The sequence below is a fragment of the Oncorhynchus mykiss genome, chromosome 3, assembly GCF_057628025.1.
Source record: "Oncorhynchus mykiss isolate SJ-2025 chromosome 3, ASM5762802v1, whole genome shotgun sequence".
NCBI lineage: Eukaryota > Metazoa > Chordata > Actinopteri > Salmoniformes > Salmonidae > Oncorhynchus > Oncorhynchus mykiss.
In genome coordinates, this window is record NC_143024.1 from 22,388,251 (window position 1) to 22,458,420 (window position 70,170).

At 46.4% G+C, this 70,170-nt stretch overlaps 4 protein-coding genes, 1 long non-coding RNA gene and 2 pseudogenes across 7 annotated transcripts; 2 read left to right on the forward strand and 5 right to left on the reverse strand.

The window, feature by feature from the left end:
- The first annotated feature begins 1,830 nt into the window (after positions 1-1,830).
- Positions 1,831-6,023, forward strand: LOC149984456 (uncharacterized). The gene is made up of 2 exons (XR_016494952.1): positions 1,831-4,050; positions 5,672-6,023. It is a non-coding gene; the product is annotated as an uncharacterized LOC149984456 (long non-coding RNA).
- A 356-nt stretch (positions 6,024-6,379) lies between these two features.
- On the forward strand, positions 6,380-11,799 carry mfap5 (microfibril associated protein 5). Of its 2 annotated transcripts, XM_036968731.2 has the most exons (7): positions 6,380-6,876; positions 7,827-7,895; positions 8,009-8,041; positions 8,175-8,243; positions 10,615-10,702; positions 10,882-10,955; positions 11,105-11,799. In XM_036968731.2, the coding sequence occupies exons 1-7, from the start codon at positions 6,756-6,758 to the stop codon at positions 11,218-11,220; spliced, it is 570 nt and encodes a 189-aa protein (XP_036824626.2). In that variant the 5' UTR covers positions 6,380-6,755; the 3' UTR covers positions 11,221-11,799. The 2 variants fall into 2 exon arrangements, with proteins under 2 accessions (XP_036824626.2, XP_090086807.1); XM_090230681.1 differs by lacking the exons at positions 7,827-7,895; positions 8,009-8,041; positions 8,175-8,243 and having other exon boundaries at positions 6,741-6,876.
- Positions 11,800-13,830: 2,031 nt separating this feature from the next.
- LOC110509040 (adaptin ear-binding coat-associated protein 1) lies at positions 13,831-22,258 on the reverse strand. Its single transcript, XM_021589987.3, has 8 exons — positions 22,113-22,258; positions 21,055-21,155; positions 20,459-20,563; positions 19,241-19,322; positions 17,401-17,509; positions 16,943-17,201; positions 14,315-14,420; positions 13,831-14,219 (listed from the first exon to the last, which is right to left on the reverse strand). The coding sequence occupies exons 1-8, from the start codon at positions 22,205-22,207 to the stop codon at positions 14,165-14,167; spliced, it is 912 nt and encodes a 303-aa protein (XP_021445662.2). The 5' UTR covers positions 22,208-22,258; the 3' UTR covers positions 13,831-14,164.
- Positions 22,259-22,388: 130 nt separating this feature from the next.
- Positions 22,389-24,692, reverse strand: LOC110520834 (single-stranded DNA cytosine deaminase-like; annotated as a pseudogene).
- Positions 24,693-35,060: 10,368 nt separating this feature from the next.
- On the reverse strand, positions 35,061-37,891 carry LOC110520907 (putative N-acetyltransferase 14; annotated as a pseudogene). The gene is made up of 3 exons (XR_016492750.1): positions 37,250-37,891; positions 36,734-36,981; positions 35,061-36,582 (listed from the first exon to the last, which is right to left on the reverse strand). The product of XR_016492750.1 is annotated as a putative N-acetyltransferase 14 (transcript).
- Positions 37,892-38,091: 200 nt separating this feature from the next.
- Positions 38,092-50,090, reverse strand: znf628 (zinc finger protein 628). Its single transcript, XM_021590011.3, has 9 exons — positions 49,932-50,090; positions 48,863-49,473; positions 48,468-48,540; positions 47,434-48,306; positions 47,053-47,232; positions 44,088-44,442; positions 43,746-43,900; positions 43,140-43,382; positions 38,092-41,534 (listed from the first exon to the last, which is right to left on the reverse strand). Exons 2-9 carry the CDS (start codon positions 49,366-49,368, stop codon positions 39,447-39,449), a joined length of 4,473 nt encoding a protein of 1,490 aa, XP_021445686.2. The 5' UTR covers positions 49,369-49,473; positions 49,932-50,090; the 3' UTR covers positions 38,092-39,446.
- Positions 50,091-50,486: 396 nt separating this feature from the next.
- Positions 50,487-57,327, reverse strand: LOC110509048 (interleukin-11). The gene is made up of 5 exons (XM_021589998.3): positions 56,780-57,327; positions 55,672-55,838; positions 52,761-52,853; positions 52,478-52,639; positions 50,487-52,193 (listed from the first exon to the last, which is right to left on the reverse strand). The coding sequence occupies exons 1-5, from the start codon at positions 56,784-56,786 to the stop codon at positions 52,008-52,010; spliced, it is 615 nt and encodes a 204-aa protein (XP_021445673.1). The 5' UTR covers positions 56,787-57,327; the 3' UTR covers positions 50,487-52,007.
- Positions 57,328-70,170: the final 12,843 nt, after the last annotated feature.

Genomic DNA, 70,170 nt, shown 5'->3' on the forward strand with positions numbered 1-70,170 from the left:
CAGCGACAGAGTGGCAAGTGAAGTCTCCAGCGACAGAGTGGCAAGTGGAGTCTCCAGCGACACAGAGTGGCAAGTGAAGTCTCCAGCGACACAGAGTGGCAAGTGAAGTCTTCAGCGACAGAGTGGCAAGTGAAGTCTCCAGCGACACAGAGTGGCATGTGAAGTCTCCAGCGACACAGAGTGGCAAGTGAAGTCTTCAGCGACAGAGTGGCAAGTGAAGTCTCCAGCGACACAGAGTGGCAAGTGAAGTCTCCAGCGACACAGAGTGGCAAGTGAAGTCTTCAGCGACAGAGTGGCAAGTGAAGTCTCCAGCGACACAGAGTGGCAAGTGAAGTCTCCAGCGACACAGAGTGGCATGTGAAGTCTCCAGCGACACAGAGTGGCAAGTGAAGTCTTCAGCGATACTAGACTGCAATCCTCTAATGCAAAAGTTCAAACAATTCAGCAAGGACTGGGACTTCGTCCACGCTACGTCAAGTCCACACTTCCCACAATCGAACGGACTCGTGGAGAAATCTGTTCAGACAGTGGAGAAACTGATGTACAACGCAAAAGACAGTGGAGAGACTGATGTACAACGCAAAAGACAGCGGAGAGACTGATGTACAAAGCAAAAGACAGTGGAGAGACTGATGTACAATGCAAAAGACAGCGGAGAGACTGATGTACAAAGCAAAAGACAGTGGAGAGACTGATGTACAATGCAAAAGACAGTGGAGAGACTGATGTACAAAGCAAAAGACAGTGGAGAGACTGATGTACAAAGCAAAAGACAGTGGAGAGACTGATGTACAAAGCAAAAGACAGTGGAGAGACTGATGTACAAAGCAAAAGACAGCGGAGAGACTGATGTACAATGCAAAAGACAGTGGAGAGACTGATGTACAAAGCAAAAGACAGCGGAGAGACTGATGTACAAAGCAAAAGACAGTGGAGAGACTGATGTACAAAGCAAAAGACAGTGGAGAGACTGATGTACAATGCAAAAGACAGTGGAGAGACTGATGTACAAAGCAAAAGACAGCGGAGAGACTGATGTACAAAGCAAAAGACAGTGGAGAGACTGATGTACAAAGCAAAAGACAGTGGAGAGACTGATGTACAATGCAAAAGACAGTGGAGAGACTGATGTACAATGCAAAAGACAGTGGAGAGACTGATGTACAAAGCAAAAGACAGCGGAGAGACTGATGTACAAAGCAAAAGACAGCGGAGAGACTGATGTACAAAGCAAAAGACAGCGGAGAGACTGATGTACAAAGCAAAAGACAGCGGAGAGACTGATGTACAAAGCAAAAGACAGTGGAGAGACTGATGTACAAAGCAAAAGACAGCGGAGAGACTGATGTACAAAGCAAAAGACAGCGGAGAGACTGATGTACAAAGCAAAAGACAGTGGAGAGACTGATGTACAAAGCAAAAGACAGCGGAGAGACTGATGTACAAAGCAAAAGACAGTGGAGAGACTGATGTACAAAGCAAAAGACAGCGGAGAGACTGATGTACAAAGCAAAAGACAGCGGAGAGACTGATGTACAAAGCAAAAGACAGTGGAGAGACTGATGTACAAAGCAAAAGACAGCGGAGAGACTGATGTACAAAGCAAAAGACAGTGGAGAGACTGATGTACAAAGCAAAAGACAGCGGAGAGACTGATGTACAAAGCAAAAGACAGTGGAGAGACTGATGTACAAAGCAAAAGACAGTGGAGAGACTGATGTACAAAGCAAAAGACAGCGGAGAGACTGATGTACAAAGCAAAAGACAGCAGAGAGACTGATGTACAAAGCAAAAGACAGCGGAGAGACTGATGTACAAAGCAAAAGACAGCGGAGAGACTGATGTACAAAGCAAAAGACAGTGGAGAGACTGATGTACAAAGCAAAAGACAGTGGAGAGACTGATGTACAAAGCAAAAGACAGTGGAACTGACTTCTACAGGAGCCTGCTTGTTTACCGCACGTTGCCACTTGACTGGGAGTTTTCTCCAGCACACCTCCTCATGGGATGCAGACTGAGGACCAACTGACCCATCACGGAGGACCTCCTAAAAAGGAAAGACAGAGAGAAAGTGAGGAAGTTCAAAGAACAACCAAAAACAAATCAAAAGTTCTACTATGACAGAGGGACAAGAAACCTATCTGAACTCCAACCTGGTGACAACATGAGGTACAAAGACGAAACAAACGCATGGACACAAAAAGGAACAGGTACTGAAGTACAGCCAAGGTCATACAACATACGAACAGAAGATGGCGCTGTTCTATGGAGAAATCGCTGTGATCTTCTAATCTAAGGGGACCAGCAACAGACAGTCATGACACTGTTGAAGAGGCCGAAAGCACAGCTCTGGCAGTAGCCCAGCGTGATGAACAAATCATCAAAAGATCGACAATGCAAGTGTGTCCTCGTGTAGTTAAGGCCATGTTTGTGTTGTTGCAAATAGATACGGAACACTTGTGTGGACCTGTGGGGCTAAGAACAACTAAAGGAGAAAAAAGATAGAGGGAGAGAAAGGTGCTGCAGGGTTAAAGATGCACTCTCAAACTTTTGTATCATTTCAGCCACTAGTTTTGAAAGTGGTGCTCACAAGCCAAAACTGGTCCCTGTTTTTTGTGTACAATGTCATCCAGTTTGTGTGATATGTTATGATTTTTTTTTTGTTTGTTGACCAGTTAAGAACAAATTCTTATTTTCAAAGACAGCCTAGGAACAGTGGGTTAACTGCCTTGTTCAGGGGCAGAACAACAGATTTTTACCTTGTCAGCTCGGGGATTCAATCTGGCAACCTTTCAGTTACTAGTCCAATGCTCTGACCACTAGGTTACCTGCCACCCTACACATTTGTGTGATATCATCCCATTTTATGCAATTTGTGTGATATGTTAAGAATCCAATTTTTGCAAATGATACAAATTTGTTGTGCTTAAGATTCCAGAGTGCATCTTTAACAAGGGGTTGTGTGGAGAAAAGATGCACCAGACAAGAATGGGCAGTCTTGTGGAGGGGCGGGGAGAAAGGCCTTCAACCAATAAACAAGTCTGGAGGTTGTTTATTGGTACAAATTGGGTCAGTCCCCCCCATTCCTTGATTTTAACGTCTACAGATGTTGATTTTTGAGCCAATCTGGCCTGGAAAATTGTTTTTTTCTTCAACATCCATAAAAGAGGTTGTTTAAACTTTCACTCTGTACCTTCACTGTGGACATCAGGCAGTCATATTTTCTATGTCTTGCTGACTGGGTCTTGCTCACTATGCCCTCCCTCCCTATTTCTCAGGGTGAAAGCAGAGTGTTCAGAATGGCGGGTCAGTGTGTTCCCTGGCCTGATCTCTCCATCACTCAACCTGTCATCAGCCATGCCTGCCTGACCTTGTTAGGCCAGCGCTTCTCTCCCCCGCACCCCTCCCCACCTCTCCTCACCCCCAGCCTCATCCCAGAGACTATGTAGCCCCGATATGTCAGGGGGATGATGAGTGTGTGTCCCTCTTGAAGTGACTTTGGGAGAGAGCGCGCCAGCGGAGTTTTGTTGTCTGTGACTCTGGTAGTATGTGTGACAATATTTATATTGGTCAAGTTCATGGAAGCCTACTGCGCTCAGGTTTCCCCCATACAAGCTATTAATGGTCCCCATGGGAACCCTCTTTTCAACACAAGTAGGGGATCAAACAAAGGGTCAGGTGTTTCGGTCGTGATATTCACTCATCTTTGTTGCAATGCCTTTTGATGTAGCAATATAATTGTCTACTCTAGTTTCTTAATCCTGCACGGTCCTTCGGGTCCCACAGCACATTTCTGCTTCAGCCCATCACCTAATTCAACTACCCAACCTAACGTTAAAGCCCTTGATTAGCATGATAATCAAGGGTTAGTGCTGGGCACGATCAAAATATGCACCCCTGTGGGTTCAGAGGACCAGGATTAAGAACTCCATGAATACAGAAATATGTGTGACCTTTAGCTACAAGCAACTCTGGACAGTGATACAGGCCGTGCAAGCTTTTACTCCAGCCCCACACTAGCATGCCTCATTCAATCTAGACCATGATACAGTGCCTTGCGAAAGTATTCGGCCCCCTTGAACTTTGCGACCTTTTGCCACATTGCAGGCTTCAAACATAAAGATATAAAACTGTATTTTTTTGTGAAGAATCAACAACAAGTGGGACACAATCATGAAGTGGAACGACATTTATTGGATATTTCAAACTTTTTTAACAAATCAAAAACTGAAAAATTGGGCGTGCAAAATTATTCAGCCCCTTTACTTTCAGTGCAGCAAACTCTCTCCAGAAGTTCAGTGAGGATCTCTGAATGATCCAATGTTGACCTAAATGACTAATGATGATAAATACAATCCACCTGTGTGTAATCAAGTCTCCGTATAAATGCACCTGCACTGTGATAGTCTCAGAGGTCCGTTAAAAGCGCAGAGAGCATCATGAAGAACAAGGAACAGACCAGGCAGGTCCGAGATACTGTTGTGAAGAAGTTTAAAGCCGGATTTGGATACAAAAAGATTTCCCAAGCTTTAAACATCCCACGGAACACTGTGCAAGCGATAATATTGAAATGGAAGGAGTATCCGACCACTGCAAATCTACCAAGACCTGGCCGTCCCTCTAAACTTTCAGCTCATACAAGGAGAAGACTGATCAGAGATGCAGCCAAGAGGCCCATGATCACTCTGGATGAACTGCAGAGATCTACAGCTGAGGTGGGAGACTCTGTCCATAGGACAACAATCAGTCGTATATTGCACAAATCTGGCCTTTATGGAAGAGTGGCAAGAAGAAAGCCATTTCTTAAAGATATCCATAAAAAGTGTTGTTTAAAGTTTGCCACAAGCCACCTGGGAGACACACCAAACATGTGGAAGAAGGTGCTCTGGTCAGATGAAACCAAAATTGAACTTTTGGCAACAATGCAAAATGTTATGTTTGGCGTAAAAGCAACACAGCTGAACACACCATCCCCACTGTCAAACATGGTGGTGGCAGCATCATGGTTTGGGCCTGCTTTTCTTCAGCAGGGACAGGGAAGATGGTTAAAATTGATGGGAACATGGATGGAGCCAAATACAGGACCATTCTGGAAGAAAACCTGATGGAGTCTGCAAAAGACCTGAGACTGGGACGGAGATTTGTCTTCCAACAAGACAATGATCCAAAACATAAAGCAAAATCTACAATGGAATGGTTCAAAAATAAACATATCCAGGTGTTAGAATGGCCAAGTAAAAGTCCAGACCTGAATCCAATCGAGAATCTGTGGAAAGAACTGAAAACTGCTGTTCACAAATGCTCTCCATCCAACCTCACTGAGCTCGAGCTTTTTTGCAAGGAGGAATGGGAAAAAATGTCAGTCTCTCGATGTGCAAAACTGATAGAGACATACCCCAAGCGACTTACAGCTGTAATCGCAGCAAAAGGTGGCGCTACAAAGTATTAACTTAAGGGGGCTGAATAATTTTGCATGTCCAATTTTTCAGTTTTTGATTTGTTAAAAAGTTTGAAATATCCAATAAATGTCGTTCCACTTCATGATTGTGTCCCACTTGTTGTTGATTATTCACAAAAAAATACAGTTTTATATCTTTATGTTTGAAGCCTGAAATGTGGCAAAAGGTCGCAAAGTTCAAGGGGGCCGAATACTTTCGCAAGGCACTGTAAGTTGGTGTACAGTTAGAGCTGGGCTGAAACAAAAGCCTGCACACACTGCTGCTCTTTCAAAACCAAAATTGGCCACTTCTGAGCTGAGACCACACTCACCAACTACACTGTTGTCTGGTGAATATAGCATATCTAATAAGTTGAAGTATCATACACACTCATTCATAGAATCTACCCTGTAAAGAACTTTATTATACACAGATTTAAAATAGATATTGATAACAAATGTGTACTTTGTGGTTGTGACCCAGTGACTCTTGACCATTTATTTTAGAACTGTTCTTATGTCAGAAGTTTTTTGAGTGAGTTAGAAAATGTTATTTGAAAATAAACAACTATTAATGTTAATCTGAGAGACTCTGATGTTATGTTTTATTTTGATCCAAATGATATGGACCCTGATTTAACTTTCATTGTTCATGTGTTTATTTTTCATGCAAGACTCTTCATCCATAAAATGAAGTGAGCAGAGAACAAACTCTTCTTCACATTATTGAAGATAGAATGTAAATATTATTTTGAAATGATCCGTAAATGTAAAAACAAAAAAGCAAAACACACCATCAAAAATTGGACAAATTGAAAATGTATTTGATATGTAATACCCCTGTTAGGTTTATGTACTCTTGTTTGTATATTTCTGTTTTTGTATTTGTTGTGTTCATAATTAAAAAAAAAATTAAACTCACTAAGTTTACTGCCCCGCCTAGTGGAGAAAGGGGATCCCTGCAAGCGCAAGGTCTGCCAGACCTGTATCAGTCATTCCAACATATTCCTTCAGCTGTTCTAAAGCATACTGGGCTAATTGTTAATGTTCATATTTATTATACAATATTCTACCTATCATCGTCTGTTGATCATTATTCTTTCAGTTGTTTGTATTTGTAAAGAGTAAGTTCCTAGTTCAATGCGCTGATAGATGTGTTTACTATTAGGGATGGTTATTGTGAAATCAACAGATATATATTTTTGATAATGAGTTTGTGTTGTTTGGGTGTATACGAAACCAACTCTGGACTAGAACAATTGTCCCTGAATCTCTGCCAGATTGGAGGAGAGGAAAGTCTGAGAGAAAGAGAATTCTAATGAGAGGGGAGGACAAGGGGTGGAGGAGAAGAAGGAGGAGGGGATGGAGAGAGGAGGAGGGGAAAGGAGAGAGGACAAAATATTCAAAACAAAGGACGCTTTTGGACGACAGGAAAAGTTGTGAGTATGAAAACATTGTGTTATTTTCTTAATTTTGAAGACTATAAAGACATTAGTAGCACTGCAGTACTGTATATAGAATGCTTAAAATAAATAACATGAAGTACATATATAAAAGATGCATAGAGAAACCAAACTATTTTACTGCAAAAAACGAACTTTACATGAAGTCATCCTAATAGAATACTGTTTGTGAACTTCGGTCATGGATGACAATATGTCATTCAGACCTAAAGTATTTTAGAAAGCTATGTGCCCTGGCATACAAGAGTGTATAAATGAGTCGAAGCAAGTTAAATCAATTTAACGTATTCAGGGCCTGGGTAAGATGCTGGTAAAGGAGGAACAGGGTGTTAAACATATTGAGTGACAAAACTGTTCGGACACTTTAGAACATTCTTAATAAGGTTTGCGAAAAGAGAAGTGTATGAAAAGAGTGTGTATGAGAAAGGAGGAGTAGAGGGGTGCTCAAATAGGGCACAAAAAACACATTCTTTTGTGAGAACTCATGTCTTGGACTCCAAACTCACACTGACACATCACAAGAGGAATGATGCAGGGAGAGAGCTGAGGGTGTGTGTGTGTGTGTGTGTGTGTGTGTGTGTGTGTGTGTGTGTGTGTGTGTGTGTGTGTGTATGTGTGAGAGAGAGAGAGACAGAGAGAGAGTGAGGTGTTTGTCTCTATATACTGATACTACCAACAGCACATATACTGATAATATCAACAGCACATATACTGTATCTAGCTAATTTACCTGGATTTCATCAGGTACACATTTCCTACAACTGCCTTAGAGAAGAGTATACATTGCATTAGAAACAGCAGAGGTAGGGCCAGGGGGAGAGCAGAAGGAGGAAATGTAAAGACGAGATATTGAAGAGTTCCTCTGTGTGAATTGAAACATATAAACTATTTTCCTCTTGGGCTTTTGTGGGTCCTGTTTCCTTCAGCTCGTAAACATCCAGCTCTTACAAGGATGGGCAGTCTTCCAATCGCCCTGCTCCTCTGCGGTTTCCACGGTAACCTCTGACAAACACAACACACAAATCATCACCTTCAATTAGGTTTGAGTCCATCACTGTTTGTTTTAACTCCATAAAACATTCCCCTCATATGGTTTTCTGTTCCACAGTCCTCACAGCTGTGGCCCAAGCCCCGCAGGCTGGTAATAATGCCCTCTATTCAATGGTCACACATTATTTCAACAGACATTAAGTTACATGATATGTCTCTGTCTGTGAGTCATGCCGTGGGTAGAGGTTGTTCCCATGCTGATTGTGTTGTTTCCCTGCTGGTAGAGGTGGAACTCCACAGAGGTGACTGGAATGAAGAGGAGGCTTTGGTGTCTGTCTCTACCCTACCACCTGGTGAGTGAGGTGTCTGTCTCTACCCTATCACCTGGTGAGTGAGGTGTCTGTCTCTACCCTACCGCCTGGTGAGTGAGGTGTCTGTCTCTACCCTATCACCTAGTGAGTGAGGTGTCTGTCTCTACCCTACCGCCTGGTGAGTGAGGTGTCTGTCTCTACCCTATCACCTGGTGAGTGAGGTGTCTGTCTCTACCCTACCACCAGGTGAGTGAGGTGTCTGTCTCTATCCTACCACCTGGTGAGTGAGGTGTCTGTCTCTACCCTATCACCTGGTGAGTGAGGTGTCTGTCTCTACCCTACCACCTGGTGAGTGAGGTGTCTGTCTCTACCCTACCGCCTGGTGAGTGAGGTGTCTGTCTCTACCCTACCGCCTGTGAGTGAAGTGTCTGTCTCTACCCTACCGCCTGGTGAGTGAGGTGTCTGTCTCTATCCTACCGCCTGGTGAGTGAGGTGTCTGTCTCTACCCTACCGCCTGGTGAGTGAGGTGTCTGTCTCTACCCTACCGCCTGTGAGTGAAGTGTCTGTCTCTACCCTACCGCCTGGTGAGTGAGGTGTCTGTCTCTATCCTACTGCCTGGTGAGTGAGGTGTCTGTCTCTACCCTATCACCTGGGGAGTGAGGTGTCTGTCTCTACCCTACCGCCTGTGAGTGAGGTGTCTGTCTCTACCCTACCGCCTGTGAGTGAGGTGTCTGTCTCTATCCTACCGCCTGGTGAGTGAGGGGTCTGTCTCTACCTTACCACCTGGTGAGTGAGGTGTCTGTCTCTATCCTACCATCTGGTGAGTGAGGTGTCTGTCTCTACCCTACCGCCTGGTGAGTGAGGTGTCTGTCTCTACCCTACTGCCTGGTGAGTGAGGTGTCTGTCTCTACCCTACCACTTGGTGAGTGAGGTGTCTGTATCTATCCTACCGCATGGTGAGTGAGGTGTCTGTCTCTATCCTACCGCCTGGTGAGTGAGGTGTCTGTCTCTATCCTACCGCCTGGTGAGTGAGGTGTCTGTCTCTACCCTATCACCTGGGGAGTAAGGTGTCTGTCTCTACCCTACCACCTGGTGAGTGAGGTGTCTGTCTCTACCCTACTGCCTGGTGAGTGAGTGGTCTGTCTCTGCCCTACCACCTGGTGAGTGAGGTGTCTGTCTCTATCCTACCGCCTGGTGAGTGAGATGTCTGTCTCTACCCTATCACCTGGGGAGTAAGGTGTCTGTCTCTACCCTACCGCCTGTGAGTGAGGTGTCTGTCTCTATCCTACCACCTGGTGAGTGAGGTGTCTGTCTCTACCCTACCGCCTGTGAGTGAGGTGTCTGTCTCTACCCTACCGCCTGTGAGTGAGGTGTCTGTCTCTACCTTACCACCTGGTGAGTGAGGTGTCTGTCTCTATCCTACCATCTGGTGAGTGAGGTGTCTGTCTCTACCCTACCGCCTGGTGAGTGAGGTGTCTGTCTCTACCCTACCGCCTGGTGAGTGAGGTATCTGTCTCTACCCTACTGCCTGGTGAGTGAGGTGTCTCTACCCTACCGCCTGGTGAGTGAGGTGTCTGTCTCTACCCTATCACCTGGGGAGTGAGGTGTCTGTCTCTACCCTACCGCCTGTGAGTGAGGTGTCTGTCTCTATCCTACCGCCTGGTGAGTGAGGTGTCTGTCTCTACCCTACCATCTGGTGAGTGAGGTGTCTGTCTCTATCCTACCATCTGGTGAGTGAGGTGTCTGTCTCTACCCTACCGCCTGGTGAGTGAGGTGTCTGTCTCTACCCTACCATCTGGTGAGTGAGGTGTCTGTCTCTACCCTACCGCCTGGTGAGTGAGGTGTCTGTCTCTATTCTACCGCCTGGTGAGTGAGGTGTCTGTCTCTACCCTATCACCTGGGGAGTAAGGTGTCTGTCTCTACCCTACCACCTGGTGAGTGAGGTGTCTGTCTCTACCCTACTGCCTGGTGAGTGAGGTGTCTGTCTCTACCCTACCACCTGGTGAGTGAGGTGTCTGTCTCTACCCTACCGCATGGTGAGTGAGGTGTCTGTCTCTACCCTGTCGCCTGGTGAGCGAGGTGTCTGTCTCTACCCTACTGCCTGGTGAGTGAGGTGTCTGTCTCTACCCTACCGCCTGGTGAGTGAGGTATCTGTCTCTACCCTACTGCCTGGTGAGTGAGGTGTCTCTACCCTACCGCCTGGTGAGTGAGGTGTCTGTCTCTACCCTACCGCCTGGTGAGTGAGGTGTCTGTCTCTACCCTACCGCCTGGTGAGTGAGGTGTCTGTCTCTACCCTACCACCTGGTGACTAAGGTCTTCAATGTGGAACAGAAACATCACTAAACAATGTTAGGCCAGGGATGACCAGGGGTGTCCAGGGTTATCTTGATGTTGTGTGTATCCTCTGTGCTAGACTGTAGGGAAGAGACGTACCCCTGTACCAGGATGTACTCTGTCCACCGGCCCATCAAGAGATGCATCCACTCCCTCTGCCTTTACAGGTAAACTGCAACTACAGGTTCTCTCTCACAGGAAAACATAGACACACTCAGTGCCTCCTGGTCATGCGGTCAAAGTTCATTGGTTTCAACCTGAGAGCCTGTACAGAGAGGCATGTTTTAGAGACAGCAGCTGGGCTCTGATTATAGTGTAATGATGTCTGTCTCCTGGTTTATCTCAGCCTCCCTCGTGTCTATGTGATCAACAAGGAGATATGTGTTCGAACTGTCTGCCAACAGGATGAGTACCTGAAGGGTAAGACAGTCCACCTGATAGCACTTCATTAGACCTGTCGTTAGGATTACAACAACATAACAATCTTAGAGTGCATGAAACACTTACTGGCTTTAGGACAGCATGTACATCTGAGCCCACACATCCTCTCTCTCTTCTCGCCATCCCAGCTGAGCTCTGCAGGGAGCGGTCCGGCTGGCCCAAACGCTTCCAGAGGTCAACCACCAATAAGAAACGCTGTCGCAATCGCCATGGCAACCCCAAAACCTGGGAAAACAAGGCCTGATGGGCCCAAGATGGCGGAGATGGAAGGAGGGGCGGAGGAAGAAGGGAGGAAGGAGAGAAGGAGTAGGAGGGAGGAAGGAGAGACAGAGTAGGAGGGAGGACACCCTTGGAGACAGAACACTGGGTTGTCTCCATAAAAACACCCCAAAACATCATAAATCCACCGCTCAACACCTGGTGCTAGCCAGCCAGACACACACACACAACCAGACACACACAAACAAACAACATATATAACACAGTCCATGTAACTCCAGTTAAGAACAGTCTGAGTCATATTTCTCAGTCTGTGTTTTATTAGAACTGTCTGTGAATATCAGGGGAGAAATCACTCCCCACAGATTGGACCTGTGTTTTAATTGACACGGATCATGTTCTGTGCCGTTGCGGGCTGTATCATACTGTTCAGATGGAACGCTGTTGAGTTCCTGTAGTTGTGTACTGAAGAGACAGTCTGAGAACAAAGTATCCACTCTGTCATTGCTGACACCTTATTGTAAAGCACTCTATCACAATCCAATACCAAAGCAGTGCAATACTACAATACAGTGCAATACTACCCAATAAAATGTCATTCATTGGTTTGTGTGGATCACTTTATTGATGTAGTCCAGTTTTTTTCCTCACGTAGATAAAAAGAAAACAAGTCAACCTTGACTCAACATTAGTTGATATCTTTATGCTTTGATTTTCAATACATCAGCATTTACATACACATATACTGTATTTGTAATGTCAAGAATAAACACATAAACCAACATGAGTAGAGTCTACACAGACTCTCACCAGTTCATACCAATTCTCCCACTAGCTGTGTTCTCACACAGGAAATCAATCAATTATCACCTCATTAATAAACATCATGTCATCAGTCAATGCAAATCTTTGAGTCCATGTGTGTCCATGAGAGAAAGACACACACAATGATAAGTACAAAAGCCACATAACTGGCTTACTGTAATATTATGATGTCCTGTACAGCATTATAACCCTTCCCTCCCTCCCTCCCTCTATCCATCCATCCATCATCCATCCCTCCATCCATCCCTATATCCCTCCATCCATCCCTTTATCCCTCCCTCCCTCCATCCATCCATCATCCCTCCCTCCATCCCTCTATCCCTCCCTTCCTCCATCCATCCATCCATCCCTCTATCCATCCATCCCTCCCTCCCTCCCTCCCTCCCTCCCTCCCTCCCTCCCTCCCTCCCTCCCTCTATCCATCCATCCCTCCCTCTATCCATCCATCCCTCTATCCATCCCTCCATCCATCCATCCCTCTATCCATCCATCCCTCCCTCCATCCATCCATCCATCCATCCCTCTATCCATCCCTCCCTCCATCCATCCATCCCTCTATCCATCCCTCCCTCCATCCTTTTTCTCTCAATAACAACACAACAGTAAAGTAAAACACTGCATCTCACAAGGACTGGAATAGTCTGACTGCATTGACAGAGTTACGTTAGTTCCAGGGTTCAACGTATAGAATACAGACAGACGGACGGACAGACAGACAGTTGTATGTACACACACAGGGCTATTCATCCAGCAGGGCAAAAGTCGTGACCTAAATTAGTCATCTCTACCCAGAAACCCCTAGGGACTGTTTACATCACAAGGCCTAAATTATTACCTCACAAGGCCTTAATCAGGCCTGTCTATCACCCCATGGGTTTAAGCCCTTCCTCACCCTCCATCCCTCCTCAGAACCCACTCATCTTTCCCCTTCATCCCCTCACTCTGCTGTCCCTTCCCTCAATTAGCAAACTTTTTTCCTCTCACTCCCTCCATTTCTGTGTTAACTAACACCAGCCTCCTGTTAAAACAATGCAGCCAAGTGATCCAGACAAGTGCCCATCCCCAGCCAGCAGTGATAATGTCCACAGCAGCTGCTGTTGTGCATCTCACCACTCTCCCCGTCAGACTGTGGTTGTAGGACCGCAATAGCCCACTAAGGGGCGCCAAACAGCATGCCTGCTGTGTAAACTTACAGTAGATCAGTGTCCACTCAAAGCAGAAGCTGCTCCAAAGCACAGCTCCAGACTCACCGTGGCCTGACCTTAGCAATTAAGAGGAAAACGCAAATCTGACCTTAGATCAGATATGAGATAACTTGGTCATATACTAATGCATCCAGGCAAGCCTGTAAATCAGTTATTTCAGGCGATAATTCCAGTTGGAGATTCTAAAGGAAAATTAGCTACAACACTACCACAACAACCATGGGAATTACAAACTACTGACAATATATACATTTACAATAATATATTATGTACATAAATTAACTAATGTATTTATTTATCAAGACTATATTAGTGTGAGTCACCATCATTCCTTTCTGTACCATCTTTCATTTAAAGAGATTTGCCCTCAGTCTTTTCCCTCAGTAATAAATAAATACTCTGTTGCAATAGATAGAGAGACAGAGGGAGAGAAGGGCAAGGAGAGGAGATGGGGGGAGAGAGTGTAACTTTGGGGCTGAGAGGGAAAGATGTAGAGGGAGAGGATGGTAAGGAGAGGAGACGGGGGGAGAGAAGGGCAAGGAGAGGAGACGGGGGGAGAGAAGGGCAAGGAGAGGAGATGGGGGGAGAGAGTGTAACTTTGGGGCTGAGAGGGAAAGATGTAGAGGGAGAGGATGGTAAGGAGAGGAGACGGGGGGAGAGAAGGGCAAGGAGAGGAGACGGGGGGAGAGAAGGGCAAGGAGAGGAGACGGGGGGAGAGAGTAACTTTGGGGCTGAGAGGGAAAGATGTAGAGGGAGAGGATGGTAAGGAGAGGAAGCCAGGAGAGGGGTGAAGAGAGAGAGATAAATAAAGAGAGGGGGAAGAGAGAGAAAGAGTACACTGAGGTTGAGGTGATAATATACAGTGTTCTGCTGGAGTCCTCCTCTGGTCAGGGGTTAAAGGTCAGGTGAAGGTCAAGTGAAAGAGATTGTGCGACGACCTCAGAACTGCTGCCAGTTGGTGGAACCATCATCGTTGGTGAGAGAAGACATTGACCTTCATTATGGGGAAAAAGAGGAGAGCATTAATGGGGGGAACAGAATAATGAAAGAAGAGAGAAAAGGATGAAAGAGAGAGGATTTTCCCCTTACTTTTCTGGGGCAGAGAAGTCTCCCCACATGTCCGAGCCGCCTGCAGGGTTGGGGTTCGGCTGCACCACAGAGTTGGAGTTACTGCTGTCCAGGTCTAACAAACAGCCTGAGAACAGAGAGACAACGATAGAATTAGGAAACTAATGTAATAGGATCTCTATGGAGACAACACACATCAAACCCTTCAATACACACCCTCTACTGCTTTCTCTACATTCATACTCTAACGACAATAGCCTTTTTTCTTGGTTAGCTCATAAAACTAAAAAAAACAAACACGCAGGGCCCCATTCAACCCTTAACCTAATTACACAGTGGCATATAAAACATACACTTTTTCCCTTCAGTCAAATGAATTCACAGCATGGTTTGGGGAACTGTAAAAATAGTCTTCAACAATGGTAGCAAAATGCGCTATACAGAAAAAGCAGTTACTAGGGTAACTGAACAAGATAAACAAACAGATGAATCAGAAGCAGCAATATAAAAACAGGGTTGCATTCAGGAGAACACAACGCTCTGAACGTTGCACATAGAATTGTATTGTATGGAGCTGACATCTTCCCTAATCTACATGCCAGAGCAGATCTATACTGAACAAAAATATAAACGCAACATGCAGCAATTTCAATGATTTTAATGAGTTACAGATCATATACGGAAATCAGTCAATTGAAATAAATAAATTAGGCCCTAATCTATGTATTTCACAAGAGAGGCCAGGAGCACAGCCATAGGTGGGCTTGGGGGGACATAGGCCCACCCACTTGGGAGCCAGGCCCAGCCAATCAGACAGACAGTATTTCTGACAGACAGAGATACTGCTCAATATCATCAGTTGTCCGGGTGGCTGGTCTAAGACGATCCCGCAGGTGAAGAAGCCAGATGTGGAGGTCCTGTGTTGGTGTGGTTACGCGTGGTCTGCGGTTGTGAGGCCTGTTGGACGTACTGCCAAATTCTCTAAAACAGCGTTGGAGGCGGCTTATGGTAGAGAAATTAACATTAAATTATCTGGCGACAGCTCTCGTGGACATTCCTGCAGTCAGCATGCCAATTCCACACTCCCTCGAAACTTTAGACATCTATGGCATTTTTTGTGACAAAACTGAACATTTCAGAGTGGCCTTTTATTGTCCCCAGCACAAGGTGCACCTGTGTAATGTTATTTAATCAGTTTCTTGATATGCCACACCTGTCAGGTAGTACGATTACAGTATCTTGGCAAAGGAGAAATGCACACTAACAGGGATGTAAACACATTTGTGCACAAAATTTGAGAGAATTAAGCTATTTGTGCATATGAAACATTTCTGAGATATTTTATTTCAGCTCATGAAATATGGGACCAACACTTTACATGTTGCGTTACATTTTTTGGTTATTATATACACTATATATACACAATATGTGAATATCCCTTCAAATTAGTGGATTTGGCTATGTCAGCCACACCTGTTGCTGACAGGTGTATAAAATTGAGCACACAGCCATGGTCTTACTGAAGAGCTCAGTGACTTTCAATGCGGCACTGTCATAAGATGCCACCTTTCCAACAAGTCAGTTTGTCAAATTGTCAAACTTCCCTGCTAGAGCTGCCCCAGTCAACTGTAAGTGCTGTTATTGTGTATGGAAAGGTGGAAACGTCTAGGAGCAACAACGGCTCAGCCGCGACGTGGTAGGCCACACAAGGTCACAGAATGTGACCGGCGAGTGCTGAAGAGCGTAGCGAGTAAAAATTGCCTGTCTTCTGTTGCAACACTCACTACCAACTTCCAAACTACCTCTGGAAGCAACATCAGCACAGGAACGATTCGTCGGGAGCTTCATGAAATAGGTTTCCATGGCCGAGCAGCCGCACACAAGCCTAAGATCACCATGCACAATGCCAAGCGTTGGCTGGAGTGGTGTAAAGCTCACCTCCATTGGAGTCTAGAGCAGTGGAAACGTCTTCTCTAGAGTGATAAATACGCTTCACCATCTGGCAGTCCGACGGACGAATCTGGGTCTGGCAGATGCCAGGAGAACGCCACCTGCCCCAATGCATAATGCCAACTGTCAAGTTTGGTTTAGGAGGAATAAAGGTCTGGGGCTGTTTTTCATGTTTCGGGCTAGGCTCCTTTGGTCCAGTGAAGGGAATTCCTAAAATTACAGCATACAATGACATTCTAGACGATTCTGTGCTTTCAACTTTGTGGCAAAAGTTTGGGGAAGGCCCTCTCCTGTTTCAGCATGACAATGCCACAGTGCACAAAGCGAGGTCCAGACAGAAATGGTTTGTTGAGATCGGAGTGGAATAACTTGACTGGTCTGCACAGGGCCCTGACCTCAACCCCATCGAAGACCTTTGGGATGAATAGGAACGCCAATTGCGAGCTAGGCTTAATTGCAGAACCTCACTAATGCTCTTGTGGCTGAATGGAAGCAAATCCTCACAGAAAGCCTTCCCAGAAGAGTGGAGGCTGTTATATCAGCTAAGGGGGGACCAACTCCATAATAATGCACATGATTTTGGAATGAGATGTTCAGGGAGCAGGTGTCCACATAGATATGCACTCCATGACCAAATGTATCTGAACAACCAGTAGCATTACACTTCGCTGAACGTGGCCCAAAATGCTGTTCACCTACCTGTGTTATTTCCCTCTGAGAGCATGTCACTTCCTGCTGAGTATGTGTTGTTTCCTCCTGAAAATGTGTCACTTCCCCCTGAAAACGAGTCACTTCCCGCAGTGAATAAGTCTCCCCCTGAGAATAAACCTTCGTTGTCATTGGAGGAGCTTGACATAGGGGGAGGGGCTATCTTGGTGCCTCCACCGCTAGGGGGAGGAGGGAGGAGCCCAAAGCCACCAGCGCTCTGGGGGCGGGACTTGTCTCTCTTTCTGCCTTGCTGAGAGAGGAACAGAAAGAGAGAGGGGTGACGGGTGAGAAGGAAGAAGAGAGGAATAGGTGTTTGAGTGATAGCTGGACAAAGCTTATAAACAGAGCATGGGTTTGCAACGTGTGTGTGCATGTTCGTTTTTAGTTGTTAGGCGCTAACCAGATGGTACCATGGAAGGAGTATTATGGGTATGAGTTGAGGAAGTTACCCCGATATTGAGAGTGATGGTCTGTCCTTCTTTGAAACCCAGGTCCAGTTTAGGAGTGTTGTCTGGAGTCTGAGACTGCTTACTGATCTCAAGCTCCTGTTTCACCCACCTGAGAGAGAGACAGAGAGACAGAGGTGGCGAGCGAGCAGTAAACAGAGAGAAAGAATGAGAGGGAAAAAGGGACAGAGTTATTAGATATATATATGATCTGTAGATATTACATTTCAAGCGCCTTTATTCTTTTGAAAAATGTTCTGTGCATAATGTTTACTCTTAATTTGTGATTGTTTATTTCACTTGCATTGGCAAGACAAAAGAGATGATTGTGGACTACAGGAAGAGGAGGACAGAGCACGCCAACATTCTCATCGACGGAGCTGCAGTGGAGCAGGTTGAGAGCTTCAAGTTCCTTGGTGTCCACATCACCAACAAACTAACATGGTCCAAGCACACCAAGACAGTTGTGAAGAGGGCACAACAAAGCCTATTCCCCCTCAGGAGACTGAAAAGATTTGGCATGGGTCCCCAGATCTTCAAAAGGTTCTACAGCTGTACCATCGAGGTTACATCACTGCCTGGTATGGCAACTGCTCGGCCTCCGACCGCAAGGCACTACAGAGGGTAGTGCATACGGCCCAGTACATCACTGGGGCCAAGCTTCCTTCCATCCAGGACCTCTATACCAGGCGGTGTCAAAGGAAGGCCCTAAAAATGGTCAAAGACTCCAGCCACCCTAGTCATAGTCTGTTCTCTCTGCTACCACACGGCAAGCGGTACCAGAGCGCCAAGTCTAGGTCCAAGAGGCTTCTAAACAGCTTCTACCCCCAAGCCATAAGACTCCTGAACATCTAGTCAAATGGCTACCCAGACTTTTTGCAGTGCCCCTCTCACCCCCTCTTTACACCACTGCTACTCTGTTGTCATCTATGCATAGTCACTTTAATAACTCTACCTACATGTACATACTACCTCAACTAACTGGTGCCTCCGCACATTGACTCTGTACTGGTACTGTTACGACTTCTAGCTCCTCTCCCTGTTCGGGCGGCGCTCGGTGGTCGGCGTCGCCGGTCTACTAGCCATCACCGATCCCTTTTTCCTTTTCTGTTTGTTTTGTCTTTGGTTCTTTTTCACACCTGGTTTCATTTGCGTTAATTTCTGTGTGTATAATTGTAACCTGTTGCCTGCCTCAGTTTGTGCGGGATTAGTCGTTGATTGTGAGGTTCTCGGTAAGGTATTACCGTTATTTGTTTTCACAGGTTCTGAAGTATATGAGTGTCGGAACTTTGTTTGTTCCTCCGTACGTTTGTACGGGTTTTTTGTTGTCGAGGGCGTTGTCCTTTTGATTGTGCCATTCCCGTGCTGGTGGACTTTCTTATTAAACACGCTTCTCAGACATCCCTGCTCTCCTGCGCCTGACTCCTACACCTACCACCTAGACGCACGTTGTCACAGGTACCCCCCTGTATATAGTCTCGCTATTGTTATTTTACTGCTGCTCTTTAATTGCTTTTGCTTTTATCTCTTATTCTTATCTGTATTTTTTTGAAACTACATTATTGGTTAGGGGCTCGTAAGTAAGCATTTCACTGTAGGATCTACACCTGTTGCATTCTGCGCATGTGACTAATAACATTTGATTTGATTTTGATTTGAATATAAACATATTTTCCATGTCAATAAATCACCTTGGAATTGAATCGAGAGTTATAGAGTGAAACAGATGACAGGCCATTACTAATTCATGTCAGTTAGAAGTCAACATTGTAGCTCTGAGCTGCACTTGTTTGCTAATGTTATGAGTGTCATCTCTGTTGTGACAGCTGTAAGAGCAACACACTTGAAGTGGTCCTGCAGCGCCACGTTGAAGTCAAACGAGTCTCCTCTGTCCCCAAACCCGATGCCTATGAACGCACTGCGACCTGAGAGACAGGGGCCAAAGAAGAACAACAATGTAAATTACAAATCAAATCACTTGGTACACACACTGATCCTAAAACAGAGACGTAGCACAGTGAGAAACAACTGATCGTGTACTCCAAATGCTGTAGTAGAATACTGTTTCATACTACACACTCAAATGATCCAAAACAAACCTTGTTATTACTGTGGTATACTACTACTAATACTACTACTACTACTATACTGAACAAAAATATGAACGCAACATGCAACAATTTCAACGATTTTATTGAGTTACAGTTCATGTAAAGAAATCAGTAAATTGAATTAAATAAATTAAGCAATAATCTATGGATTTCACATGACTGGGCACACCCATGGGTTTGGCTTGGGAGGGCATAGGCCCACCCACTTGGGAGCCAGGTCTAGCCAATCAGAATAAGATTTCCCCCCCCGGTTGGATGTCCTGGGCTGGCGTGGTTGAATGTGGTCTGAGGTAGTGAGTCCGGTTGGATGTCCTGGGCTGGCGTGGTTGAATGTGGTCTGAGGTAGTGAGTCCGGTTGGATGTCCTGGGCTGGTATGGTTGAATGTGGTCTGAGGTAGTGAGTCCGGTTGGATGTACTACCAAATTCTCTAAAACGATGTTGGAGTTGGCTTATGGTAGAGAAATAAACATTAAATTCTCTGGCAACAGCTCTGGTAGACATTCCTGCAGTCAGCATGCCAGTTGCACACTCCCTCAAAACTTGAGACATCTGTGGCATTGTGTTGTGTGACAAAATGGAACACTTTAGAGTGGCCATTTTTTGTCACCCGCACAAGATGCACCTGTGTAATGACGATGCTGTTAAATCAGCTTCTTGATATGCCACACCTATAAGGTAGATGGATTATCTTGGGAAAGGAGATATGCTCACTAAAAGGGATGTCAACAAATATGTGCAAGTTTATTTTGATAAATAAGCTTTTTGGGCGTATGGAACATCTCTGGGGTCTTTTATTTCAGCTCATGAAACATGGGACCAAAACTTTACATGTTGCGTTTATGTTTTTGTTCAGTATAATAACTGCTAATAGAACATGTGGGGAAGTAGTGTGTGATACTTATTTCTAATTTGGCCAGATGGTGACTAGTGATGACAACCAACAACCCACCACTCTCATCCTGGATCCGAAGCACAAAGTACCGACTGGAGTCACTGACGGTTTCTATGGCGATGCCAGGGTACTCGTCCACTGGTGCCTGTGCAAACAGCTCCCCTGCAGAGACGGAGGGTAATTAGAACTTAGGCATTATAACTAATGGTTCGAGTCAAGAGTCAGAGGGCAAGGTGGAGAAGTTAACATAGTCCTTTCAGATCAACAAGAAGTGCCCAGGGGACAATTTGGAATTGGGCACGATGATCTTCTGACTAGAAGTGACTTGAGGTGGGCTAGGGGCTAGGGTAGGAGTCCCCGATTACATTCAGCAGTGGGCCAATTTTTCCTTGAGCGGATGCTCGGAACATAGTTATAAATAATTTGCACACTGCAAATTGACCGCAAGAAACAGATATAGTATTTGACAAAAACAGAATAATTTCAAACTTTGATTACATTGGGATACGATCACATATGCCTCTCTATTTATACGTGAGAATACTTGGGAACAGACTTCCTAAATAAAAATTACTTTGATCTCTTCCTGGTGATTTTACAGTCTTTTATGTCCATGAACAAAAGTGATTATTTGTAAAGATTTGGCTTCTCACCAGAGATCTTGTCCTCCAGTTTGATGAAAGCCACTTTTCCCCGAGCCGTCACTCTCATACGGCCTGTCCAATCAGGGGCGTCCAGCTTCCAATCCGCAGCCCTGAGGGCGACACAGACAGCCAATCAGGGATGAGACTGACTGTATAGGTGTGTGTGTGTGAGAAAGAGGGAGACCATGTTGATAGCCAACCACCACACTTTGCTACTGAAATGAGAGTGTCTGGGCTGGCAGTTCACCAGACCTGGGGTGGAATACCCCCTCATTATTATTATTCACTACATCACATAACAGACTCAGCTTTGTGCGTGGTCATGGCACGTTACTGGTGGTCAGCCAATCAGCTCCCAGGAGACAGATACAGCATGGAGACTGGATCACGTTAAAACACCAGCCAATGAACAAATGGGTAAACACAATATAGTCACATTGCCAAACATAGACTGTACCCTAACAGGACTGAAGTCACTGTCAACAAGATATTCTTTAACGAACCCTGGTCAGAAAGTAATAGGATAGGCGACAACAGAGAAAATGCCCAGATAATCCTCAAAGGGAGTAAAAATCTCACCTAATCCTCTGGACTTTAAAATACCGTAGTATCTGCTATAGCCTTTCATTCAACATTCGCCCCAAATAAGAGTGCAGTCAAAGCGCATTTTATAAAACGGGGACACGACACAGTCACGTTTTCGCACTGAAAACAGGATTCCGTGTCATTCATTGTCAAATACCGAAAGGTGGACATCAATAATGACATGTGTATTCTCCCGATCCATCCCACTACGCACAACTTTGACATCTGGTGGTAGACTATTCCTCCCCAACCAGTTTGCCTAGTAAACCACCTTAGAAAAAGCTATTGCGCACTGCAAAGGCAACATAGACGAGCATTATAGCCTTTATATGGGCTATGCATTGCCTTGATGTGGGGACAAGAGCTTTGCCTACGGGGAGGTTGATATATCGCCGCATCAACAATGGATACTGGAGTCAGACCAGGGCAAGGTCACCGGTTGATGGTCACCGGTTGACCGGTTGATGAACCGTGTCTCTTACCTGACTCCCCGGTTCGATGCCCGCGGCGGGATTCGGTAAACGTTGACGTCAGGTTTCACACACAGGATCGACTCGTATTCGCCCTCGGTCGCCATCTTGACTTTAATTCAATCGGTGTGTGGTGATCGTGCACGTTAACGGGTGCGAGAGCGTAATACACTGTGTATTTGCGCACATGAAGCGTTCACATCCATTTCTAATGTCATTTATCCAGATGAATCAACCATTGTCAGTGATAGTTTAGGGATCATTGTAATCAATTAGCCTACGTTTTATTTAGTTGTTTATCGTTGGCTATGTGAGAGATAAAGAGCTGGTCAAATGTAAATAGAGGATAGGATAATGTCAACACAAAACGACTCAAACACAGTTGGAGGGAATGATTTAATGGATGTGTTACAAGACAGTAATAATGCTACAAAGGGTAAAAATGTAAATCCCATGGATTAAATAACAGTATATAAACACATTATTGAGTTGTACAGTTGACCTATTTCAGTTATTATTATTTTCTTTACCGTGATAGATTAAAGTGATCTTTACAGTAAAACACTGACACCAGTGGGAGGAGCAGAAATAATATAGCTCCATATCAGTAAATACTTTTAGCCTACTAACTCAAGAGTACAGTGTGTGTGCATGTGTGTGTGTGTGTGTGTGTGTGTCCTACCTGGAGGATGTCGTTAAGTTTCCTGGCCAGTTGAACAGAGTTCTGATGCAGTCCGTCCCAGGCCTTAAACACACGCTGTCTGCAAGCCACAAAGGTCTGCCAACAGTAGACAACAGTAGAAATAGTCTACAGGGAAGAGCCAGAATTATAATGAGAGAAGTGCTCACACACCCACACACGCCCTCTCTACCTTCATAGTTCATGACAGTGATCTGCACCCCGGCTCTCTGCAGCATGCGGAGACCCTCTCTCGCACTGCTGTCTTCCGGGTCACAGAAGTAGAGCCTGGAGACGTAGATCCTGAGGCGGAGGTTGGGGTTCTGGCTGAGGAACTGGGCCAGCCTGTAGGAGCAGTCTGAGCAGGGGGACCAGGAACAGAACCAGGTGACTGAGTAACACAGTCCCACACTGTCTGGAGCTCCATAACCCCACAGGCAGGGACATAGGGCGCCTGCTTCCATGAGGCGCAGGAACAGAACCAGGTGACTGAGTAACACAGTCCCACACTGTCTGGAGCTCCATAACCCCACAGGCAGGGACACAGGGCGCCTGCTTCCATGAGGCACAGGAACAGCAGCTGGGGGGTGGAAGGAAAGAGCATGATGGAGGTGTGTGAGAAAAGGAGAGGGGTGAGGAATGAGGGAGAGATAGTGATGGAAATAGGGGAGGAAGTGAGAGGGATGAGGGAGAGTGAGTGATGGAGGTAGGTGAGGAATGAGGGAGTGATGGAGACAGGTGAGGAAGGTAGACAGGTGAGGAATGAGGGAGAGAGTGATGGATGTAGTTGAGGGAGAGAGAGAGAGAGAGGGGGGGGTAATGACTGAGGGAGGAAGATGTAGATAGAGGGAAAGGAGAGGTAATGCATGGATAGAGAGTGGAGAGTAGAATGAGGGGAAAGAGAGTGATGAAGACAGGGGAAGGAAATAAAGAAAATGGGAGAGATAGGAAATATATAACGACGGATGACAGATGATAAAATTTGTTCCATGTTTCCTCCTCTCCTCTCCTCTCCTCTCCTCTCCTCTCCTCTCCTCTCCTCTCCTCTCCTCTCCTCTCCTTTCCCTACTCTCTCCCCTCCCTCTTCTCCCTACTCCCTCTCCTCTCCTCTCCTCTCCTCTCCTCTCCTCTCCCTCCCTCACCTCAACAAGACAGCCGGACCGGTTGCGCAGGTGTCCAAAGTCGAAGGAGAGGGAGTTTGGTCTCACCCGCCTCTTGACCACGATGCACAGGTAGGTTTCGTGTCGGCCCTTGGCCCAGCGCATGTTCTTATAGTGGTAGATAAACTTATTCTGGGCCAACAGAACACTGAGACACAGAAAGTAGGTTTTCACTGAAATAAGTAGTAGAGATGAATGCTACATCTATTTTTATACGCAAACTGAGGCAGGCCTATGGTGAAAAGGTGAATGGTTATAGCCACTACCATTGCTTTTCCCTCCTCTGCCCCTGCAGTGTCTCCTCTGGTGTGGAAAAGCCATATATTCTGGTTATGAGGACTGCACTAACTACTCAACACTTTCTTCCTCTTCTTTAACAAAACCACAGGTTTGGTTAACCATCTGTCAATGAACTGGTGTCTAACAAACTGGCCCTGGTTCTCTCAGTCTCAGTTTCAATCAGACAACTTTCAGTGAAACTAGCGAAAGCTATTCAATACATTGTTGTCATCATCACCGAAACTTCTGATTGTGCTGCATAAGAGAAAGATGACAGGAGTGGTTTCATAAAGCATCATCAATAATAAATAGGACAGCATTCACCAATTGGCAGGGATTAGTTGTAAAAATGTACTACACCATTAGTTGATCCCGTCATGTGATATTATATCATATACCTTTTCTCAACTCATTAAACAATGAATACATAAAAACAGATGTTCATTTTACTCACCTGTCAAATGTGTTGATCATTTCAGAAGCCTAATTTGCCTAATATATATATATATACCTATACACTCAGTCAAACAGCTTGTGTAGAGAGGTGGCTCTGGTTGGATGGAGAGGTTTTTCAAAACAAGAATAGGGGAGGGGTGACAGCAGTACCAAAACTAGAACAGGGTCGTATAGATACGTATACTACAGGACATTGTTCTTCAGCAAACAACGATGTAGGCCCACAAACTGTCAAACTAGATAAGAAATACTAGTTATACTAGATAGATGCAGTCTGTGTGTTGATTATGACTAATAGTAAACTGAACAAAAATAGAAATGCAACATGCAATAATTTCAAAGACGTTACTGAGTTACAGTTCATGTCTGTAAATCAGTCAATTGAAATGAATTCATTAGGCCCTAATATATGGATTTCACCACTGGGAAAACAGATATGCATCTATTGGTCACAGATACCTTAAAATAAAGGTCGGGGCGTAGATCAGAAAACCAGCCAGTATCTGGTGTGACCACCATTTGCCTCATGCAGCGCAACATATCTCCTTCACATAGAATTTATCAGGCTGTTAATTGTAGCCTGTGGAATGTTGTCCCACTCCTCTTCAATGACTGTGTGAAGTTGCTGGATATGGGCGGGAACTGGAACACGCTGTCGTACACGTTGATCCAGAGCATCCCAAACATGCTCAATGGGTGACATGAATATGGAGGCCATGGAAGAACTGGGACATTTTCAGCTTCCAGGAATTGTATACAGATCCTTGTGACATGGGGTCGTGCATTATCATGCTGAAACCTGAGGTGATGGTGGCGGATGAGTGGCATGACAATGGGCCTCAGGATCTCATCCCAGTATCTCTGTGCATTCAAATTGTCATCGATAAAATGCAATTGTGTTTGTTGTCCGTAGGTTATGCCTGTCCATACTATAACCCCACCACCACCATGGGGCACTCTGTTCACAACGTTGACATCAGCCAACCGCTCACCCACACAACGCCATACTCTGCCATCTGCCCGGTACAGTTGAAACCGGCACTCATCCGTGAAGAGCACACTTCTCCAGCGTACCAGTGGCCATCGAAGGTGGGCATTTGCCCACTGAAGTCAGTTACGACACCGAACTGCGGTCAGGTCAAGACCTTGGTGAGGACACAGAGCATGCAGATGAGCTTCCCTTCTCTGTTTTGCAAACCCACAGTTTCATCTGTGGCATTATGTTGTGTGACAAAACGGAACATTTTAGAGTGGCCTTTTATTGTCCCCAGCACAAGGTGCACCTGTGTAATGATCATGCTGTTTAATCAGCTTCTTGATATGATATGCCACACCTGTCAAGTGGATGGATTATCTTGACAAATGAGAAATGCTCACTAACAGGGATGTGAACAAATTGGTGCACAACATTTGAGAGAAATAAACTTTTTGTGCAAATGGAAAATATCTAAGATCTTTTATTTCAGCTCATGAAACATGGGACCAACACTTTACATGTTGCATTTATGTTTTTGATCAGTATAGTTATACTACATAGATATAGTCCATGAGTTGATTATGACTAATTAGAGAACCACAAGAAACAAATCCCTTTCACAATGCAGGAAACACAAAGTCATTATAGTGACCACACATGAGTCCAGGAGTGTTTGACTGATTTGTAACCTTTTGATTTTCTCACATACGTCAGTAAACTCAGCCAAATGGGTGGAAATTTCCAAAGGCGCTTCGCTCGCTCCCCCAGACAGTCACCCAACCCTCCACTCTGGTTTTCCCAGATCATAAAAAATGAAAACTTCCAGATACCTTCTCGCCTTGATGCAGACTGGGTTTACCACCCTTCCTCGTTCCACTCCACTCCTCCCTCCTTTCCTTCCCTCCTCCCCCTCGTCACCGTTTCCAGGCCCCAGAGTTGGGGTAGACATGGGCATCCCCCATAACCCAGAGGCCCTGACACCTATACCTCTGATTTGGGTTGTGTGAGTGAATGTGCTTGCACGTGTCATATTTGGGTTTTCCCAAAGTGTGTCAATCATAAAAACCGTAGGAGCTGTGAGTGACCTCTCACCCCAGGCTTCCCTCTCTGCTCCACCACCGCAGTGTGTGGCTCTCTCCCCTTACCCACAGTGTGTATAACTCAGACCAACCAGCCTTTGAACCATGAGATGTTGTCATCCATCCTCCTCCATAGACAAGGGTGTGTTCACTCTCTCTCCGGCTTTGTTCTGTGCCGTCGTTCTGTCTGTTTTTGCTCCGGCCTGGTCCCGTTCACTGCAGCTGCACGCATCCTGTGCCTCTGTTTCCCATGACTCCCCACTCCCCTCTCCCTCTCATGCACTCTGTGGTTTGGGGAATTCACCGTTTCCCAGGGTGGGTGTATTTGGAGCTCATCTGTACTGTGTGTGTGTGAGTGTGAGTGTGTGTTTGGTTGGCTTGTGGAGCCCATCTGTGTGAGTGTGTCATAATGATGATCTTTACACATCATCTGGAACGGATTTATCCACTGCCATTTACGTACCAACCACCGGTGGTGCGGTGCCCCAACATCAAGATTTACACTCCTCTGCCATGTTTGTCTGTGTATGTGTCTGTGTGTGTATCTATCTGTGTGTGTGTGTGTGTCTGTGTGTGTATGTCTCTGTGTGTGTATGTGTCTGTGTGTGTATCTATCTGTGTGTATATGTCTCTCTGTGTGTATGTGTCTGTGTGTGTATGTCTCTGTGTGTGTGTATGTGTCTGTGTGTGTATGTGTCTGTGTGTGTATGTCTCTGTGTGTGTACGTGTCTGTGTGTGTATGTCTCTCTGTGTGTATGTCTCTGTGTGTGTATGTCTCTGTATGTCTCTGTGTGTGTGTCTCTGTGTGTGTATGTGTCTATGTGTGTATGTCTCTGTGTGTGTATGTCTCTGTGTGTGTATGTGTCTCTGTGTGTGTATGTGTCTCTGTGTGTGTATGTGTGTGTGTGTATGTGTCTGTGTGTGTATGTGTCTGTGTGTGTATATGTCCGTGTGTTTATGTGTCTGTGTGTGTATGTGTCTGTGTGTGTCTGTGTGTATGTGTCTGTGTGTGTATATGTCCGTGTGTGTATGTGTCTGTGTGTGTATGTGTCTGTGTGTATATGTGTCTGTGTGTGTATGTGTCTGTGTGTGTGAGAGAGAGAGAGTGACTATGTGTTGACAGCAACTAACCTTAGTAACCTTGTTGCACTATGTTGATAAAGCACCTAAAATTCACTGTGAATGTGTCTATGGAATGTTACCATTTATAACCTCCAGTCTGGATCTGTGTGTGTGTGTGTGTGTGTGTGTGTGTGTGTGTGGTTTTAAGTAAGACATATGGATTATACATCACCATCTTCCATGGTTTGACCACAGTTTACCGAGGTCGCCTTTCGGTCACATATCAACTCACATGCACTGGCCCTACTGTAACAGACAGTGTGTGTGTCAGAGTACAGTAGGTTATGGTAGACATGGCTGTGCATTTAGCCCATAGTCAGGGGGGAACCAACCGGCAGCAGGATGTGCAAAGCCATACTTTCCGAAACCCTTCCACCCCCCACCCACACACACACACCCACCCACACACCCACCCCCACCCACCCCCCACCCCCGCACACACACAAACACACACACCCACCCACACACCCCCAACCACACACCCCCACCCCCACACACACCCACCCACACACACACCCCCACCCACACACACACACACACACACACACAGCCATACCGTGCAGAACCACATGACCACAGTCACAAACAGGCTTACTTTCCAGTAGCGTGAACTCACATCTGTTTCCTCACAACAATAATAGTTTCAGATGTGTTAGACTATATAAGGCCAGCTAACAGGTGTCTGCAGCAGGGCAGGGCAGCCATGGAGAGAGAGAACCATGAATCTCAATAATAAAATGACCTCATGCTCAACGGGAAGAATGAGGAAGACTGTTTCAAGGATAACAATTACTCCCACACTCACCATTACATCTGTCTGCACATTTCCTTCACTAATGTGCATGGCCACTGGTAGTGCTAAATGTGTGAGTGGGAGGGATATTTAATGGGGTTTTACTGTAATCCCAGCACTACAAAGAGTTGTGGCATTGTAATGTATTTATTCTGAAGATTACACATTGTTTTACTGCAGAGAAATCACTTTACGTTAGAATCCTAGAGGCTTAGAGCTAAGGTTTTGTTCTGGTTAAACAGTTGATGCAATCTTTGGTGGTTCTGTTTTCGTAAACTTTGTATTAGGGGAGATACTCCTCCCCAAGACCACACACACACCTCTAGTTGTTTAATTTACAACCTACCAACACTGCATGTCTGTAACAAACAGGTTAATGTAGTTATGATACGGTCTGAGGTTAGCACGGTGAGCGCACGTTTAGCTAACCACACTCTAATTCTGGTTAGGCCGAGACAGGGCTGAAGAGCAGTGTCACTCATACCCTTCCACCCACACACAAACTGACATTCACCTGCTAACAGCACACTTCACTACTGGTATAATTTACTACGAATGCCATGGGGTGTAATCTGTACCAGGGATAATATAGCTGAGACTTGTGTCCTGCCATGTGACAGGTGTGCAGTGTGAGGAAGGAAATTAAGTGTCATTAAAAGGAGGGATGAGGAGAGCGAGAGAGAGAGATGAATGAAGGAGAGCATGTGTTTTGCAGACTCATACAAATCTCATAAAAAGCCACACGCAGGTGAGGAGGAGTGAGAGAGAAGAGGGGGGAGAAAGAGAGAAAGGCGAACAGAGAAGTTCTGCAGACTCACATAAACCACATACTTCCTCACACACAGTAAATGTATACTCACTGACACAGGTGTGAACACAGCCCCGCGTACACACACATTTATTTGCAAAATCACTTATTAATAAAAATAAGTATTTACAAATAAAGAGCCAGACAGACATATAAACAGATATATTTATCAATTTTCCTATAGTATCTCTCCTCCTCCTCTCTCTATTTCCCTATAGTATCTCTCCTCCTCCTCTCAATATTTCCCTATAGTATCTCTCCTCCTCCTCTCTCTATTTCCCTATATTATCTCTCCTCCTCCTCTCTCTATTTCCCTTTAGTATCTCTCCTTCTCCTCTTATCTCTATTTCCCTATAGTATCTCTCCTCCTCCTCTCTCTATTTCTCTATAGTATCTCTCCTCATCCTCTCTCTATTTCCCTATAGTATCTATCCTCCTCATCCTCTCTCTATTTCCCTATAGTATCTCTCCTCCTCCTCTCTCTATTTCCATAGAGTATCTCTCCTCCTCCTCTCTCTATTTCCCTATAGTATTTCTCCTCCTCCTCTCTCTATTTCCCTATAGTATCTCTCCTCCTCCTCCTCTCTCTATTCCCCTATAGTATCCCTCCTCTGCTCTCTATTTCCCTATAGTATCTATCCTCCTCCTCCTCTCTCTATTCCCCTATAGTATCTCTCCTCCTCCTCTCTCTATTCCCCTATAGTATCTCTCCTCCTCCTCTCTCTATTTCCCTTTAGTATCCCTACTCCTCTCTCTATTTCCCGATAGTATCTCTCCTCCTCCTCCTCTCTCTATTCACCTATAGTATCTCTCCTCCTATCTCTATTTCCCTATAGTATCTCTCCTCCTCCTCCTCTCTCTATTTCCCTATAGTATCTCTCCTCCTCCTCCTCTCTCTATTTCCCTATAGTATCTCTCCTCCTCCTCCTCCTCTCTCTATTTCCCTATATTATCCCTCCTCCTCCTCTCTCTATTTCCCTATAGTATCTTTCTACCTCCTCCTTTCTCTATTTCCCTATAGTATCTTTCTTTCTCCTCCTCTCTCTATTCCCCTATAGTATCCCTACTCCTCTCTCTATTTCCCTACAGTATCTCTCCTCCTCCTCCTCTCTCTATTTCCCTATAGTATCTCTCCTCCACCTCCTATCTCTATTTCCCTTTAGTATCTCTCCTCCTCCTCCTCTCTCTATTTACCTATAGTATCTCTCCTCCTCCTCTCTCTATTTCCCTATAGTATCCCTCCTCCTCTCTCTAGTTCCCTACAGTATCTCTCCTCCTCCTCTCTCTATTCCCCTATAGTATCTCTCCTCCTCCTCTCTCTATTTCCCTTTAGTATCCCTACTCCTCTCTCTATTTCCCTATAGTATCTCTCCTCCTCCTCCTCTCTATATTTCCCTATAGAATCTCTCCTCTTCCTCCTCTCTCTATTTCCCTATAGTATCTCTCCTCCACCTCCTATCTCTATTTCCCTATAGTATCTCTCCTCCTCCTCCTCTCTCTATTTCCCTATAGTATCTCTCCTCCTCCTCTCTCTATTTCCCTATAGTATCTCTCCTCCTCCTCTCTCTATTTCCCTATAGTATCTTTCTTCCTCCCACTCTCTCTATTTCCCTATAGTATCTTTCTTCCTCCCACTCTCTCTATTTCCCTATAGTATCTTTCTACCTCCTCCTTTCTCTATTTCCCTATAGTATCTTTCTTTCTCCTCCTCTCTCTATTCCCCTATAGTATCCCTCCTCCTCTTTCTATTTCCCTATAGTATCTCTCCTCCTCCTCTCTCTATTCCCCTATAGTATCTCTCCTCCTCCTCTATTCCCCTATAGTATCTCTCCTCCTCCTCCTCTCTCTATTCCCCTATAGTATCTCTCCTCTTCCTCCTCTCTCTATTTCCCTTTAGTATCTCTCCTTCTCCTCTTATCTCTATTTCCCTATAGTATCTCTCAATTTCCCTATAGTATCTCTCCTCCTCCTCTCTCTATTTCCCTTTAGTATCCCTACTCCTCTCTCTATTTCCCTATAGTATCTCTCCTCCTCCTCTCTCTATTTCCCTATAGTATCTCTCAATTTCCCTATAGTATCTCTCCTCCTCCTCTCTCTATTTCCCTTTAGTATCCCTACTCCTCTCTCAATTTCCCTATAGTATCTCTCCTCCTCCTCTCTCTATTTCCCTTTAGTATCCCTACTCCTCTCTCTATTTCCCTATAGTATCTCTCCTCCTCCTCCTCTCTCTATTCCCCTATTGTATCTCTCCTCCTCCTCTCTCTATTCCCCTATAGTATCTCTCCTCCTCCTCTCTCTATTTCCCTTTAGTATCCCTACTCCTATCTCTATTTCCCTATAGTATCTCTCCTCCTCCTCATCTCTCTATTTCCCTATAGTATCCCTCCCCCTCTCTCTATTTCCTTATAGTATCTCTCCTCCTCCTCTCTCTATTTCCCTATAGTTTCTCTCCTCCTCCTCTCTCTATTTCCCTATAGTATCTATCCTCCTCCTCTCTCTATTTCCCTATAGTATCTCTCCTCCTCCTCTCTCTATTTCCCTATAGTGTCTCTCCTCCTCCTCTCTCTATTTCCCTATAGTATCTCTCCTCCTCCTCTCTCTATTTCCCTATAGTATCTCTCCTCTTCCTCTCTCTATTTCCCTTTAGTATCTCTCCTCCTCCTCTCTCTATTTCCCATGAGTATCTCTCCTCCTCCTCCTCTCTCTATTTCCCTATTGTATCTCTCCTCCTCCTCTCTCTATTTCCCTATAGTATCTCTCCTCCTCCTCTCTCTATTTCCCTATAGTATCTTTCTTCCTCCCACTCTCTATATTTCCCTATAGTATCTTTCTACCTCCTCCTTTCTCTATTTCCCTATAGTATCTTCCTTTCTCCTCCTCTCTCTATTCCCCTATAGTATCCCTCCTCCTCTCTCTATTCCCTGTAGTATCTTTCCTCCTCCTCTCTCTATTCCCCTATAGTATCTCTCCTCCTCTCTCTATTTCCCTTTAGTATCCCTACTCCTCTCTCTATTTCCCTATAGTATCTCTCTTCCTCCTCCTCTCGATATTTCCCTATAGTATCTCTCCTCTTCCTCCTCTCTCTATTTCCCTATAGTATCTCTCCTCCACCTCCTATCTCTATTTCCCTTTAGTATCTCTCCTCCTCCTCCTCTCTCTATTTACCTATAGTATCTCTCCTCCTCCTCTCTCTATTTACCTATAGTATCTCTCCTCCTCCTCTCTCTATTTCCCTATAGTATCTCTCCTCCTCTCTCTATTTCCCTTTAGTATCTCTCCTTCTCCTCTTATCTCTATTTCCCTATAGTATCTCTCAATTTCCCTATAGTATCTCTCCTCCTCCTCTCTCTATTTCCCTTTAGTATCCCTACTCCTCTCTCTATTTCCCTATAGTATCTCTCCTCCTCCTCTCTCTATTCCCCTATAGTATCTCTCAATTTCCCTATAGTATCTCTCCTCCTCCTCTCTCTATTTCCCTTTAGTATCCCTACTCCTCTCTCAATTTCCCTATAGTATCTCTCCTCCTCCTCCTCTCTCTATTCCCCTATTGTATCTCTCCTCCTCCTCTCTCTATTCCCCTATAGTATCTCTCCTCCTCCTCTCTCTATTTCCCTTTAGTATCCCTACTCCTATCTCTATTTCCCTATAGTATCTCTCCTCCTCCTCATCTCTCTATTTCCCTATAGTATCCCTCCCCCTCTCTCTATTTCCTTATAGTATCTCTCCTCCTCCTCTCTCTATTTCCCTATAGTTTCTCTCCTCCTCCTCTCTCTATTTCCCTATAGTATCTCTCCTCCTCCTCTCTCTATTTCCCTATAGTATCCCTACTCCTATCTCTATTTCCCTATAGTGTCTCTCCTCCTCCTCTCTCTATTTCCCTATAGTATCTCTCCTCCTCCTATCTCTATTTCCCTATAGTGTCTCTCCTCCTCCTCTCTCTATTTCCCTATAGTATCTCTCCTCCTCCTCTCTCTATTTCCCTATAGTATCTCTCCTCTTCCTCTCTCTATTTCCCTTTAGTATCTCTCCTCCTCTCTCTATTTCCCATGAGTATCTCTCCTCCTCCTCCTCTCTCTATTTCCCTATAGTATCTCTCCTCCTCCTCTCTCTATTTCCCTATAGTATCTTTCTTCCTCCCACTCTCTATATTTCCCTATAGTATCTTTCTACCTCCTCCTTTCTCTATTTCCCTATAGTATCTTCCTTTCTCCTCCTCTCTCTATTCCCCTATAGTATCCCTCCTCCTCTCTCTATTTCCCTGTAGTATCTTTCCTCCTCCTCTCTCTATTCCCCTATAGTATCTCTCCTCCTCTCTCTATTTCCCTTTAGTATCCCTACTCCTCTCTCTATTTCCCTATAGTATCTCTCTTCCTCCTCCTCTCGATATTTCCCTATAGTATCTCTCCTCTTCCTCCTCTCTCTATTTCCCTATAGTATCTCTCCTCCACCTCCTATCTCTATTTCCCTTTAGTATCTCTCCTCCTCCTCCTCTCTCTATTTACCTATAGTATCTCTCCTCCTCCTCTCTCTATTTACCTATAGTATCTCTCCTCCTCCTCTCTCTATTTCCCTATAGTATCTCTCCTCCTCTCTCTATTTCCCTATAGTGTCTCTCTTCTTCCTCTCTCTATTTCCCTTTAGTATCTCTCCTCCTCCTCTCTCTATTTCCCTATAGTATCTTTCTTCCTCCCCCTCTCTCTATTTCCCTATAGTATCTTTCTACCTCCTCCTTTCTCTATTCCCTATAGTGTCTTTCCTCCTCCTCCTCTCTCTATTTCCCTATAGTATCTTTCCTCCTCCTCTCTCTATTTCCCGATAGTATCTCTCCTCCTCCTCTCTCTATTTCCCTATAGTATCTTTCTTCCTCCTCCTCTTTCTATTTCCCTATAGTATTTTTCTTCCTCCTCCTCTCTCTATTTCCCTATAGTATCTTTCTTCCTCCTCCTCTCTCTATTTCCCTATAGTATCTCTCCTCCTCCTCCTCTCTCTATTTCCCTATAGTATCTCTCCTCCTCCTCTCTCTATTTCCCTATAGTATCTCTCCTCCTCCTCTCTCTATTTCCCTATACTATCTCTCCTCCTCCTCCTCCTCTCTCTATTTCCCTATAGTATCTCTCCTCCTCCTCTCTCTATTTCCCTAGAGAATCTCTCCTCCTCCTCCTCTCTCTATTTCCCTATAGTATCTCGCCTCCTCCTCTCTCTATTTCCCTAGAGTATCTCTCCTCCTCTCTCTATTTCCCTAGAGTATCTCTCCTTCTCCTCCTCTCTCTATTTCCCTATAGTAGCTCTCCTCCTCCTCTCTCTATTTCCCTAGAGTATCTCTCCTCCTCCTCCTCTCTCTGTTTCCCTATAGTATCTCTCCTCCTCCTCCTCTCTATTTACCTATAGTATCTCTCCTCTTCCTCTCTCTATTTCCCTAGAGTATCTCTCCTCCTCCTTTCTCTATTTCCCTTTAGTATCTCTCCTTCTCCTCTTATCTCTATTTCCCTATAGTATCTCTCCTCCTCCTCTCTCTACTTCTCTATAGTATCTCTATTCCTCCACCTCTATTTCCCTACAGTATCCCTCCGCCTCCTCCTCTCTCCATTTCCCTATAGTATCTCTCCTCCTCCTCCTCTCTCTATTTCCCTATAGTATCTTTCTTCCTCCCCCTCTCTCTATTTCCCTATAGTATCTTTCTACCTCCTCCTTTCTCTATTTCCCTATAGTATCTTTCCTCCTCCTCCTCTCTCTATTTCCCTATAGTATCTCTCCTCCTCCTCTCTCTATTTCCCTATAGTATCTTTCCTCCTCCTCTCTCTATTTCCCTATAGTATCTCTCCTCCTCCTCTCTCTATTTCCCTATAGTATCTTTCTTCCTCCTCCTCTTTCTATTTCCCTTTAGTATCCCTACTCCTCTCTCTATTTCCCTATAGTATCTCTCCTCCTCCTCCTCTCGATATTTCCCTATAGTATCTCTCCTCTTCCTCCTCTCTCTATTTCCCTATAGTATCTCTCTTCCACCTCCTATCTCTATTTCCCTTTAGTATCTCTCCTCCTCCTCCTCTCTCTATTTACCTATAGTATCTCTCCTCCTCCTCTCTCTATTTCCCTATAGTATCTCTCCTCCTCTCTCTATTTCCCTATAGTATCTCTCTTCTTCCTCTCTCTATTTCCCTTTAGTATCTCTCCTCCTCCTCTCTCTATTTCCCTTTAGTATCTTTCCTCCTCCTCTCTCTATTTCCCTTTAGTATCTCTCCTCCTCCTCTCTCTATTTCCCTATCTTATCTCTCCTCCTCCTCTCTCTATTTCCCTATAGTATCTCTCCTCCTCCTCTCTCTATTTCCCTACAGTATCCCTCCTCCTCTCTCTATTTCCCTATAGTATCTCTCCTCCTCCTCTCTCTATTTCCCTATAGTATCTCTCCTCCTCCTCTCTCTATTTCCCTACAGTATCCCTCCTCCTCTCTCTATTTCCCTATAGTATCTCTCCTCCTCCTCTCTCTAGTTCCCTATAGTATCTCTCCTCCTCCTCTCTCTATTTCCCTACAGTATCCCTCCTCCTCTCTCTATTTCCCTACAGTATCCCTCCTCCTCTCTCTATTTCCCTACAGTATCCCTCCTCCTCTCTCTATTTCCCTTTAGTATATCTTCTTTGTCTTATTTTCCACATTGCCTTCGTTGTCTCCTCCATCACTTGAGGTCTTTGACAAACACCTTGGTGACATGGAAGCCCTGAAATGTCCTCTCTGGCTGCTCTTCATCCTCCTCTTTTTCCTCCCCATCGTAGCCCACCTCCTCTTGCAGCCTGTAGCCCAGCTTCCTGAAGAAGGCCTCTCCTACTGCAGAGGGGTAGGGGACGTGGGCGTAGACCCTCCTAGCCCCCACCTGCCTGTCCCTCTGCTCCAGACTCTGAACCAGCAGTCTGCCGAGGCCCTCCCGGCGGTACCAGCAGCCCACCACCACCCTGCAGAACCTCCTCATCCCCAGATGACAGTCACCCTCCCTGGACACACAGCCCACGATCTCCCCCTCACAGTCCGCCACCCACACCTGCCCTGCTGCCTTCTCCCTCTCCACGTCTACGATCTCAGGAGACGAGTCTTTGTCCTTGTCCTCTGCCTTGGGTTTGGTCTTTCGTCTGGCCTTGCCCTTTAATGACAGATAATAATCAACTTTATTTGTGCAGCAACTCAGCCCAAAGCACGAAAAGTCCAAATCACTAAAACACCATAGTAAAACTGAGCAATGCATGTAACATCCACAACATACAGTACCTAAAGTCAAAGAAAAGGAAACCTACTTTAGCCGGTGGGGGTTTCCCACTGATCCTGCTATAGGGGTTGGGAAGGGTCTCGTCCTGCGCCCCTCGGTAACTGCTCCCCACATAGTCCCAGTAGGGCCCGGCTGGTGCCCAGCACTCCGGTGGAGCGTGGCATGGTGAACTTGAGGTAGATGATGAGCAGGAAGAGAGAGAGGGAGAGGGGTCGTAAGGGATGGGGCCAGAGAGAGGAGGAGAAAGATCGAGAGAGAGAGAGAGAGAGAGAGAGAGAGGGGGGAGGAGAAAGATCGAGAGAGACAGAGAGAGAGAGAGAGAGAGAGAGAGAGAGGGTGGTAAGGGATGGGGCCAGAGAGAGGAGAAAGATTGAGAGAGAGAAAGAGAGAGAGACAGAGAGAGAGAGGGGTCGTAAGGGATGGGGCCAGAGAGAGAGAGGGGTCGTAAGGGATGGGGCCAGAGAGAGAAACGTAAGTTTGAGTGTTAACCTGAAAAAGTACTCTTACAAAAAAAAGGTTCTAAGGCAGCTGAGAGTGTAGAGACAGAGCATAACTCAGGCTTGAAGTGTGTATGTGGGTGTGTGTGCATAACTTTGAGGATAAAACACACACCTTGATGATAGCTTTGACAGTCTCGATGTCATCCTCCCTCATCCTCCTCATTACCACCTGATCTAGCTCCAGCTTTACCATGTCTGGACTTCACACACACACACACACCCTCACTCACGTACACCTCACACAGCAACACACACACCCTGACTCACGCACACCTCATACAGCAACACACACACACACCCTCACTCACGTACACCTCATACAGCAACACACACACACACACCCTCACTCACGCACACCTCATACAGCAACACACACACACACACCCTCACTCACGTACACCTCATACAGCAACACACACACACACACACCCTCACTCACGTACACCTCATACAGCAACACACACACCCTCACTCACGCACACCTCATACAGCAACACACACCGGTCTGCAAATATAGAAAATCTCATGGTCACATAACACATTGCTTTGTACAGATACACTATGTGGTTGAATTTAGCATATTTGATTACATACAGCACTACAATGACAATATACAGCTGAGTATTTACATTCTGGTTACCATAGTAGCTAAATGGTATAAAATCGTATTCAAGATGATGGGAATGTGGTGGGTTATATTTGATCCAGGCTATTTGGGGTTTGAGGCCATGACTCATTAGGAAAGCAATCCATCCCTGTAACACTGTATATGTAGCCTACATATATACCCGGGTTGGTCTCAATTTTGAAATAAATTGCTTCTACTTTTCAGTTTATTGAGAAGTCATTGAAAAGAAAGGCCCTTTTTTCAATTATTGGATAGTCATTTTTGTTTATTTCCTGAATTGACTGCCTTCATTTGACAGATACACGTTGAAAACCCATGACATTATAGTATGAGGGCAGACCCCTATGATATCCCTCTATCAGAGACTATGAATGCCAGGATACATACAGTAGGTGGCTGCATTGTGCAACAAAGTAACAGCACAACGTTTGTTACTCCAATGTAACAACCGATGCGTCACACTGGCACAGGTTGGCACAATGTGTCAGTTGTGAGTGCAGTGGCGTTTCCTCCCAAAATCAAGCTAAAGAACGGGGGATTATTTGAGGGGGTCGGGAAAGGATTTGTCTATTGCATGGCCACACTGCTTCTACAAGGCGTATCAACAACTAACAACGGGCCAAGAGACTCCTTTAGACCACTGTTGGTCTTCTATGTACAATAAAATGGAGTTCAAATTAAAAGACAAATCATATTATTTTGAGCCTGTTTTAAACCCGTTGACATGTTTTAAATGGTGGGTGGAGAAGGGTTCTTCATACGTAATGTCTAAATAAACGTTGAATCTTTTCGTTCAGCCCGGTCGAACCTACCTCGCCTACCTTGCAAACGTGCAGCGTTGGACCACCGCCAAATGCAGGGAAACGGATGTATATATTCGCTGTGTATTTATTCCTTCAAAACCATTTTTCTTATGTCTGATTGAATGATATACTTGCGTGGCCACCATGGCCACCTATTGCAAATGTAGTGTTACGTAGTTTAACGATAACATTTACTGTCATGAATGAATCTCTACGCCATTTGCATAGCGAGTACCTGGGCCGCAGAAAATTGACTAACCTGCTACGTGAACGTGGTCAGTCGCACTCGTGGAGAACCGCTATTTCCCATAATAAACTGGGATTGTCCGTTATTCTGAGCTGATCCTCTTCCTCTTTAGATAAAGGGACATATTTATATTTACGAAATAAGAAAGGTGAATTAATCAACATTCATTCAAAAATAGTAACAACTTTATTAATAATGACTATTTCCTAGTATGAATATTTATAGTGAAACCGAGCCAACATAGCCATCTATTCATCCACAAATATCAACACTGTCAACATGACAGTTTAATTGAAACTCATAAGTCATTTGTTGAGGTCCCTCTTCATTAACAGTCAGTGAATGTAACTCCTCATGTTTCTGGCACCTTGGTATTGTTTCCTACAGTACTTTCTATAGTGTCTTTCTGAACAACCATACTCTCCTTTAGTTCAGTAGCTGGAAAAGGCCTCCACATCAAAAACACACACACACATTGCGCACACGCATATGTACATTCATGTGTGCACATACATGCACACGCCTTCACACACATTTCCTGACAGTGGTTGTTTGGTTTAGGTTTAAGAGAATTGAGAGTTAGGTGTAGGGCCATTCGTAGCTGTGTTTTCTCCTTCATTCGCTCCAGTCTCTATTTCAATGCATTCCGCTGAGTTCCTGTCTTTTTCAGGCCTCTCAGTTATTCCACTCCCTCCTTTTGCTTCACTCCTGTCTACAGTTACTCCTCCTTCCCCTCTGTCCATCCCCCCTTCTCTTAGACTGCTGGTGCTAACCTCAATTATGACGATCCCCTCTCCTCCCTCCAGCTGAAAGATGCCCTCCATTGGCACCCTTCCCTCCCCTACTGCCCCCCCTGCCCCGCTGTAACTGCCCCCTTCTCCCTCCCCACCCCCTTCACCTTGGATCAGGGCTATCATCTGCACACTCTCTCCAGACCCCTGGCCCACCATCTTGTTCTCATCCCCCAGCTCAAACACCACCTCCTGCCCATTCAGAGGCATTAAGGCCTGGGGAGGCGGGCAGGAAAGTTCCAGGCTGTTGCTGGGGCCTTCTGGATAGCCACGGTCAGAAGTGGTCCGTTCTTCGCTCTGCGGCTCTGTTTGGAAGTGAAGCACAAAGGACTCTCCCTCGCCACCATCCTCCCCTACTCGCCTTTCTCCTTCCCTCACTCCTCCCCATTCCTGTAGCAGGTTCAGTGACACCAGGCCTCCATTCTCCTTCCCTCCCTCTCTCTGTCCTTCTCTCTCTCTTTCTCTCTCTCCCTCAGTCTGAAAGCGCAGCACGTATGACTCCCCATCCCCCTCTCTGCCCATTCCTCCTTGTCCCCCCTCCCCGGACCCCTCCCCTTCAAACTGCAACACGTAGGACCCTCCTCCCTCTCCTCCTATCTTTACCTCTTCCTTCTTCCTTCCTTCTTTCTGGAAGCAGAGGACATACTGTTCCCCTCTCATGTCCTGCTCAGTGGACTTGCCCAACTCTGGGGCGGTTTGGCGTTCCCCAACCCAGGCCACAGGGTCAGACGGCAGGGAGGACGGGGTAACCGTGGTAACTGAGTTAACTGTGGCAACCTTTAGGGGTCCTGAGGTAACAGTGACAGAGGAAGAGGAGGAGGGGGTAGAAACAGAGACAGAGGCTGTTGGTGGTGAGAAAGGACTTTGTGACTTGGCGGGTAAAGACGATGGCAATGATGATGTCATAGTGTTGGCAGCAGTAACAGTAGCTGGAGTGACACTAGTTACATTACAGCTAGACACAGCTATTACATCCCCCGACTGACTGACGGGGGCTGTTGTCATTGTGACAGAGGTGGTTGTCGTAGCAACCAAGGAGGTAGTATGCCGACCTACAGCGGCTTTGGGTTTCCGTCCTCTCCTGGACCTGGCTGTCCGGGTACTTTTCCCTAAAATGGGCTTGTTCAGCATAGAGTTCAGGGAGGGAGTTGTTGTCTTAGCAATGGGAGGGTTGTTTACATTGTTGTTGTTGGTGGTGATGATGAACCTGGGCTGCTGTTGTTGCTGGGATATGGTCTGGAAATGTTGCATCTGGGTTTGGGCAGGGTTTAGAACTGTCTGGACCAATGGGAGGCCCTGGGGCTCCAGGGTGGGCTGGGGATTGGTCGCTGTGGTGGGGACAAGAATCAGGCTGGGCTGGCTCCCATTGGTGGAGGGGCATTGTAGGAGGATGTACTGTGTCTGGGGGGGAGGCGGAGGGGGAGGAGGGGGGGCGGGGGCAGACAGGGGGATGAGCTGAAGCCCATTTGCTGTCTGGATCATGAAGTAGTTCTGGGAGGTGTTGGGGGGAATGTCCAGCGCAGGCTGAGACACGATCAGAGACCCAGAGTTCCCTGTGGTCTCTAGGGTGATGGGGTTTAGTAAGGTGGTGGTGGTTGTCACCCCTCCACCCCCTTTACCTGCCCTGCCTCCCTCCTTCCCCCCCACCCCAGCGTCCCCGGCCTCAGCCCCATTCCCATGGGTCCTCATGTGCCTCTGCAAGTAGGACTGCATGACAAACTCCTTCCCACAGAAGGGACACTTGTAGTCCTTCCTGGAGGAGTGGGTTCTCAGGTGGAGCTGGAGATTGGAGGAGTGGGTGAAGCTCTTGTGACATTGGGCACACTGGAAGGGCCGCTCGCCTGAGTGGGTGCGTTCGTGCTGATGGAGAGAGAGGAGGGTAGGGAGGATGAGAGAAAGATAAAGGGAGAGGAGAAAGTGTTTGTGACAGAGTGATACAGTGCATTCGGAAAGTATTCAGACCGCTTGACATTTTACACATGTTGTTCTAAAATGGATTCAATTGTTTTTTCCACATTATCAATCTCCACACAATACCGTGTGCAAATGTATAATTGAAATATCACCTTTACATACAGTTGAAGTTGGAAGTTTACATACGCCTAAGCCAAATACATTTAAACTAGGTTTTTTACAATTCCTGACATTTAACCTTAGGAAAAATTCCCTGTCTTAGGTCAGTTAGGATCACCACTTTATTTATAGAATGTGAAATGTCAGAATAATAGTAGAGAATTATTTATTTCGGTTTTGATTTATTTCATCACATTCCCAGTGGGTCAGAAGTTTACATACACTCAATTAGTATTTGGTAGCATTGCCTTTAAATTGTTTAACTTGGGTCAAACGTTTCGGGTAGCCTTCCAAAAACTTCCCACAATAAGTTGGGTGAATTTTGGCCCATTCCTCCTGACAGAGCTGGTGTAACTGAGTCAGGGTTGTAGGCCTCCTTGCTCGCACACGCTTTTACAGTTCTGCCCACAACTTTTCTATAGGATTTGAGGTCAGGGCTTTGTGTGGCCACTCCAATACCTTGACTTTGTTGTCCTTAAGCCATTTTGCCACAACTTTGGAAGTATGCTTGGGGTCATTGTCCATTTGGAAGACCCATTTGCGACCAAGCCTTAACTTCCTGACTGATGTCTTGAGATGTTGTTTCAATATATCCACATAATTTTCCCGCCTCATGATGCCATCTATTTTGTGAAGTGCACCAGTCCCTCCTGCAGCAAAGCACCCCCACAACATGATGCTGCCTCCCCCTTTTTCCTCCAAACACAATGATGGTCATTATGGCTAAACAGTTCTATTTCTGTTTCATCAGACCAGAGGACATTTCTCCAAAAAGTACAATCTTTGTCCCCATGTGCAGTTGCAAACCATAGTCTGGCTTTTTCACGGTGGGTTTGAAGCAGTGGCTTCTTCCTTGCTTAGCGGCCTTTCAGGTTAGGTCAATATAGGACTCGTTTTACTGTGGATATAGATACTTCTGTACCTGTTTCCTCCAGCATCTTCACAAGGTCCTTTGCTGTTGTTCTGTGATTAATTTGCACTTTTCGCACCAAAGTACGTTAATCTCTTGGAGACAGAATGCGTCTCCTTCCTGAGCGGTATGACGGCTGCGTGGTCCCATGGTGTTTATACTTGCGTACTATTGTTTGTACAGATGAACGTGGTACCTTCAGGCGTTTGGAAATTGCTCCCAAGGATTCCACCATAATTTGCAAATAAATTCAATTTTTCTCATTTTGTCTGTCATAGTTGAAGCGTACCTATGATGAAAATTACAGGCCTCTCTCATCTTTTTAAGTGGGAGAACTTGCACAATTGGTGGCTGACTAAATACTTTTTTGCCCCACAGTATATATATATATATATAGAGAGAGAGAGATGGAGCGAAGGAGCAACTATACACAATATCATAAGAATCCTAGCAACGGCCATAGCAGAGCTATCTGTGCTGACCTGTTTGAGGTTGGAGGTCTGTGAGAAGGACTTGGAGCAGATGGGACAGATGTGAGGGCGCAGGCCAGAGTGGAGCTGACTGTGTCTCCTCAGACAGCTGCTGTTTTTGAAGGACTTTCCACACTCCTGACACACGTAGGGCCGCTCGCCCGTGTGCTGGCGCAGGTGGTACTGGTAGTGGGAGCTCCACTTGAAGGTGAGCTGGCAGTAGGGGCACTGGAACGCTCGCACACCTGTATGCACCTGGAGAGGAGGGGGGGGGGATCAGTCAGAAAACAACTGAATACGGCCTGGATTCTTCTGAAAGTACAGGTACATTCAAAAGGTTGAACAAGCAAAGCAGGTCATAAAGTGCTATAATGCAGCAGTGCCACTGTTCTGCACATTGTGACAAATGCCATAAGCTGCGTTCAGACAGGCTCCCAATTCTGATCTTTTTTTCTCACTAATTGGTCTTTTGACCAATCACATCAGATCTTTTCATATCAGATCTGTTTGAAGGTTGATCTGATTGGTCAAAAGACTAATTAGTGAAAAAAAGATCAGAATTGGGCTGCCTGTCTAAACGCAGCCTTAGTGAGATAGAAATGGACGGATGCGTCTTACCCTCTGGTGTATGGAGAGCAGCGAGGACCTCTTGAAGCTCTTGCCACACTCTGTGCAGCGGTAGGGTCTCTCTCCTGTGTGGTCCCTCATGTGGTACCTCAGACCTGATGAGCCCTTGAAGGCCTTCCCACACTCAGAGCAACGGTACGGCCTCTCTGTACCGTACCCACAGGGACAGGGAGAATGTACAGAAAGAATGTTATATAGACATATAGACTTTCCCCACACATGAATTCTACAGGTAATTTCATGAGCAGCAGTTGGTTCGGCTCGGTTACTGTCAAGGTATCTAATTTTAAAAGTATTTTCTATCAAAATGCCAAAAGAAAAAGACTAACTCACCATTGTTCCCCCCAGCGGTCTTACTAGCTGCTCCTCTCCTCTGGCCCTTGACCACTGCTCTGCTGGATGCCTTCACCACCTCCCTGTCCCCCTCCTCGGTCACAGCCATCAGGCGGACGTGGATGTCCCCCTGGGTGTCCTGGTGCTGGTCCCCCTGGCTGGGGGAGGAGGGCAGGGGCAGGGAAAGGGACAGGGACGCGGGGCAGACGATCTCCGCCTCAGCCTCGGCCAGGAGGCGCTGCTCAGGGGTGTGGGAGTGCTGGTGGGTGAGCAGGGAAGAGAGGAGGGTGAAGGAGCGGTCGCATGCAGAGCAGCTGAACTGGGAGCGAGACTGGGAGGGAGAGAGGGAGTGGACCTGGAGAGGGAGCAGAGGGAGAGAAGAATATTTGGGAAGAGAGAGGGTCATCAAAACAGACTATTTATAGATCAGATAACGTCAGCTTTACAGACACCAAGGAGTAGATCAGTTCACACTAATCAAAGTGTAGATTACATCACACATTCCAGAGTTCCAACTTGTAATACAGCTGGAGGGGCTTTCTACTAATGCATCCAATGGAACTGTCTGGGAAAGGCATACCGCCCGGGAGCTGCATGTGGATATGACAGCTCTCAAGCAAAACCAATGATACGCTATGCAATTGTCGGTTATCGCAGGTTAATGCTTAACTGATTGAAACTAGGCCCAAGTTAGACGAAGTAGAAACAAACTGGCATCCAGGACAGAGACCTTATGACATAGTAGTGAGGATGTGCAGCCCACCAGCTGATTCGGTGAGCGAGTTCATTAGAAAGTGCATTGACGATGTTATACCCACAGCAACGATTAAAACATTCCCAAACCAGAAACCGTGGATTGATGGCAGCATTCGCGAAGAAACTGAAAGCGCGAACCACTGCTTTGAACCAGGGCAAGGTGTCCGTAAACATGACAGAATACAAACAGTGTAGCTATTCCCTCCGCAAGGCAATCAAACAAGTTAAGCGTCAGTATAGAGACAAAGTAGAGTCGTAATTCAACGGCTCAGACACAAGAGGTATGTGGCAGGGTCTACAGTCAATCACGGATTACAAAAAGAAAACCAGCCCCGTCGCGGACCACGATGTCCTGCTCCCAGACAAACTAAACAACTTCTTTGCTCGCTTTGAGGACAATACAGTGCCAACGACACTGCCCGCTACCAAAACCTGCGGACTCTCCTTCACTGCAGCCGACGTGAGCAAAACATTTAAACGTGTCAACCCTCGCAAGGCTGCAGGCCCAGACGGCATCCCCAGCCGCGCCCTCAGAGCATGCGCAGACTAGCTGGCTGGTGTGTTTACGGACATATTCAATCAATCCTTATCCCAGTCTGCTGTCCCCACATGCTTCAAGAGGGCCACCATTGTTCCTGTTCCCAAGAAAGCTAAATTACTACTGCCCCGTAGCTCTCACTTCCGTCATCATGAAGTGCTTTGAGAGAATAGTCAAGGACCATATCACCTCCACCCTACCTGACACCCTAGACCCACTCCAATTTGCTTACCGCCCAAATAGGTCCACAGACGACGCAATCGCAACCACACTGCCCTAACCCATCTGGACAAGAGGAATACCTATGTGAGAATGCTGTTCATCGACTACAGCTCAGCATTTAACACCATAGTACCCTCCAAACTCGTCATCAAGCTTGAGACCCTGGGTCTCGACCCCGCCATGTGCAACTGTGTACTGGACTTCCTGACGGGCCGCTACCAGGTGGTGAGGGTAGGCAACAACATCTCCACCCCGCTGATCCTCAACACTGGAGCCCCACAAGGGTGATTTCTGAGCCCTCTCCTGTACTCCCTGTTCACCCATGACGGCGTGGCCATGCACGCCTTCAACTCAATCATCAAGTTTGCGGACGACACTACAGTGGTAGGCTTGATTACCAACAACGACGAGACGACCTACAGGGAGGAGGTGAGGGCCCTCGGAGTGTGGTGTCAGGAAAATAACCTCACACTCAACGTCAACAAAACAAAGGAGGTGATTGTGGACAGCAGAGGGAGCATCCCCCTATCCACATTGACGGGACAGTAGTGGAGAGGGTAGTAAGTTTTAAGTTCCTCGGCGTACACATCACAGACAAACTGAATTGGTGCACCCACAGAGACAGCGTGGTGAAGAAGGCGCAGCAGCGCCTCTTCAACCTCAGGAGGCTGAAGAGATTCAGCTTGTCACCAAAAGCACTCACAAACTTCTACAGATGCACAATTGAGAGCATCCTGTCGGGCTGTATCACCGCCTGGTACGGCAACTGCTGCGCCCACAACCGTAAGGCTCTCCAGAGGGTAATGAGGTCTGCACAACGCATCACCGGGGGCCCTCCAGGACACCTACACCACCCGATGTCACAGGAAGGCCATAAAGATCATCAAGGACAACAACTACCCGAGCCACTGCCTGTTCACCCCGCTATCATCCAGAAGGCGAGGTCAGTACAGGTGCATCAAAGCAGGGACCGAGACACTGAAAAACAGCTTCTATCTCAAGGCCATCAGACTGTTAAACAGCCACCACTAACATTGAGTGGCTGCTGCCAACATACTGACTCAACTCCAGCCACTTTAATAATGGAAATTGATGGGGGAAAAAAATGTATCACTAGCCACTTTAAACAATGCTACCTTATATAATGTTTACATACCCTACATTACTCATCTCATATGTACAGTATATACTGTACTCGATACCATCTACTGCATCTTGCCTATGCCGTTCTGTACCATCACTCATTCATATATCTTTATGTACATATTCTTTATCCCTTTACACTTGTGTGTATAAGGTAGTAGTTCTGGAATTGTTAGGTTAGATTACTCGTTGGTTATTACTGCATTGTCGAAACTAGAAGCACAAGCATTTCGCTACACCCGCATTAACATCTGCTAACCATGTGTATGTGACAAATACAATTTGATTTGCTCAGCTGATTGGTACCTGTGCCAGGTGTCTGTTGAGCCCTCCGCTGGTCTTGAAGCTCTTCCCACAGTAGGCACACTCTGTGCCCGTCCCTGTACCGGTGGTGTTACCCGCTGTCTCCACGCTGTCTGTGGGGATCTGAGTCCCCACTGTGAAGCTCTGCAGCAGGTCAAACTGGGCCTGGGTAGTCCCCATATTCTGACATGGGACACAACACTATTAGGTCAGAGTCATTGCACTACAACATCAACATCACGGCAGTCATATTAGCTGATATATTGACCTAGAGGGTAGAGTAAGAAACAAAATATTGATCATGAATGGATGAATCTGGTGTGACCCTAAAACAGAGCCTTAGGGGTAACCTCCCCAGGCTGAGACAAGAGTCCTACTACTCACCCCTCCGTCCACTCCCCCAGTCAGTCCCAGTAGTTCAGCAGTAGTGTGTCCATTCTCTGCTGCTGCCGTCGTCTCCACCACCTCCTCAAAGTCAGCCAGCAGATGCCCCACCCCTCCCTCTCCCCCCTCCCCCACCCCGCTGCCCCCCTCCTCCCCGGGGCCCAGGTGCATGGCCTGGTGGTCCTCTAGCTCTGTCCGTGTGCTGAATGTCTGACTACAGCTGCCACAGCTGTACAGCAGCACGCTGGCGCCCGACTCCGTGCTCATGTGCACTTCTGTCCCGATGGCCCTGGATGTGCACACGCCCCCCTGGGTGGGGGTGAGGGTGAGATGGGGCAGGAGGTGACCTGACGATAGGAACACCTCCCCAACCCCCAACCCCACCGTGGCCTCCTGGCTCACAAAGCCCATGTCCGTCAACATTTGTGATGTCATGTCCTCCCCCACTATCACTTCCTGTATCTCATCCCCTATCTTGTCTCCCCCTGTCTCCCCCCCCTTTCCTTCACCAGTGTGACTTTGAGAATTCCGGTGCAGGGCCAGATTGGACGAGTGTGTGAAACTGCGTCCACACTCTCCACAGATGTAGGGCCTCTCTCCTGTGTGGATTCTCATGTGTTGTCTGAGGTTGGTGGACTGGGTGAAGGCCTTGGTACACACGGTGCACACGTAGGGTTTCAGACCCAGGTGAACGTTCTTGTGTCGGCGCAGGCTGCTGGAGTTCTTGAAGGCCTTGGGGCAGCTGTCGCAGGGGTAGGGGCACTCGCCCGTGTGCTGGCGCAGGTGGTACTGGTAGTGGGAGCTCCACTTGAAGGTGAGCGGGCAGTAGGGGCACTGGAAGGTCCGCAGGCCTGTGTGGACGCTACGATGGACCTGGAGACATGCACAAGAGAGAGAACGTCCATGACTGGTCCCTTAACCCCCAAAAGAGCCTTTTACTACTGTAACATTCAACTTTTTTTCAACAATCAACAAAAGTTTTAACACATTTTTACCACAAAATGGGGGAACCACTACTGCCCATTGTTTCTCACCTGGAGCAGAGAGGAACGTTTGAAGGCTTTGTCACAGTCGTCACACTTATAGGGCTTCTCCCCTGAATGAGACCTGCACAGAAAAAACAATCATGAAAACAGACAATCTACTGACCCTTCAACAGATCTACAGGACATCATACCGGCTACAGAAAGAATTCCTGCTTGTATTGATTATTCCACTAGTTTCTAACGGCCCTAAATAGACTCACATTATATTGTTCACGGCACCTTTCCCTCATTTGGATTATTGTGACAGAACTAAACAGATGAAAACAGATGGACACAAGGAGAAGAATACTCTTCATAAAGTGAGATGTGTGTTATAAGCTGCAAGCATTTCTATAGCTAACTTTCACTGTGCCAGTCCCCCTCTGTCTCCCTCCCGGCAGTACCTCTGGTGGTACAGGAGTGCGGAGGAGCCCTTGAAGGCCTTGGGGCAGAGGTTACAGCGGTAGGGTCTCTCGTTGTTGTGGCTGCGCTGGTGGTGGGCCAGCCTTGAAGACCACTTGAAGCTCTTGCCACAGTCCAGGCACTGGAACGGGTGCTCAGGGTGCTCCTGGAGATGGGGCGCAGCCAGGACCGATGACGTCACCATCTGCACCCCTACCCTGGTTAGCACTATATCCTCATTCCCCTCCACCATCCCTTTCTCCACATCCACTTCTTCCCCCCTTTCCCTGTCCTCCTCCCCTTCTCCTGATCCCTGCAGCGATGGGAAGGGAGAGAGGGAGGAGGACGATTGAGGGGGTAATAGTTCCGCTTGGACCACTAGAGTGGCCACTGAGTTTGCCATGTTGAGGCAAGACACGATTAGGGAATAAAAGGTTGTATGTTTGGTATTAATGTAAGTGTGTGTATTATTGTTGGTGGAGCTGCATCTCTTCTTTCCTGGTTTCATTCATTGCAGGTGGAAAGGTTCCTTCAGCTGATGTGACTCTGTTCCTCGGTGTGGAAACAACAGCTGAGCTGATGTAGTGTGTGGTCTCCTTTCTTAAGAGTAGGACTGTAAAATAAAATAAAACACAAAGTATTGATCAATGACACAAGGTCCATGAACTAACACCAAAGCAATTCAAACATTCAAACATTTACAAATAATAAAGTCGGCCAAAAGGCGAACCCGTCTATCCCTTTAAATCCCACCTCCTCCCGACCCCTCCCTCCTTCTTCTTCTTCTTCTTATTTCTCCCCTCCCTCCTCCCTGGCCGTCTTTCTGTTTATACGCGTCTGTCCCTGATGAGCGTGTGCGAAAAATGTCGGTTTCTCCCAGCTAAAAGGCAGAAAACAAACAAATGCTACCTACCCTGTTGTAAACTATAAGCATAAAATGTTACAGATGCCGCCTTCAATGCCTCCTCTGCAACTGGCCTGCGAATCTATAAGCCTTCGTCCGTGCGTCATTCTTCGCTATATAATGTTTGATAGGAATGGTGCGTTAGTAATATTGCAACAATTACTCACCTAGTATCATTAACTCATGGCTAATGCTTTTGTTGATATTGTGAAAATGGATTGAGACTCGCAGTGCTACTCCATACAACCTTAACAATAAACCTGAGCACAAACTAACTAGCTAGCTAGTTGTCACCCACCCGCTGCCGCCTCCCAACAACGACGATCGCTATAGGCTGGGTCTAGCCCCGAATGCACCACTGCCACTGGGTAAGAGTTTCAACAGTCAACTCTTGTCTCTAGATCTGTTAAAAAATATATGATAATACTGTACTAATTTGTGATTTAGTACTTGAATTCACACATTGTTTTAAATTTAAACCCAAATATAAAAAATCGTATTATAGGTTAATTGGAAATAGGTTTATGAACTCTGTGCTTGTTGCAATGCCTGATGGTTAATGCAGTTTTTGGTAGAATGTAGGAAAGGCCCTGTAGTGTGTGATGATGGACGAGACACAGGAGGATGGTGAATAAGGGAGGGAAAGAAAAAAAAAGAGCGCATGACGTGTAGGCCTACCTAATATTGAAAATATGACAAAGTAACATGAAAAGCCCATCTCATTCATCTCAGTCATTGTGCATGTTCTTTATTAACTTTTTTTTCAAGGCACACATTTCACATTTAGGCCAATCAGTCAGTCTGTGCTGGAAACCCCAAGCACAAGGTTTTCCACAGCGTTCACACATGGTACTAAAATGATTTCAACATGGATGATAAGCAATGATAATGGTAAATATGAATAGAAACCGTATAAAAGTACAAAAACAACAGGAGACTTGCTCCTCTGCAGCGCAAATAAATAGTTCCACCAAAGTAACTTAAATAAATAGTAAATACTGTCACAAAATACTAGAATAGAATAATATTGATATTGCGACAAAACGATAGGGATAGCATTGACAGAGTGTTCTACATTAAATATCATAGAAAACTATAATAGACAATTGCATTGTATACAACAATTTACATTATTGTACAACTGTGCAGAACCGTAGTATCACAATATCACAATACATAGTATTTTAAGGCTTGGGGTGTTTTTTAATTTCTTATTTATGTCACTAAAACGCTCAAACATTATGTGTACCAAGGCACAGAGTAAGGGTCAGTTGACTCAAAAGGCTAATCCTAACAAATTTGTGCAAAGAGATTAGATCAGGTCCTAGATCAGTGCATACTCATAAACCTTTACCACAGCATTAGATATACCACCTGTTATTTTTCCATGTGGGACACAGTGACTGTAAATAGCAACTAAACCCATGGAAAAACGATCTACCCTCCTATGTTGTGTTGACATCCTGATTGAGCCATGGTTCAAAATTCTCTTTCTTAACAGTTTACAAAACCAAACAGGTGGCACATTTAACATGTTCAGTAGATTCTATGAGTAACCCTAAATCTACAAGGGAAAGTACAGCACTGTAAGAAAAATACATGTAGGCTCTCCCAAGATATGCTTGCTACAAGCCAAGTATGTTTGCTACATCTACTGGCGGAAATAGGCTACTCTTTGTAAAGAGAGACAGGTTAAATAGTTGAAAATACAATCCATATCATTAGAGACTGTAAGAAGTCAGGAAGTGCTACGGTGTGGTCTCTTTGTTTAGTTTGGGAAGAAGGATGAAGGGGGAGAGAGAGAGAACAAAATAGGAGTATTGACAAGGTACAAGGAATTAAATTCACAACAATAAAGTAAAAATGATATGTGACACGTTACAAAATCAAATAAATAATGACATCAAATAAATAAGTAAATAAATAAATAAATACATAAATAACACAGTCAGGAACAAGGTATTTGAGAGAGAGGATGGGGTGGCAGTGACATGTTTGTGAATATTGAAGACCATTACTGGTTGTAATAGTGTGAATACGGTGGATCCTCATAGGCTGTAGTTTGAATATGGAGCTCCCACATTGGCTACAATGAGAATGGACATTCAGTGACAACAGTGCAAGTTTGTAGTGTGGTTATCTTGAATCACCATTGTTTGTAGCGCCGGTTGAAGCTATTAGATCCCCATTGGTTGTAGTGTGGATTCTGTGTATCCCTATAGACTATAGCACTTCAGGAATCATCATTGTACTGCAGACATTTTGGACTTTGTACTGAGCACTGAGAACACTCGTTGGGCCCAATCACAGAAGAGTCTGAACTGTAGTAGCAGCTCCTGGGAAGACTGTAACACATCAAACTGGGAGGGGGGTGGAGGCGGCATCGAGGGAGAGGGAGGAGAGAGACGCTGAGCATCAACTCTCATCATCTATGAGGAGAACGGCGAGAAAGAGGGATGGTTTAGATTTCCTGTCTGAAGTGCTAGGCTAGACTAATGTACCTCCCATCCAAAAAATGTGATGCAACAGGCCTAAATGTAATATAATGATTGAAACTGACTGCAAGAACTGCAGAGCCATTATTAGACCATCACACAGTGTAAGAACAGTAGAACGATCTGATAAAATCTCATATGTATAATATATCCAAATGATATAAATGTACTAAGCTGCATTATGTTTCAGCCGTATTAGTGTTGAACAGAGCAGTTACCTGATGCTCTAGCATGCTGGTGAGAGACTTGATGAGTGACATCATCTGTCCCAGTTTAGGGAGAGCAGGGTGGTGGTGTTTCCTTGATGCTCTGCTCAACCAGGCAAAGTGGTGCTCAAACGACTTCAAGTCCGTGTGGAGCTGAGAGAGAGTGGGTCTCATCTGGAGGAGAGAAGAGGGGGGTGAAGAAAGAGAGAGAGATTTAGTATCAATGTCTGGGACATGACAGAACACATCTGGAAGGCAGAAAGACATAGACACACACAACGTAAAACACATTTACCTCAAGGGAGTTGATGTCACTGGCCCTGTTGTTCATTAGTGGCAGGGACTTAAATCTATGCTGTTCTGGGTCTGTCTCGAACGCATGTTCCTTCTGTAAGAAAAACGGACAAAACAACACGCTACGTCAGTCAAATACATCCTCACAAATTTGCACATCCTCACAAAAGTCACGTAAGCATAAGGCAAGTATTACTCCAGCAGCACCTAGATCAGATGATTGTCTGGTCTGGCCAGGACTAGAGACCCTAGCTTTCCCTGAGAAAAGTGTGGTCGGGTCAGGGAGAGTTCACCCAGATCGTAACCCCGAAAACGTCAACAATAAGAGCAAGTGACCTGAAACCACAGGATGTTTTCTACTGGGAGAGGAGGAGAACAACATATGCTGTGACTTAGAGAGCTCTGAGTGGGATAGACAACACAGAGCTGCAGGGAAACTCCAGGGTCGCAGCTATTAAAAAGTCTGAGATGACGTATTGCTGTGTAGTAATGTGTGTACAATCCTCAGTCTGTCGCCACTGCTCACAGCCACCACTAGGGGGAGGCAGATCACACAGAGATACAGTAGCAGGCCACAGAGATTCAGTAGCAGCCCCCCTAGTAGCACCCCCCCTAGTGATCTGTGACCAGGCGGGGGGGGGGGGGGGGGGGGGGGGGGGCTGCTACTGTATCTCTGTGGGCCTTAAACAGGTGAAGAAGTGATTTATGAGTAAGAATGTAAATGAATGAGAATGACGTGAAGCACAACAGTGACTGATGCCATGTGCGTCAGAGCACCAATCAGTGGAGAAACATAACAGCATTAGGAAAACATGATGGATGGTGGTACACAATGGGTTGTGTACACTTAATGCTTCCTCATGCTATTGTGGTGTTCTGTCCTCATTGTGCTTTACCATCGTGTTTTGCAATTATTGTTGTTGCTATTATTGTTGTTTTCCCATCTCTCTCCCTCTCATCCCTCCCTCACTCCCTCACTTGCTTCTGTCTTTTACAAAAGACCATTAATGTTTGGCTTAATGTTTTGTCTTTCTTTCAGAAGTAATCCCACCCCTCTTATCCCTTTCACCCCTCTTTGGGTTATTTCTCCTTCTGCTTTCCTCTCTACCTTCGCTCTTACACCCTGTTACACACAGACACAGACACACACACACACACACACACACACACACACACACAGATAGGCTGGTGACCACTTCTTATACACCTCTCTCTGATCTCTTTTATATGCTCAGTCTCAGCCTGTAATTCTCTCTTATCCTCCCTTTCTCGTTCTCTTCATCATGACCTCACTCGACTGAACCTTGCACCCCCCCAACAATCTTTCTGAATGCAAATACTGGAATGTGATAAATCTCTGTGATTTTTATCAGGTCACTTTGCTGTGGCGACCGACAACCAAACACTAAACACCACACCTACACAACTATTTACAGCACCCTCAATACACACACTCACACTCTGACACACACAACACATGGACACACACACGAAAACACACAACAGACATGTAGAAACATTACACAGACATGCACACACACACACACACACACACACACACAGTTTTATTGCTTTCTTGCGGGGACTTTCCGTTGAATCAAATTCTATTTTTTTCCCCTAGCCTTGACCCCTGTTCAGTGGAACTCTGCACAAGAAGAAAAGAAACCAAAATAAATGATTCATGTCTTTGAAAAACAAACACAACATTTTGTTAAAGCAGCGTATTGCCGTTGCTGTGCAGAGTTCTTTGATAAAGCTACTTTACTCTTCTTTGATAAAGCTACTTCCTTACATCTGGCCCCCATACTACATTATTGCTATAGCACTGTGTCCTCATACAGAGATACTACACACACACACACACACACACACTTACTTATTGACCAATCCCCCTGCCAGAGACTAGTGTGTAACTATTTTCAGTTTTGTGTCTTAAACAAATGTGGTTTCTGATTTACATCATATAAAAATAGTATCTCTTGCGGTCATGAATAACCAAAGATAAGGATATGTTCTGGTTCACCTGTTCAAACACATTGCTTACAGGACACTTCCAGCACATCTGTAGGCCAAACGTACACAGCAATCATTTCCATTTCAATACAAACTCCCCAGCCGCTTTTACTTGGGCATCGAGATTAGAACAACTTCAGGAAACAGCACCAGATAAGCAACAGGTGCCAATCCACATTCCATTTCCTCACAGCTAATAAACAGAGTTAATCAGTTCCAGAAATACCTATTACCGATAGTTACTTTCTATTCTCTTTGAGTGTGTTTCTACTCCAGGTATAAGATGTCCATAGCCACAGATCTAGGACCAGCGTACCTGCCCCCAATCATAACCCTTAGCATTAACACTAAACTGACCTGAGATCAGTGTCTAGAGGCGAAGTTAGTCGGCGCTCCAGTTGGTCCTGTCTGGATCAAGGCTGACCTTAAGGCTGACCTCACATAGTGAAATCTCTACTGACACTTGCCCTGACTGTCCTTCTCACACAGCTAAGGGACTCTTAATACACTGGCTGACACAACACAAGCAGGTTAACGTAGCCATGAGAATAAGACGTCTAAGTCAACTGTCCAATTCAGCTGTCCAGAGTTGTATTGCGTCACAGTCAGGGAGAGTGAGGCAGAAGGAGCAGGGCTTCTTATGACTGTTCTATGCAAATATGCCACTATAGTAGTCATTAAGGGGTCATAAAGGTGAGCTATTGGACAGAAACTTCAGCCAGTCTCTTTTCATGTGCCTCAGGAAACTGGTGAGATTGCTATACTGATCTGGGTACTGTATTGATTGTGTGGTGGTGATCATGCCATGATCACCACCACACAATCAATACAGTACCCAGATCAGTATAGCAATCTCCCCATCATGACATCAGAAGTGAGTACAGTAACATTCCACTCACCAATAGATCTGCTGTGATCTGCCTCAGATTTTTCGTCTGATTGGCCAATCTATCCAGTTCGTGCACGACGTTCGGCCTCCGGTAGGGGGCGGGGACGGCAGACGTAAATAAAGGAAGCTGGGCCAATAGCAGCGAGAGCAACAGAGAGGAGGAGGAGTCGACAAGCACTGCAGGGTGGGAGGAAATGGAAGCAATTATTAGATTTATATGACCGCAGAGAAGAGCTGTCATGTCGATATAATGATAATGACCTCGGGGTACGATATTGCACCATAATGTAAACATAAACCCAGACTTGGCAGTGGAATCCTTCAGAGTTGCACAAAGCCAGCAGAGTCATGTTTTCACAGGTTACATGAAATTATGTCTAAATCGTTCAATCCTATGACTCATAATATCATTAACAATAACAACACTTTCACAATTATCGACTTTCCTGAATGCCTCTAATTGTCACACCTGCAATACGACACATCAGTTGTTGGATGTGACCAGAGTCCTAAATGCAAATCATTACATGCAGGACACTTCACACACTATAATATTATGTTGATCTTCACAATTATTGACTTTCATGAACGCCTCCAATGGTCACACCTGCAATAGTATACATCAGTTGTTGGATGACATGCATTACACAGCCTAAACCAAGACAGTTTTGTAACAGTAAGCTCATTCATTCCTTCTCTTTCAAGTTCAAATACAAGGTAAAGAAAGTCCCAATTGCTGCTGAAATGATAAATGCCTGTGTAATTACAGGAGAACCACAAGAAGCACAAGCCAGGACTCAGGAGAGCATCACTCCTTGTTCAAACTTTAACCACCTGCTGGTATAAGACGTCAGTGTCTAGGCTTCTTGAAACAAATGGATCACTCAGTGGTCACTGAACATGGCAATGCTTAGCTGCAATTAAGTAACATTTGCATGCTCAGTAATTGCATTGGAATATGGAATAGCCCAATCAATGATCATACCCTGAGAATCGTGACAGCATATTATTATGCCAACATATTAGACATAGACTTAACTAAACAAGACACGTTAGAGAGAAAGGATGATAATAATAAGAAAATTCAGAAACAATTGAAAGAATAATCAGGCACTTACATTTCATATTTGTTCGTGTACAATAAATAAATGCACGACTTACAATAAATAAATAGTTTTAAAAAACAAGGTAAGAAAATTTATAAATAAATCGAACTCCGGAAATTGTCACGTGCTCCAGTTTCTTCTCGCTTTCACACTCCGCGAAAAGAGTGGAGGCAAGAGATTGCAGAAAAGGAAAATAACGAGAGAATGAATGAAAAAGTAGAGGAATGAGGGCGAACTATCCAATAAAGAAATAAAATACAATGCCTCCAAACTTTTTGTTCAGTAAAGTTTGAGTGTAGTTCTAGTAATGAACTGATAGTAACGATAGACAGACACTCAGACAAATGGTTAGGGAGGGATGCGAGTGTGTGTAAGTCAAATTTTCGCGCAGTGAAATGTTTAGGCTTGTTTTAAACGTCCTTTTATAAAGACTGGGCTGTATGACACATCGACTGAGTCACCGACATTCATTCATAAAAACACACGCGCTCCCTCTTTCCTCCTCCCCTCCCTGCCAGAGCTGTCTGTCTCCCTTAGCAAATTTTTCAAAATGTTCCGTTGTTTTTTCTTCTTTTTTTTCTGTCTGTATCACTTTCTCTCGTCCATCCTGTCCCTATCTCCAGTAGTCTACACTTCCTCCGTCGCATCCCGCTACCAATTTATCAGTCCATCTACCTCTTTCTATCTTTCCATCTCTAAATCTCTTCCCCCCTCTCTCTATCACTGCAGAAGTTTAAAAAGGCCATTGTTTAATTTTATATCAGTCTATCTCCAGTCCTGTATCCTTTATACAGTGGATCTACCTTGTTTTCTCTCTCTCTCCCTCTCATTGTTTATTGTGTTTCTCTGAGTGTTAAAAATGCTTTTTGACTGTGGCTTTACAGTAGGACGCTGCTCCATATGGCACGTTCCCCACTTCATAGTCCATACACAGAGAAAACACCTCTCCCCCCACTCTCATTTTTTACAGACAGCCACTCCTGAGACATCATCCTGTTATTTCCACTTTCCCCCCTTCTTTTTTCTCTCCCTCTCTCCCTCTCCAGGGTGAAGGAAAGAGTGAGAGACAGAGCGGGACGGGAGAGAGGTGTTGTCCAGAAGGGGCCTAGTGTTGCATAGAAACAGTGACAGGACTCTAGTCCAGTAACACAGTGTCAAGGGAGGGGGAATAAGATGGGGTTAAAACAGTACACACACACACACACACACACATAAACCAACAAAAGGATAAAATGCTTATAGGAGGTGTGGGTCTTCAAGAGAGAACATCAGACACACTAATAATGATGTGGGTAGTGGGTACAAGTGTTAAGTGATGGGCTTACACACACACACGGATACACAAATAAACACACTGACACTTATGAGGGCATAGTGGCGAGGAGACTGGGTGGTAGAGGTGTTGTGGGAAACAAGTAGTACTCTCTTTTCCTGGGTCAACAGCAGACAAGAAAAGAGAGGAGAGAAGGAGAAGGGGAGAGGAGGAGAGGAAATGGATGAATGTGGTGGACCGAGGGAGATATTGATACACTCGCTCTATTTAATTTCCCACATCAAAGGGCTGTTTGAAGACACAGCTGGGGCAAGAAGAAAAGAAAGAGTGAAGTTAGTCACTCTCCCTCCCTCGTCCCCTCTCTCTCCTTCTCTCCGTCTGCCTACCATGATGGGGGTCTCCTGGGTGGTTCTGAGGCACTGAGAGTCTGTTAGACAATCTGCCAGTGGTGATCACTCATATCACTCATACACATTGTCACTCTATGTGTTTGTGTGTGAGTGAGAGGGAGGGGGTGCACATGTATGCAGTGTGTGTGTGTGTGTGTGTGAGGGAGGGAGGGAGAGAGTGCACATGCATGCAGTGTTTGTGTGTTTGTATGCTCATGGGGGGCTATTTTTTGGGAAAGAAGGCCTCTGTGCCATGGTGTGTGTGTGTGTGTGTGTTAGGAGAAGGTGTGTGTGTGTGTGTGTGCATGTGTGTGGGTAATTAGTAGGCTGGTGGTGTGAATGTGGTGTATATATGTGTACAATAATATTAAGTGTTTGTGTGTTTGTGCCACCCATTACATCACCAATGTGTATAAGCCACCGGAGGAGGAGTAGCAGAGTGAGCCACTGAATTAAACCTCAAACACATCAGAGAGAACGGAACCTGTGACATTGTCTATACCAGCCGTGTGTGTGTGTTAAAATGTTAGACATCGCCTCGCGGTTGGCGCAGTGGTCTAAGGCACTGCATCGCAGTGCTAGCTGTGCCACCAGAGACTCTGGGTCCGAGCCCAGGCTCTGTCGCAGCCGGCCACGACCGGGAGGTCCATGGGGCGACGCACAATTGGCCTAGCGTCGTCCGGGTTAGGGAGGGTCTGGCAGGTAGGGATATCCTTGTCTCATCAGGCACTAGCGACTCCTGTGGCGGACCTGGCGCAGTGCATGCTGACCAGGTTGCTAGGTGTTAGTGTTGCATAGAAACAGTGACAGGACTCTAGTCCAGTAACACAGTGTCAGGGAGGGGGAATAAGATGGGGTTAAAACAGTACACACACACACACACACATTGGTGCGGCTGGCTTCCGGGTTGGATGCGCGCTGTGTTAAGAAGCAGTGCGGCTTGGTTGGGTTGTGTTTCGGAGGACAGGAGTTGTAGTGATGAGACAAGACAGTAACTACTAACAATTGGATACCACGAAATTGGGGAGAAAAATGGGGGTACATTTAAAAATATAGTTAGACATCAGAGGAACCTGTGTCACGACGTACTACAGCCCTCCCTATGTCTGTGACTGTCACGGCATACTACAGCACTCCATCTGTCTGTGACTGTGTCGCGGCTTACTACAGCACTTCTTGTGTCTGTGACTGTGTTGCGGCTTACTACAGCCCTCCATATGTCTGTGACTGTGTCACCACGTGCTACAGCCCTCCATATGTCTGTGACTGTGTCACGGCTTACTACAGCCCTCCATATGTCTGTGACTGTGTCGCGGCTTACTGCAGCCCTCCATATGTCTGTGACTGTGTCGCGGCTTACTACAGCCCTCCATATGTCTGTGACTGTGTCACGGCTTACTACAGCCCTCCATATGACTGTGACTGTGTCGCGGCTTACTACACCCCTCTGTATGTCTGTGACTGTGTCACGGCTTACTACAGCCCTCCATATGTCTGTGACTGTGTCATGGCATACTACAGCCCTCCATATGTCTGTGACTGTGTCACGGCGTACTACAGCACTCCATCTGTCTGTGACTGTGTCGCGGCTTACTACAGCCCTCCATATGCCTGTGACCGTGTCACGGCTTACTACAGCCCTTCATATGTCTGTGACTGTGTCACGGCGTACTACAGCCCTCCCTATGTCTGTGACTGTGACTGTGTCACGGCGTACTACAGCTCTCCCTATGTCTGTGACTGTGTCGCGGCTTACTACAGCCCTCCATATGTCTGTGACTGTGTCACGGCGTACTACAGCCCTCTGTATGTCTGTGACTGTGTCACGGCGTACTACAGCCCTCCCTATGTCTGTGACTGTGTCACGGCTTACTACAGCCCTCCATATGTCTGTGACTGTGTCACGGTGTACTACAGCCCTCCATATGTCTGTGACTGTGTCACGGCGTACTACAGCCTCCCTATGTCTGTGACTGTGTCACGGCGTACTACAGCCCTCTCTATGTCTGTGACTGTGTCACGGCGTACTACAGCCCTCCATATGTCTGTGACTGTGACTGTGTCACGGCGTACTACAGCCCTCCCTATGTCTGTGACTGTGTCGCGGCTTACTACAGCCCTCCATATGTCTGTGACTGTGTCACGGCGTACTACAGCCCTCTGTATGTCTGTGACTGTGTCACGGCGTACTACAGCCCTCCCTATGTCTGTGACTGTGTCACGGCTTACTACAGCCCTCCATATGTCTGTGACTGTGTCACGGTGTACTACAGCCCTCCATATGTCTGTGACTGTGTCACGGCGTACTACAGCCTCCCTATGTCTGTGACTGTGTCACGGCGTACTACAGCCCTCTCTATGTCTTTGACTGTGTCACGGCGTACTACAGCCCTCCATATGTCTGTGACTGTGTCACGGCGTACTACAGCCCTCCCTATGTCTGTGACTGTGTCGCGGCTTACTACAGCCCTCCATATGTCTGTGACTGTGTCAAGGCGTACTACAGCCTCCCTATGTCTGTGACTGTGTCACGGCGTACTACAGCCCTCCATATGTCTGTGACTGTGTCACGGCTTACTAAAGCCCTCCATATGTCTGTGACTGTGTCACGGCATACTACAGCCCTCCCTATGTCTGTGACTGTGTCACGGCTTACTACAGCCCTCCATATGTCTGTGACTGTGTCACGGCGTACTACAGCCCTCCATATGTCTGTGACTGTGTCACGGCGTACTACAGCCCTCCATATGTCTGTGACTGTGTCACGGCTTTCTACAGCCCTCCATATGTCTGTGACTGTGTCACGGCTTACTACAGCCCTCCATATGTCTGTGACTGTGTCACGGCGTACTACAGCCCTCCATATGTCTGTGACTGTGTCACGGCGTACTACAGCCCTCCCTATGTCTGTGACTGTGTCGCGGCTTACTACAGCCCTCCATATGACTGTGACTGTGTCGCGGCTTACTACACCCCTCTGTATGTCTGTGACTGTGTCACGGCTTACTACAGCCCACCATATGTCTGTGACTGTGTCATGGCGTACTACAGCCCTCCCTATGTCTGTGACTGTGTCGCAGCTTACTACAGCACTCCATATGTCTGTGACTGTGTCACGGCGTACTACAGCCCTCCCTATGTCTGTGACTGTGTCACGGCTTACTACAGCCCTCCATATGTCTGTGACTGTGTCATGGCGTACTACAGCCCTCCATATGTCTGTGACTGTGTCACGGCGTACTACAGCACTCCATATGTCTGTGACTGTGTCACGGCGTACTACAGCCCTCCATATGTCTGTGACTGTGTCACGGCGTACTACAGCCCTCCATATGTCTGTGACTGTGTCACGGCTTTCTACAGCCCTCCATATGTCTGTGACTGTGTCACGGCTTACTACAGCCCTCCATATGTCTGTGACTGTGTCACGGCGTACTACAGCCCTCCATATGTCTGTGACTGTGTCACGGCGTACTACAGCCCTCCCTATGTCTGTGACTGTGTCACGGCTTACTACAGCCCTCCATATGTCTGTGACTGTGTCGCGGCTTACTACAGCACTCCATCTGTCTGTGACTGTGTCGCGGCTTACTACAGCCCTCCATATGTCTGTGACTGTGTCACAGCTTACTACAGCCCTCCATATGTCTGTGACTGTGTCACGGCGTACTACAGCCTCCCTATGTCTGTGACTGTGACTGTGTCACGGCGTACTACAGCCCTCCCTATGTCTGTGACTGTGTCGCGGCTTACTACAGCCCTCCATATGTCTGTGACTGTGTCACGGCGTACTACAGCCCTCTGTATGTCTGTGACTGTGTCACGGCGTACTACAGCCCTCCCTATGCCTGTGACTGTGTCACGGCTTACTACAGCCCTCCATATGTCTGTGACTGTGTCACGGTGTACTACAGCCCTCCATATGTCTGTGACTGTGTCACGGCGTACTACAGCCTCCCTATGTCTGTGACTGTGTCACGGCGTACTACAGCCCTCTCTATGTCTGTGACTGTGTCACGGTGTACTACAGCCCTCCATATGTCTGTGACTGTGTCGCGGCTTACTACAGCCCTCCATATGTCTGTGACTGTGTCACGGCGTACTACAGCCCTCGCTATGTCTGTGACTGTGTCACGGCTTGCTACAGCCCTCCATATGTCTTTGACTGTGTCACGGCGTACTACAGCCCTCCATATGTCTGTGACTTTGTCACGGCGTACTACAGCCCTCCATATGTCTGTGACTGTGTCACGGCGTACTACAGCCCTCCATATGTCTGTGACTGTGTCGCGGCTTAGTACAGCCCTCCCTATGTCTGTGACTGTGTCGCGGCTTACTACAGCCCTCCATATGTCTGTGACTGTGTCACGGCGTACTACAGCCCTCGCTATGTCTGTGACTGTGTCACGGCTTGCTACAGCCCTCCATATGTCTGTGACTGTGTCACGGCGTACTACAGCCCTCCCTATGTCTGTGACTGTGTCACGGCTTACTACAGCCCTCCATATGTCTGTGACTGTGTCGCGGCTTACTACAGCACTCCATCTGTCTGTGACTGTGTCGCGGCTTACTACAGCCCTCCATATGTCTGTGACTGTGTCACAGCTTACTACAGCCCTCCATATGTCTGTGACTGTGTCACGGCGTACTACAGCCTCCCTATGTCTGTGACTGTGACTGTGTCACGGCGTACTACAGCCCTCCCTATGTCTGTGACTGTGTCGCGGCTTACTACAGCCCTCCATATGTCTGTGACTGTGTCACGGCGTACTACAGCCCTCTGTATGTCTGTGACTGTGTCACGGCGTACTACAGCCCTCCCTATGCCTGTGACTGTGTCACGGCTTACTACAGCCCTCCATATGTCTGTGACTGTGTCACGGTGTACTACAGCCCTCCATATGTCTGTGACTGTGTCACGGCGTACTACAGCCTCCCTATGTCTGTGACTGTGTCACGGCGTACTACAGCCCTCTCTATGTCTGTGACTGTGTCACGGTGTACTACAGCCCTCCATATGTCTGTGACTGTGTCGCGGCTTACTACAGCCCTCCATATGTCTGTGACTGTGTCACGGCGTACTACAGCCCTCGCTATGTCTGTGACTGTGTCACGGCTTGCTACAGCCCTCCATATGTCTTTGACTGTGTCACGGCGTACTACAGCCCTCCATATGTCTGTGACTTTGTCACGGCGTACTACAGCCCTCCATATGTCTGTGACTGTGTCACGGCGTACTACAGCCCTCCATATGTCTGTGACTGTGTCGCGGCTTAGTACAGCCCTCCCTATGTCTGTGACTGTGTCGCGGCTTACTACAGCCCTCCATATGTCTGTGACTGTGTCACGGCGTACTACAGCCCTCGCTATGTCTGTGACTGTGTCACGGCTTGCTACAGCCCTCCATATGTCTGTGACTGTGTCACGGCGTACTACAGCCCTCCATATGTCTGTGACTGCGTCACGGCGTACTACAGCCCTCCCTATGTCTGTGACTGTGTCACGGCGTACTACAGCCCTCCCTATGTCTGTGACTGTGTCGCGGCTTACTACAGCCCTCCGTATGTCTGTGACTGTGTCACGGCGTACTACAGCCCTCTGTATGTCTGTGACTGTGTCACGGCGTACTACAGCCCTCCATATGTCTGTGACTGTGTCACGGCGTACTACAGCCCTCCATATGTCTGTGACTGCGTCACGGCGTACTACAGCCCTCCCTATGTCTGTGACTGTGTCACGGCTTGCTACAGCCCTCCATATGTCTTTGACTGTGTCACGGCGTACTACAGCCCTCCATATGTCTGTGACTTTGTCACGGCGTACTACAGCCCTCCATATGTCTGTGACTGTGTCACGGCGTACTACAGCCCTCCATATGTCTGTGACTGTGTCGCGGCTTAGTACAGCCCTCCCTATGTCTGTGACTGTGTCGCGGCTTACTACAGCCCTCCATATGTCTGTGACTGTGTCACGGCGTACTACAGCCCTCGCTATGTCTGTGACTGTGTCACGGCTTGCTACAGCCCTCCATATGTCTGTGACTGTGTCACGGCGTACTACAGCCCTCCATATGTCTGTGACTGTGTCGCGGCTTACTACAGCCCTCCATATGTCTGTGACTGTGTCACGGCGTACTACAGCCCTCTGTATGTCTGTGACTGTGTCACGGCGTACTACAGCCCTCCCTATGCCTGTGACTGTGTCACGGCTTACTACAGCCCTCCATATGTCTGTGACTGTGTCACGGTGTACTACAGCCCTCCATATGTCTGTGACTGTGTCACGGCGTACTACAGCCTCCCTATGTCTGTGACTGTGTCACGGCGTACTACAGCCCTCTCTATGTCTGTGACTGTGTCACGGTGTACTACAGCCCTCCATATGTCTGTGACTGTGTCGCGGCTTACTACAGCCCTCCATATGTCTGTGACTGTGTCACGGCGTACTACAGCCCTCGCTATGTCTGTGACTGTGTCACGGCTTGCTACAGCCCTCCATATGTCTTTGACTGTGTCACGGCGTACTACAGCCCTCCATATGTCTGTGACTTTGTCACGGCGTACTACAGCCCTCCATATGTCTGTGACTGTGTCACGGCGTACTACAGCCCTCCATATGTCTGTGACTGTGTCGCGGCTTAGTACAGCCCTCCCTATGTCTGTGACTGTGTCGCGGCTTACTACAGCCCTCCATATGTCTGTGACTGTGTCACGGCGTACTACAGCCCTCGCTATGTCTGTGACTGTGTCACGGCTTGCTACAGCCCTCCATATGTCTGTGACTGTGTCACGGCGTACTACAGCCCTCCATATGTCTGTGACTGCGTCACGGCGTACTACAGCCCTCCCTATGTCTGTGACTGTGTCACGGCGTACTACAGCCCTCCCTATGTCTGTGACTGTGTCGCGGCTTACTACAGCCCTCCGTATGTCTGTGACTGTGTCACGGCGTACTACAGCCCTCTGTATGTCTGTGACTGTGTCACGGTGTACTACAGCCCTCCATATGTCTGTGACTGTGTCGCGGCTTACTACAGCCCTCCATATGTCTGTGACTGTGTCACGGCGTACTACAGCCCTCGCTATGTCTGTGACTGTGTCACGGCTTGCTACAGCCCTCCATATGTCTTTGACTGTGTCACGGCGTACTACAGCCCTCCATATGTCTGTGACTTTGTCACGGCGTACTACAGCCCTCCATATGTCTGTGACTGTGTCACGGCGTACTACAGCCCTCCATATGTCTGTGACTGTGTCGCGGCTTAGTACAGCCCTCCCTATGTCTGTGACTGTGTCGCGGCTTACTACAGCCCTCCATATGTCTGTGACTGTGTCACGGCGTACTACAGCCCTCGCTATGTCTGTGACTGTGTCACGGCTTGCTACAGCCCTCCATATGTCTGTGACTGTGTCACGGCGTACTACAGCCCTCCATATGTCTGTGACTGCGTCACGGCGTACTACAGCCCTCCCTATGTCTGTGACTGTGTCACGGCGTACTACAGCCCTCCCTATGTCTGTGACTGTGTCGCGGCTTACTACAGCCCTCCGTATGTCTGTGACTGTGTCACGGCGTACTACAGCCCTCTGTATGTCTGTGACTGTGTCACGGCGTACTACAGCCCTCCATATGTCTGTGACTGTGTCACGGCGTACTACAGCCCTCCATATGTCTGTGACTGCGTCACGGCGTACTACAGCCCTCCCTATGTCTGTGACTGTGTCACGGCGTACTACAGCCCTCCCTATGTCTGTGACTGTGTCGCGGCTTACTACAGCCCTCCGTATGTCTGTGACTGTGTCATGGCGTACTACAGCCCTCTGTATGTCTGTGACTGTGTCACGGCGTACTACAGCCCTCCCTATGTCTGTGACTGTGTCACGGCTTACTACAGCCCTCCATATGTCTGAGACTGTGTCACGGCGTACTACAGCCCTCCATATGTCTGTGACTGTGTCACGGCGTACTACAGCCTCCCTATGTCTGTGACTGTGTCACGGCGTACTACAGCCCTCTCTATGTCTGTGACTGTGTCACGGCGTACTACAGCCCTCCCTATGTCTGTGACTGTGTCCGTATGTGTATGAAACATTAGTAAGACATCAGAGAGTGAGAGTAGGGAACCTGTGACATGGCCTTCCCTTGCCCTTCTGGCCAGACAAACCTGACTCACTTAGTCCAACTTTACCGTGTTAGTCAATCCTTGCGTAGCCTTGACAAACCCTGACGCCATGTAGTTCTGCACGCAACTGACTCTTACATGGTTTCCTCACTGTCATATGAAGCCTTTTGATGGGTCAGAGTGTCTGCTGGGTTTGATCCTTAACTGGCTGGAAGTTGGACTCGATCATCCCTGGTATACAATAAGGGCACATTTGAATAATTTCATAATATTTATCATACTTTTTTACATTTACATACATTTGAATATGTTGGTATTGTCCAAATAACCCTTCTGGTATTCCAATTGATTTCTGTAGTGTAAAACTCCTGTTCTAAATGACACCAATAGTTACTGTAAGGGACTGTAGTGTAATGGAGGTGAAGGTTAAGGCTCTGATCCTGCCTTGGATGTGTAAACAGAGGGAATGTTGTATATGACGCAATGCTGGAAACACCGGAAGCTCCAATTGCAAACGTGATTTTGGGAGCCAATCATTTCATCATGCTGATATTGCTCCACCATTTCCTCCTCCAGGGAATTCCACCAAGCTGTAGAATAAACAGCGTTTACACTCAAAGGGAACGGACGAGAGGCCGACATAGTATACTACTGTTAATGTTTACTCAACTATGACTGGGTAGATGGACAACCCCTTAACTCTCTCCATAACCTCCGCATTACTCCTCTCATACATCCCTCCCTCCATCCCCTCCCTCCATCCTTCCATTCCTGCCTCATGATTCCAGTAGGGCATCCTATCTGACCACCTGTCCTGGTAACCCTAACTCACCACCCCCCTACATACACCATCATTTCCCCCCCTACCCCCTCTCCCCACATGCCCTTTATGCATCTACGTACGTCAAAGAGCAAGTGAGTGTGTTGATGTCTTTTGGGAAAAAGAGAATGAACTAGTGACACGGGGATGATAGTCATTGGGTAATAAAGTGACGTCTCTCACTCTCTTTCTCACGGTCAGTGATCACAGTTAATGTGCTGATGTCTTCCGTCCAAGAGATTTCCAACACCCCCCCCCCCCCCCCCCCCTCCTCCTCCACCTCCTACCCCCCTGCTCGCCCATTCACCCCCTTCACCTCTGGCAAGTTTAGTTAGGAAAACTCCCCACGGATGTGATTTTCAAATTATGCGTGTCAATTGCTCTTTTCCTTTCCATTTGTCTCTCTCTGCCTTCAACATGCAGATATGGCTGTGTTGTGTTGTCCTGTGTTGTGTTGTCTTGAGTTGTGTTGTGTTGTGTTGTCCTGTATTGTGTTGTCCTGTCCTGTGCTGTCCTGTATTGTGTTGTCCTGTATTGTATCGTGTTGTCCTGTGTTGTGTAGTCCTGTATCGTGTTGTGCTGTCCTGTATTGTGTTGTGTTGTCTTGTGTTGTGTAGTCCTGTATCGTGTTGTGCTGTCCTGTATTGTGTTGTGTTGTCTTGTGTTGTGTAGTCCTGTATTGTGTCGTGTTGTCCTGTATTGTGTAGTCCTGTATTGTGTTGTGTTGTCCTGTATTGTGTTGTGTTGTCCTGTATTGGGTTGTGTTGTCCTGTATTGTGGTGTTGTCCTGAATTGTGTTGTGTAGTCCTGTCCTGTATTGTATTGTGTTGTGTTGTACTGTATTGTGTAGTCCTGTATTGTGTTGTCACGTATTGTGTTGTATAGTCCTGTATTGTGTTGTGTAGTCCTGTATTGTGTTGTCCTGTATTGGGTTGTGTAGTCCTGTATTGGGTTGTGTTGTCCTGTATTGTGTTGTCCTGTGTTGTGTTGTGTAGTCCTGTATTGTGTTGTGTAGTCCTGTATTGTGTTGTGTTGTCCTGTATTGGGTTGTGTAGTCCTGTATTGGGTTGTCCTGTATTGTGTTGTGTTGTCCTGCATTGTGTTGTCCTGTGTTGTGTTGTGTAGTCCTGTATTGTGTAGTCCTGTATTGGGTTGTGTAGTCCTGTATTGTGTAGTCCTGTATTGGGTTGTGTTGTCCTGTATTGTGATGTGTAGTCCTGTATTGTGTTTTGTAGTCCTGTATTGTGTTGTGTAGTCCTGTATTGTGTAGTCCTGTATTGTGCTGTGTTGTCATGTATTGTATTGTGTTGTCCTGTATTAGTTTGTGTTGTAATGTATTGGGTTGTGTAGTCCTGTATTGGGTTGTCCTGTGTTGTGTTGTCCTGTATTGTGTTGTGTTGTCCTGTGTTGTGTTGTCCTGTATTGTGTAGTCCTGTCCTGTATTGTGTTGTCCTGTATTGTGTTGTGTTGTCCTGTATTGGGTTGTGTAGTCCTGTATTGTGTTCTCCTGTGTTGTGTTGTCCTGTATTGTGTTGTGTTGTCCTGTGTTGTATTGTCCTGTATTGTGTTGTGTTGTCCTGTATTGGGTTGTGTAGTCCTGTATTGTGTTGTCCTGTATTGTGTTGTGTTGTCCTGTATTGTGTTGTCCTGTGTTGTTGTGTAGTCGTGTATTGTGTTGTGTTGTCCTGTATTGGGTTGTGTTGTCCTGTATTGGGTTGTGTTGTCCTGTATTGTGTTGTGTAGTCCTATATTGTGTTGTGTAGTCCTGTATTGTGTTGTGTTGTCCTGTATTGTGTTGTGTAGTCCTGTAATGTGTTGTCCTGTATTGTGTTGTCCTGTATTGTGTTGTGCTGTATTGGGTTGTGTAGTCCTGTATTGTGTTGTCCTGTATTGTGTTGTGTAGTCCTGTATTGGGTTGTGTTGTCCTGTATTGGATTGTGTAGTCCTGTATTGGGTTGTGTTGTCCTGTATTGTGTTGTGTAGTCCTGTATTGTGTTGTGTTGTCCTGTATTGTGTTGTGTAGTCCTGTAATGTGTAGTCCTGTATTGTGTTGTGTAGTCCTGTATTATGTTGTGTAGTACTGTATGGTGTTGTCCTGTATTGTATTGTGTTGTGTAGTCTTGTATTGTGTTGTCCTTTATTGTGTTGTGTTGTCCTGTATTGGGTTGTGTTGTGTTGTCCTGTATTGTGGTGTTGTCCTGTATTGTGTTGTGTAGTCCTGTACTGAATTGTATTGTGTTGTGTTGTCCTGTATTTTGTAGTCCTGTATTGTGTTGTCCTGTATTGTGTTGTGTAGTCCTCTATTGTGTAGTGAAGTCCTGTATTGTGTTGTCCTGTATTGGGTTGTGTAGTCCTGTGTTGGGTTGTGTTGTCCTGTGTTGTGTTGTGTAGTCCTGTATTGTGTTGTGTAGTCCTGTATTGTGTTGTGTAGTCCTGTATTGTGTTGTGTTGTCCTGTATTGGGTTGTGTTTTCCTGTATTGGGTTGTGTTGTCCTGTATTGTGTTGTGTAGTCCTGTATTGTGTTGTCCTGTGTTGGGTTGTGTAGTCCTGTATTGTGTTGTCAAGTATTGTATTGTGTTGTGTAGTCCTGTATTGTGTTGTCCTGTATTGGGTTGTGTTGTCCTGTATTGTGTTGTGTAGTCCTGTAGTGAGTTGTGTTGTCCTGTAGTGAGTTGTGATGTCCTGTATTGGGTTGTGTAGTCCTGTATTGGGTTGTGTAGTCCTGTATTGTGTTGTGTAGTCCTGTATTGTGTTGTGTTGTCCTGTATTGTGTTGTGTAGTCCTGTATTGGGTTGTGT

Bases quoted from the DNA above. Each gene is read 5' to 3' on its own strand.
- mfap5 (XM_036968731.2), top strand. From the start codon at position 6,756: ATGAGAGGGGAGGACAAGGGGTGGAGGAGAAGAAGGAGGAGGGGATGG. The intron at 6,877-7,826 runs GTGAGTATGAAA...TGTTTCCTTCAG, and splicing joins TTTGGACGACAGGAAAAGTT to CTCGTAAACATCCAGCTCTT. The intron at 10,703-10,881 runs GTAAACTGCAAC...GGTTTATCTCAG, and splicing joins CACTCCCTCTGCCTTTACAG to CCTCCCTCGTGTCTATGTGA.
- LOC110509040 (XM_021589987.3), bottom strand. From the start codon at position 22,207: ATGGCGACCGAGGGCGAATACGAGTCGATCCTGTGTGTGAAACCTGAC. The intron at 17,202-17,400 runs GTAACTTCCTCA...TTCCTCTCTCAG, and splicing joins CCATCACTCTCAATATCGGG to CAAGGCAGAAAGAGAGACAA. The intron at 14,220-14,314 runs GTAAGGGGAAAA...CCCATAATGAAG, and splicing joins GACTTCTCTGCCCCAGAAAA to GTCAATGTCTTCTCTCACCA.
- znf628 (XM_021590011.3), bottom strand. From the start codon at position 49,368: ATGAAACCAGGAAAGAAGAGATGCAGCTCCACCAACAATAATACACAC. The intron at 44,443-47,052 runs GTACCAATCAGC...CTCCCTCTCCAG, and splicing joins TCAACAGACACCTGGCACAG to GTCCACTCCCTCTCTCCCTC. The intron at 41,535-43,139 runs GTCAGCACAGAT...TCTCTCCATCAG, and splicing joins AGACCTCCAACCTCAAACAG to CACGAACGCACCCACTCAGG.
- LOC110509048 (XM_021589998.3), bottom strand. The intron at 52,854-55,671 runs GTGAGTGGAATG...TTTTTCTTACAG, and splicing joins AGATCACAGCAGATCTATTG to AAGGAACATGCGTTCGAGAC. The intron at 52,640-52,760 runs GTAAATGTGTTT...TCTCTCCTCCAG, and splicing joins GTGACATCAACTCCCTTGAG to ATGAGACCCACTCTCTCTCA.